General features: G+C 39.5%; 2 pseudogenes; one reads left to right on the top strand and one right to left on the bottom strand.

The window, feature by feature from the left end:
- Positions 1–32,697: 32,697 nt before the first annotated feature.
- On the bottom strand, positions 32,698–35,116 carry LOC6645955 (annotated as a pseudogene).
- A 7,339-nt stretch (positions 35,117–42,455) lies between these two features.
- LOC124460786 lies at positions 42,456–45,436 on the top strand (annotated as a pseudogene).
- The last annotated feature ends 26,653 nt before the right edge of the window (positions 45,437–72,089 follow it).

The raw sequence follows: 72,089 nt of genomic DNA, 5'->3' as shown, positions 1-72,089 counted from the left end.
GTGATGACTTTCGGTAGTTTTATAATACCAGTGAACGTGGATATTTTAGTTATGAACATAGCATTCCATGTAGTGCCAGATCAAGAGATAAATTTTGATGCTATAGTAGGTTGAACGATATTGAACACTGTCAATTTAAGTGTAACAACAAATGGATCTAATTTTGCTATCCGCAACGATATAGAAGTTTGGTACACCTCTATGGCTTACTATTAAGCCAAAGAGAGAACAAAATGAGGCAGATATTCAGAGAGATTGGAAATTCTTCATCACAAATATTGAAGATAGGGATAAGAGTTTAGACATAAATCTGTCGCATTTGAACCATTTGATAAAAGAGCAGTAGAGAAATTAATTCGGTACCACAAGCCAATAAGAAATGCGATTTGACCAGTAAGCATGAAAATTATGTTGTACATCAGTACAATCCTGTACATCAGCTCCCGAGACGTTTAGCCCTTTGTAACCAGGAAATCGTTGACAAACAAATTCAACAATGGCTAGCAGAGAAAATAGAACAAATGTCTTAGTCTCGAAAAAGAATGGTCAGAAACGTTTATGCTGTGTCTACTCCTGTAGACACATTTCCTATTAAACGAAAAGATTCTTGGTGATAACTTTCCCATGGTTCATATGGACAGCGTTTTAGAAAACTGGCAAGGTGCCGATGTGTTCTCAACTTTAGACTTAACAAACGGATTTTTCCATGTACCGGTAGTCGAAAGCTCTCAGAAATACACTTCTTTTGTTACTCAAAGTGGACAATATAAATTCCTGAATGTTCCTTTCGGTATTTCTAATTCACCAGCTATATTTACAAGATTCATAATGGTTGTATTATGAGATTTGATTAAAGCAAACGATTGTGTAGTCTACATGGCCGAAATCATCATTCCAAATGCACAAATGTACTAAAACGCGTACTAGACGTGTGAGTAAATGGAGTAAATGTCAGATGCTGTAACGAAAAGTCCTATTTTTAGGGCATGACGTAGAAAAACGTTAACGTTTAATATATTTGTTGAATCTATTCTTAAATTGGAGCTTAACAACAAGTTGGGTTGGTCTGTCATTTCTTTTAAGACGAGTTCTATTATTAGTTCGCGTAAGGGAATTGGCAAGAACATTGATTGTTGACTACCAATTTCAGATTTTACGCAAGGTATATTTAGATCATTTTAAATGTTGTCGTTCAGTATGTACCACCGAGCCCCGGAGATTGATCTTAAAATCTTCGACTGCGCCCTTTGTATGATGTCGACATTGCTGGTACTTGCATTCCCCCATAGTACGGCACCGTAAGTCCAGATGAGTTTCAGTACGGACGTTATGCGATTGACTTGTTTAATTCTCCCATGTTTTTCGCGGAAGCCGAACTGGTGTGAAGGGATTGTGCCAGAAATAAGTTGTTTTATGTTGTATGCCAAATGAGCATATGCCCACAGTATTGTAGAGTATACAATATAACAAGTGGTCATATGCTCAACATTAAAGTAAGAGTAACATACCAACACTTTGTTGCTATGTTTATGCAACCATTCATAATAATAATATGATCCGCCACTTATGCGGACTGGCCGCTGAGCGTGGGATCGCTAGCGTAAGCACTTTTGACTATGTACCCTCTGTACATATATGCTAACACATACAAACATATATACTGCAACACACTCTCTCACTCTGCCAGCGCCCTAAGCGGCAAAATGTATTCAATACATATAAGATGTATAGGCAAAAACTAAGATATGAATAAACTGTCCAGACAATTCTGGATGACGGCTCGAACAGAACAGTTGTGTTTTATTTTAACCAAAACGGATTTAACAAAAAACTTAATGCGCACATAACATGGCGACCGTGACATGTGAAAAAAAAAAAGAAATAAATTAATTAATAAACCAAGAAACACGAAAATAATTTGTGCAAATTGTGAAATGTATTTTCAATTGATTGCGAACCACTGTGCGCGCTATGATGAATGAAACAAAACAAAAAGAAAAATTAATCGAGATGCTGGAATTCTTGTGATTTTTCTACTATCAACTCTTGGGTGCTGCTCCAAGGTGCACTCCCATAACACACATACGTTTCTCCAATTATTTACAAAAAAAAAAAAAGAAATTAATTGAAATTTAAAAATAATAATTAAAAAAAAAATATAATTTGAAACATTAAAATAAAACCAATTAAATCAACAACAAGATACTGATGTCCACGGAACCCTCCTTCAAGACCGCTGTTCCTAACGAACAAAGGGATTTGCCGACGTTGCAAGAGGCTTTGCAGGCAAATCCATTCGATGGACCACGGCCACTAACAATAGAGGAGTACAGGGCCCGGCAACAGAAGAGAATCCCCAAGAAGACGAAACGAGGCGGTGAGGTGAGACGCCTGCTCACCCAGAAAAGACTGCAGCAGGATTTGCTAAAGGCCAGCACCAACGAAGAAGACCGACAACGCTGCATAGAGCGTATTGAGGACATCAAAATTGAACTGCGCCAAAGAGCGCAGAAACGCAAGCGGGCCGCAGTAATGCGCAAGCCCTAACTTGCCATAGATTTAAACTCTAATAAGCAAACTGAGGCACGAAAGTGCAGGTTGCGCCTACTAACCACTATTAGGCTTTCTACTAAAAACACACGATTGGACAATTAATTGTTTAAATAAAAAATGTCAGCCAATCGTGTGTAACTAACACAACAATAACTTTTCCATGTCTCTGGCGCTGAGAATAAACTCAGCAGCGTTAGAAAAATAGTTTCAAGAAAAATAATTAAAAAAAAAAAAACATAACTTTAAATGAAAAATAAAAAAAAATTTTTTATATATATATATATTCTTGAGTTAGTATTTTTTTTTCTTTTTTTTCTATATGCAACCTAATGCGATTCCAAAAGACAGTAACATAGAAAAAGTTGACAATATGTTAGATCATGAATCTAAAGTAGCGGATTCAACCGCGAATGTCATAAATAATGTCGAAACTGTCTCGGTTGATTTGAAAATCATAACCTTAATGCTTGTAATAATTGTTATTCTTTTATTAACAACCGTTTTAACAAAACTATATAAGATGCACAATAAGTGCCTTAAGAAAAAATATTCCAGTAGGGCCGATAACCTATATGTTGTTTAAGACGATAGACATAGTAGAAAAGTGTATAATAGAGAACCCAACTTTAGAATAAATTCTTTGATAATATTGAGTAAATATTACGAATTTATAAAAATTTGTGATTTCGAAGACGACAATATAGATACTTTTAATTGTGCAGCAAGCCCATTAATAATATGTAACAACAAAATAGAAAAGGGCATAGTAATGAGTACATTACCATGTGTAATGGTAAAAACAGTAGAAGAAAACCATGACATACTTGGTTCTACAACAATAATTTTGGTACGATTGCACCGCTGAATGTTGTAGACAAAATATGGAGTGGAGTACGATAGCACGAAAGATTAATGATCATAAAGATAAATTTGAAAAATCTTTTAAATGTATTAACTCAGATAAAGTCATAAGACCAGAAACTTTGATAAACCATGCTCAAATACTGATAACACAGTATAATAACATATTATCAATAGTAAACAAAGTTAATGAGAAATTAGCAAAAGAGCATAGGCATCAGTGTGAAAAACTGATAAAATCATTGAAAATAAGATTGAACAATATTAGTACTAGACGAAATATTGTAATAGTAATTCCAGAAGATCAAAGTCAGCCAGCTGAATTTGACGAAAGCCAATTAGCAGATTTGGACGAGTCCAAACCAATTATTGATACTGAAAGTGATATCGATAGTGACATCGAAACACTTGAAGAAAGTACAATGGCTAACCAAGAGGAATTAGTAAAAAGTTATTATTAAACAGATTCCTAACTGCATTACGCATTGTGGAAAGAACTAAGGGAGACCAAGAGGATATAGCAGTTGAGGTTATAAAATCAAAAATAACCGGCACAATCCTCTATAAAGTAGAAAATGAAACCACTATTGCAGGGATAATAAATAAGCTCAAAGAAAATGTAAAAGGAGAATCTCCTGACGTTTTAAAGGCAAAACTAATGAACATAAAACAAAAAGGCAAAACTGCTTCCCAGTATGCAACCGAAATGGATAATTTGCGGAAGCAACTGGAGGCAGCCTTTATTGATAACGGATTAGACCCAATCAATGCGGAAAAATTCTCTACAAGCGAGTCTGTTTCTGCAATGATTAAAAATTGCGAGCACGAAAAGCTCAAAGTAATATTAGAAGCTGGAAACTTTGTAACTTTCAATGATGTAATGGGTAAATATATCCATTGCAGCACGGAAATGACTGGAAGTGCAAATACAGTATTATTTCAACGAGGCCGCAATAATAGAGGAGGTAGTAACCATTACCAAAGAGGTAGAGGCAATGGCCGCGGAAACTACAACTCCAACTATAACAATTACAATAACAGAAACAACAATAGAGGTGGTCGAGGTAATGGCCGAGGTAGAAATAATTACTACCGAGGTAACAGCCAAAACAGATACAATAGCAATACCGAAAACAGTTATGTCCGAGTAGCCCAAGATGCTTCGGGAAACTCGCAGACACCTCCAGATACTCGAAATTAAAAAGTAAAATATATACTGTAAACTTAAGTCTCAATAATTTTGTATCATTTACAAATGTTCAGACAAATAAAATCATTACATTCCTAATTGATACAGGTGCAGATATTTCAATTATAAAAGAAAATTCCGATGTCTTTCATGACATACAATTCAATAAAATCATAGACATTCGTGGCATAGGTGAAGGAGTAATTAACTCCAAAGGACTAGCCTCAATTGAATTACAAACAGGGAAATACATTATTCCATATAAATTTCATTTACTACATTCAGATTTTGCAATCCCTTGCGATGGAATAATAGGACTAGATTTTATAAAGACTTTTAATTGCCAATTAGATTATAATACTTCGGAGGATTGGTTTATAATCAGACCTTCAAACCTAACGTATCCCATTAATGTACCGATAACATTTAGTTACCAAGTGATACGCAAAATAGATTTGTCTTCAGAAGAAGAAAGCATTTTCATCCCAAATCAAGAAATCAAGCATGGTGTTTATATTGCAAACACTATTGCCCAAACCAAAAATACTTTTGTCCGATTTTTAAATACGACAGATAAATGCCAACTAGTAGGCATTAATAAAATAAAATTCGAACCGCTCTCAAAATACGATGTGGTTCAAACTTCAAATAACAATAGAACAGAGTCTGTTATTAGTAAACTAAAGAAAAATTTTCCAATCATGTTCAAAAAGCAACTTATGGAAATATGCACCGAGTATAGTGATGTGTTCGGACTTGAAACCGAACCAATCACAACCAACAACTTTTATAAACAAAAATTGAGACTTAAGGACGAAGAGCCAGTATATGTAAAAAACTATCGATGTCCGCATAGCCAAACCGAAGAAATTAAAAAACAAGTAGAAAAGTTAATTGAACAAAATATTGTTGAACCATCGATTTCACCTTACAATAGCCCACTCTTATTGGTCCCAAAGAAATCTCTTCCGGACTCTAAAGAGAAAAAATGGCGATTAGTAATTGACTATCGCCAAATAAACAAAAAACTGCTATCAGATAAATTTCCACTCCCCAGAATTGACGATATTCTTGATCAACTGGGTAGAGCTAAATATTTTTCATGCCTTGACTTAATGTCAGGTTTCCACCAAATTGAACTTGAGGAAAGCTCAAGGAACATAACGTCTTTTTCAACAAACAATGGTTCTTATCGCTTCACGAGATTACCATTTGGTCTAAAAATAGCACCTAATTCATTTCAGAGAATGATGACAATAGCATTCTCGGGTTTAGAGCCTTCACAAGCATTCCTTTATATGGATGATTTGATCGTTATTGGTTGTTCTGAACAACACATGCTTAAAAACCTAACAGACGTTTTTACACTTTGTAGAAAACACAAATTGAAATTACATCCAGAAAAATGTTCATTTTTCATGCATGAGGTGACATTTTTAGGTCACAGATGCACCGACAAAGGAATCTTACCAGATGATACAAAATTCGATGTTATTAATAACTATCCAGTCCCTACGGACGCAGACAGTGCTAGAAGATTCGTTGCATTTTGCAATTATTATAGACGTTTCATAAAAAACTTCGCCGAATACTCACGGCATATAACACGATTATGCAAAAAGAATGTCCCATTCGAATGGACAGCGGAATGTGAAAAGGCATTCCAGTATTTAAAAACACAACTTGTTAAACCAACCTTGTTACAGTACCCAGATTTTAGCAAAGAATTTTGTATAATCACAGATGCAAGCAAGCACGCATGTGGAGCAGTTTTAACTCAAAACTATAATGGACTCCAACTCCCAGTTGCATATGCATCAAGAGCATTCACTAAAGGTGAAAGCAATAAAAGTACAACTGAACAAGAGCTAGCAGCAATACATTGGGCAATTACACATTTCAGACCATATATATATGGCAAACATTTCACAGTAAAAACTGATCATCGCCCCTTAACATATTTATTCTCGATGATAAACCCAAGTTCAAAATTAACTCGCATGCGACTCGAATTAGAAGAATACGATTTTACAGTAGAATATCTGAGAGGAAAAGATAATTTCGTGGCAGACGCTCTGTCCAGAATTACAATAACTGATTTAATTGATATGAATAAAAAAGTCCTGAAAGTCACTACCAGGCACCAAAGTAGACAACAAAATTTCTGCGCAGAAAACAAACAAGAACAATTGCCAAGGCAAAGTCTTGAAAAAGCTTCTAAGCCCAACGTATACGAAGTCATAACAAATGACGAGGTACGAAAAGTAGTGACCTTGCGAATGACATTCGAAATGTTTATTGAAACATGGAAAAAAAGTTATAGCGAGAATAAATGTTAGCGATTTATACTCCAATGGAATTTTAGACTTAGGTCAGTTTTTCCAAAGGCTTGAATGGCAAGCCGGTGTATATAATGTCAGCCAACTAAAAGTGGCACCGAGCGAAAAGATCTTTGAATCAATTTCGATAGATACTTTCAAACATATGGGCAACAAGAATTTAAAATCATTAAGAGTAGCGCTACTCAAGCCGGTGACCCAAATATACAATGAAAAAGAAAAAGAAGCTATATTGTCTACATTTCATGACGATCCAATTCAAGGAGGTCACACAGGCATAAATAAAACGATAACAAAAATAAAAAGACAATATTATTGGAAAAACATGACGAAACATGTAAAAGAGTACATTAATAAATGTCCAAAATGCCTGACGTCAAAAACGACGAAACACACGAGATCACCTATGATAATTACAGAAACTCCACAATATGCTTTCGACAGGGTGATAGTAGACACAATTGGTCCACTACCACGTTCGGAAAATGGGAATGAATACGCAATCACTTTAATATGTGATTTGACAAAGTATTTAGTAGCAATTCCTATTGCAAATAAAAGTGCAACAACTGTCGCAAAAGCCATATTCGAATCTTTTATTCTGAAGTACGGTCCAATGAAGACGTTCATTACGGACATGGGAACAGAATACAAAAATTCCATTATAACTGACTTGTGCAGATATCTAAAAATAGATAACATAACATCTACAGCACACCACCACCAGACATTAGGTACCGTTGAAAGAAGTCATAGGACATTCAACGAGTACATTCGTTCATATATTTCAGTAGATAAAACTGATTGGGACGTATGGTTACAGTATTTCGTGTATTGTTTTAACACAACACCATCTGTAGCTCATAATTATTGTCCATATGAACTAGTATTTGGAAGACAGAATAACTTACCAATACAATTTAATAGAGTAGATAAAATAGAACCTATATATAATATAGAAGATTATTCTAAGGAAGTTAAATTTAGACTAGAAAACGCGTATAAGAGAGCTCGAATACTTTTAGAAAAAAAATAAAATTAAACAGAAAGAAATAAACGATAAGAAAGTATTAGATTTTAAACTAGAAATAGGAGACCAAGTTTATTTGAAAAACGAAACAGGTCACAAATTAGAATCTTCTTATATAGCACCATTTGAGGTCATTAATATAGAAAAGAATAACAATATAATTATAAGAAATAAGAAAAATAAGGAGCAAAAAGTTCATAAAGATAGACTAAAAAAGATAAATAAATAAAGAAAAAAAAAAAGAGATAAGAATATATATATATACATATTGAAAAAAAAAAATTTTTTTTTTTAATTACAAAAAAAAAAAAGAAAACATTTTTATTAAAAAAAAAAAAAAATTAAAATTAAAAATATACAACATAGTATTTAAGAAAAACAAATAAATAACTACATAATATTACGTTATTCTTTTAAAAAGGGAGGTGTTGTATGTTGTATGCCAAATGAGCATATGCCCACAACATTAAAGTAAGAGTAACATACCAACACTTTGTTGCTATGTTTATGCAACCATTCATAATAATAATATGATCCGCCACTTATGCGGACTGGCCGCTGAGCGTGGGATCGCTAGCGTAAGCACTTTTGACTATGTACCCTCTGTACATATATGCTAACACATACAAACATATATACTGCAACACACTCTCTCACTCTGCCAGCGCCCTAAGCGGCAGAATGTATTCAATACATATAAGATGTATAGGCAAAAACTAAGATATGAATAAACTGTCCAGACAATTCTGGATGACGGCTCGAACAGAACAGTTGTGTTTTATTTTAACCAAAACGGATTTAACAAAAAACTTAATGCGCACATAACAAAGTTTAATTGGATCTGCATTACCTTTTCAAAAAGCTTCGAAAGACATGGCAGCAAACTAATTGGCCTATAGGATGATGGCTGGGTTTTGTCCTTTCCCACTTTAGGAATCATGATGATAGTGGACTTTTTCCATGTTCTTGGGAAGTAGTCAATTCTTATTATAGCGTTGAACAGTTTGCAGATGTATTGCATGGCGATGATAGGGATTTCTAGGATCATTTTCGGTGTAATTGGGTCATGACCAGGGAGTTTTTTCGGCTTTAAGTGTTTTTGAATAACTGGAGTAATCTCATTCGATAGTAGAGTCGAGTACTCACTATCCGTTATTGTGCTTGAAGGGGGAAGTACAATCGAGTTTAATGTTGGATTTGGCTGGAAACGGTTTTTTGTTTGGCAAATACGGATGCCTCTTGGTCACTGTGTGCTTATCCACCGGTTGGACTCCTTATCGGTGAAACTGTTTCTGTAGGAGCGCTTAAAGTTGGGTGACCTTTCCAAAGAGGATGTTTAGTGCTGGTTGAACTGAGCTTTTCTATGTATTTTCTTTGAGCCCAGCTTTCTTGTCTTAACGCCTTGAAGAGGTTGTGATTGGCATGCCTTAGTCGAAGTTTTGGTGCTGGTGAGCTAGTAATCAGCCATACTGTTTTTAGACGTCGTTTTTCCGTTACTAGTTGTTTTATCCGCCGGTTCGTTATGTCTAGCAGAGTATCCGCAGTAATCCGATTACGCGGAATCCTCTTGGTTACTACAAAATCAATCAAGTCAGGCACTTTCTGTGGTTCTGTGGGCCAGTAAGTAGGCCTACCCGGTGAGACCCAATCCATCTTGAGTGGGTTGACTATTGTGTTATACAGCTGCTTGCCTTTAGAATTTACCAGCCGACATCCCTAGTGCGTATTTTTGGCGTCAGGGCTGTAGTTTTGGAGGCGATGAAGGTGATTTTTGGTCCATCTGGGGGTTTGCGCCTGCTTAGGTGTGATTTAAGATCCTTAAAGATCCTCTGTAGTTGGCCGTGTGGTTCCCTACACAGTTACTGCATAGTCGTAGTGCGACGTTATTTTTGTCCTTGGTGCAAATGCCATAGCCAACAGCCAACATACACTCACCTAAGATTGCAATTTTTATAGGTGAGAGGGGTTACAACTTACAAGGGGCACTTTAGGTATGCGAATCACCGATTTGGATGAATTTTGTATATGTTGTAGAATACCCCGTCATTTGAAGCTGTGTGAAATATTTCGGCGCCCTATTCGATATTTTTCTAATAAATCGGATTTATAGTTATAGCATTGGTGACTTATAAGTAAAACGCCGAGTAAACTCGGTGGAAGGTGTCCTGCCTAAAATAGGCCAACCAAATGGCGTGTTTATGTCCTAGGATCTCGATTCACCATAGCTACTGATTGTAACGCATTCGCTATGACCATGAAAAAGAAAGATATTCCTTTGAGAGTTGCTTGTTGGGCTATATATCTTCAAGATTTTGATTATGCTATTGTACATCGATCAAGTACTCAAATTAGGCACGTCGATGAGTTGAGTCGTTTTGCATGTTTTATGCTTGTTGAGGACACTATTAAACATCGATTAAGAGAAGCTCAGTTGCAAGATGAGTGAACCAAGGCAGTAAGGACACTAGTCGAAAACGGAAGCTATAAAGACTTCTATATAGAGAACGAGATTCTCTATAAAGACCCTAATTGTGAGTTGATTGCAATGCCTTCGGCAATGGAACATGAGATTATTAGACTTGCACATAACTAGGGTCATTTTTTCAGGTCAGAATTCATACGATATTCCCGAATTGAGCGATAAGGTTATTCGTGTGGTACATACACATAGTTGTGTGGAGTGTATTGTTGTTAACGCAAAGGCTGGCAAAAGAGAGGGATATCTTACTTCAATAGAGAAGGGTGACCAATGGAACTTATAAATAAACGGTATAGTTATACAATAAGTAGTTACTTGTTGGTTATTATAGATAGTTTTTCTAAGTACGTTTGGTTGTATCACACCAGGAGCACTGGCGTTACGGGCAGGTTGAATGGGTTGAAATACGTAGGGAAAGTTCAACAAGTCATCAATTAATTACTAAGATCGCTCCTTTTAAGATCCTAACCGGTATTGACATACGAAGATCAGAAGATGTAAGCCTTAAAAAACTAGTCGATGATCTTCTAATCGAAGAACTAGCAGAACATAGGAAGAAAACACGAATGGAAGAACTTGAAAATATAAAACAAATTCAGGAGGAGAACAAGAAGTCAGCTAATCTAAAGAGAAAAGAGGGAAAACGATTTAGAATAAATAATTTGGCTGCTATTAAGCGTCCCTAATATGGGGTTGGTCTGAAACTTAAAGAAAAGTAGGACCATATAATGTGAGGTAATCGAGGAATATTTGAAGTAGAGAAAGTCGAACTAATAGGACATCAACTGTATCGGAATATATGAAGTTGTGGCGACAGCCATTCGGGTCGAATGTACTGTCATGAGGGCAAAATGTGGGATATGGCATTGATAGAGCAGAATCTAAAGTAATAGAAGAGAAGAAATAAACACGTAATGGCCGAACATTCCAGTAGTAGTAGAGAGAGCAGGGTTAAAAAGGCTGTAAATCATTCGCAAAGAAATGATTCCCACGTCAGGGTCCATCAGTAGTCCAGTGTTATTTTTATAAGTATGTTACTAAATTCTTAACAATATATTGAACTCGATTATCATCAAAAAATTCAAATATTAATAAATAAATAAATATATTAACGATCATTGAATCAACGCTACATATATTAAGCAACCATTGACTTCAGCTCCTATCCAAGCAAATGCAAATTTTGGAAAATACATTTTTCCTCCATTGTGACGTTACTGATTATAAAATAGGAGCTGCTTTAAGTCAATTAAGTGAAGACACCGATGAGAAACCAATTGCTTATATGTCTAAAAGGTTAAGTAGAGCTCAACGTATTTATAGTGTTACGGAAAGGGAAAATTTAGCGGTCGTTTTGGCCATTGAAAGGTTTAGATGTTACAAGGAGATTCAGGAGTTTGAAGGTGTAACTGATCATTCCGGTTTATTATGGCTTATGCGTCAACAGAATTTCTCAGATAGATTATCAAAGTGAATATTTAGGCTTGAACAGTTTAAATTTTCTATTTCACATATAGTATGCTTTCACATATCATATGGTGCATGGGATCATATGGTGCTGGATGCACTATCACGCTTATGCGAGGATGAAATAGCCGAATTAGAAATTGGTCCGATTGTGAATTTAGAGTCTGACGCATTCCAACGAGAATCGTATATAAAACTGAGAGAAAAATTTCTTAAGGATTTGAACAAATATCCGGACGTCAAGATGACAGAAAAATGTATTTATATGAGAACTGGAAAAGCATAGTTGGAAGTTGTGGGTACCAGACGGATTAGTACCAGATGCCAACAATGTCCGAACTTATATTCGCGAGAGTTCAGTTTGCAAGGAAACTAAAGCTCCAAATGATATTCTCCCACCTCCAATGGGAAAACCATAATTTACATGCAGTCCATTTTAACGCTTTTATATTGATTTACTTGGCCCATACTTAAAAAGCAAAAGCGGATACGTTGGTCTGTTGATTGTATTAGACCACTACAGCAAATATAAAAAATTTAATTCTCTGTCCATTCAACACTTTTTGTTGCCGAATATTTTTCATTGCTTTGGAGTTCCAGAGACAATAATCAGTGATAATGGAGTCCAATTTAAGGCGAACCATTTTAACGCATTTCTTACCGAATTAGGTTTCACTCAAATGATCACTGCTCTATACTCGCCTCAGAGTAGTCAGAAGAGTAGTTAGAAAAAGTCACTGTTCGTGAATTTGCCATTTGTATGGGAGCTATGTGATATAGTGATCCGATCCGGCTGAATCTGAGATATACAACCCTTGCAGTATATACAAGCCTAAATTCAGCTCTGTAGCTACACTGGTCTAACAATAAGAGGAGTTTGCGTTGATCCAGACGGACGGACGGACGGACGAACATGGCTATTTGAACTCGTCTCGTCGTGCTGATCAAGCATATATATACTTTATATGGTTTGAGATGCTTCCTTCTATGCCTTGCACACTTCTGACCAAAAATAATATACCCTTTTTGCAAGGGTATAAAAAGAATTTGGGAAATGTAAAAATACACAAATACATATACATAGTTTGGAGCCCTTGCATCAAAGTGCTTGATCAGCGTTCACACGCTGGATTGGGTCTAGCTCATGCTCAGAGGACGGACGTGTTAATTTTGCGCTTATCAACTTTTATTTTTTTCTCGCGATTAAATACTTTTCTATAATTTGTAAATTCATCATCGGCTTAATTAATAATAATTCCAGCATCCGAATTTTATTTTTTTTCGAATCTTGCTGTCGCTTTTGTGTTTTTGTTTAAATTTAAATAAAATCAAAACTTACAACAATACTTGCATTAGATGTGTTGTTGTTTTGTTTATCTCTTTTGCTTTTGTGTCTTTACCGTTTTAATTAACTCTCGCGCTCTTGCGTATAAATTGTTGTTGCATGTGTTCAATTTTACGCGCTCTCCCGCTCTTTCCTATTCTGGTTTGATTTGCGCTCTCGTCTTTTGCCTACCCGCGACTCTGTGATACGTGTTTTTGTTTTTGTGCATTCTTGCTCTTTCAATTCATTAGTTGTGAAGGCTTACTCTGCACATTAACTTTTGTGTCAGAACTGGTCAGTATATTCTTATACACAGATTTATTACCTTTAAAATTTAATTTTTTTTATTTTTTTGTATTTCCTTTTTTAATTAAATTAAACTTTTTGATACAATGTTTGTCTGATCAAAAAATGATTATATTCTTTGTTGGTTGTGTGACAATCACGTTAACTGTGCAGCCGTCTCTCAAAGCTTGGCTTATAACTGTTCTTCCACTCTTTTTTATGCTGTGCACTCTAGCTGTCTCTTTGTTTTATTTGTATTTATTGATTTCTTATCGATAATTATCTTAGCGCTGTGTTTTTAAATTTTTTATATATGTTTATCTATTTTTGCCTTTTGTTTCCTTTGGCTTTTCAATGGCTTGATGACCACCTACTTGCAAGTATTCTGATCGTTTTGATGATCAGTATTGAGCAATATCTTGTTGGCGCTGCGATAATCTAATTCACTTCAAATGTGCTGGCCTGAACGGCCGCGACTATGACAAATTTTCCGGTTTGTCTGTGTCTAAGCCTGAGCTTGGATTAATGCGCTGGACTTGCCCATCTTGAGCCAACCAGTAACTTGATTTCGGTTTAAAGTTTCTTTCTTTAAACAAACTGGCCAAACAGCAGTCCAACGAGTGTGACTCTAGCGTACATTTATTGTCGCAAATTAAGTTCGTTCCACGTTCTGAGAAGTTACCCAAGAAATGTACCCTTGAGTTGCCTCATAAGCAGTAGCCAGCACTCTGTATTTCAAATTCTCCCATATTACTTTCGCCTACACCATCTTCTTGTCCCTCTTTATGCTCTTCTTTTCAGATTGAAGTACCCAGCACAAGCATGCCTAACAGCCTAGAACCCCAGAGAGCGGCGCAGCGAGAGCGAAAAACGTTCGCTCGCAGCAGTGTCGCCACGCATCGAAAATAATTCAGTCTGCCACAGATCGCAGAACGATGAACGCATGTCTGTGTCGCTGCCCTTCAGTACCGGTCGCCGGGGAATCGCCTGGGACATGTTGCTTGTCCGCGGGACGGGTCGCTACACTCCCATTAAAATTGCGGCGACATTTAACATTACATGTCCTAGCTTTCAAGACCGGAACGACAACCTAGCGACAGTTGTCGCTCCAGTCGCTTAGACAAATGTCCAAATGTCTTGCGGAACGCCGGGACAAACAAGCGTTGTGTCGCCGCTTTGTCGCTTTTGTCCCTCTAGTCCCGTGCACAAGACCATTGATGCGGCGACATTGTCGGCGGCGACAATTTGGTACTGAAGGGCTTTGAATTGAAAGCAAGTTAGCGCACATTTGCATTTACTTTGTGCCTGTGTGTATGTGTGTGTGTGTAGTGTTGTGTGTTGCCCCTCCAATCATCGCTCTCAATTAATAGTATTGAGATTTTGTAACTTTATTGTTATTAACATAAAAATTTGCCTCTTTCCACTCCCCCTAGTGGGCGGCCTTCACTTAGAAACTGACATAAATGCATAAGAATGCAAAAAAAAAAATTATTAAATATAATTAATTAAAACCAGAGGGCCGGGGCTAACTTCGACCGCGTCAAAGTTTGTATACCCTTGCAACATTTTTGGTAACTCTTTCCTTACCTATAGCCATCAAAGTAAAAAAACGTTTAAGCTAAAAAAGCTAATGTTTCCGAAAGAACGGCCTACAATCTTAGCATATGAAAAAACTAAGATATTGATCAAAGTTACTGTTTTCCACCGATCGTTCCTATGGGAACTATATAATATAGTTACCCGATCTTTATCAAATTGGGCACAGTCATTAACAGATATATTAAACCAACAAATGTTTAATTTGAAAGCAATCGCGTAAAAAGTAACGAAGTTATTGATAAAAATCACTGTTTTCGAAAGATCTTTCCTATGGGAGCTATATGATATAGTCACCCGATCTTAATCAAATTAGGCACAGTCGTTTATATGCGTAATTAACTCACCAATATTCAATTCCATGACAATAGCTCAGCAAATAACGAAGTTATTAAGAAAAGTCACTGTTCGTGACTTTGTCATTTGTATGGGAGCTATGCGATATAGTGATCCGATCCGGCTGAATCCGAGATATACGCCTGCAGTATATACAAGCTTACATGCAAAATTTCAGCTCTGTAGCTCTTACGGTCTAGGAGGAGTTTGCGTTGATCCAGACGGACGGACGGACGGACGGACGGACGGATTTGAACTTGTATCGTCGTGCTGATCAAGAATTATGTATACTTTATATGGTCGGAGATGCTTCCTTCTATGCGTTGCACACTTCTGACCAAAACTAATATACCCTTTTTGCAAGGGTATAAAAAACATGGTAATTACAAAAGAAGACTTAACCGAGGCTAAAATATTTTCTAATAAAATTCATTGAACAAAAAGATGAAGAAAACTTAAAGACAAATAGAAATGGCAATAACAAAACAACACATCAATTATTAAACAAAAAAACCGAAAAAAAACTCACCACCAATAAATAAGATGAAAAAAAGTATAAAAACAAAATGAAACACTTTTAGCCAAGGTGAATGTTGCCATTATTATTTCTGATGACAACAGGTGAAAATTTATGGCCAAAAGTGAAGAAAAAAACTTAATTTATCAATTTAAACAATTTCAAATGGAGGGGAATATTATACATTGAAGAAGAAATTAATTATACATTCTATTGATTTCAAAAGATCTCTAGTACTTAAGTACAGTGAAATATCGTTTTAACGAATTTGAAGTGTGTAGTGAGTTATTTGTAAAATATTGCAGTTCAAAGAAGAAGTTACTAGATTATTTTAAGGACTATCTTCAGTCTTTTTCTAATAACAAGAAATACTTTTTGACAGTAAATCTTTTTAAAAAATATATAATTTTAGTTTTTTGAGCTACAGTATATTTAAGAAACAGAAATTAGCATATTTCTAGAGTAATTTTTTTAAACTTTTCCTTAATTTTTAAACTTTTTTCTCTCAATGAAAACTAAAACCAGGCCGCATTAATATACATTAGGTTCAGTAGGTACAAAGTTACCGATACATTTTACTTAACCCATTCAAGTTTCAAGTTAGTTATTAATCATAAATCGCAAATGCAGCAAAAACCTTGGGGCGAAAATTTCATTGATGATTGGTTTAATGGGCGCCTGAAAGTTTCTGGAAGTAACTCAGCTATATTTGAATCGATTGTCATGAAATTGGTTATGAATACTAAAATAGTCTTAGTTTTATCCAGTTTTATCAATATTCAGCTAATTATTGCATATAAAAAACAAAAAATTTCAAACCACTTTGGGATACAACAACAACGACAACATTCTAACTTTGTTTAAACAATAAACAAAAATAAAATAAAATGAAGTAAGTAAGTCCTCTCGCCGACTTAGGTATACCATACACCAGTAAAGCAAATATTTCAACTTTATTAAACAAATGCATTTTCACATGCTTTTTACAAGCATATCTTAGTATCTCGCTCACTCAATCATACGAGCACCCTAGCGCCCCCACCAGCCAACGGCCAACTCCGGCCATATGGAAAAACGTCTATATGCATAACTCGACTGTTTTTAGTCCGATATTGATCAAATTTGGTATTTTGCTAGATATTAGTATTAAATTTAAGTGTGCCGAATTTGATTGCATAAGGTAAAAAAATACGGGAGATAATCAAGTTTTTCAAATTACGGGGGCGGAAAAGGGCGTGGCAAAATTTTTATACATAAAAAATGTGTGCATTTACTAAGCGAATATACATTCCATATATGGTGTCCCTAGCTGGAATAGTTTTGAGAAAACCGCTTTTTTTAAATTGCGGGGGCGGAAAGGGGCGTGGCAAAAATTTGAAATAAACTTGATCACTCTACATACTACACGAGTCTACATACCAAATTTGGTGGCTCTAGCTCTTACAGTCTCCGAGATCTAGGTGTTCATACGGACAGACGGACAGACGGACGGACGTTGTTGATCCTGATCAAGAATATATATACTTTGTGGGGTCGGAGATGCTTCCTTCTGCCTGTTATGTACATTTTGGCGACTTTAATATACCATTTCACCCTATGGGTGTATGGTATAAATAAAAGCAGAAACCGAAAAAATGCCGGCCCCGGTGAACCGACTGCGGCGGCAGTCGATGTCGGCAGCGCTTGTCTTAATCTTTTTCAACTCGATTTTATTCTTCTTCATCTTCATAAGCGTCACCATCTTTTGCCATGTCAGCGCGCAAGGTGAGTAAGTTTTACATATGTACGTTATTTCAGATTTTAGTCATATTTTCATAGCCACAAAGTTTCATTAATACCAGACGAAAAGAGATCCCATACCGTTGTCTCTTACATACCGGAACTGGCCGAAGGTTTCTTCAAAAATAAAAAAAAAAAAACACCAAAAAGAATAATATGACGTATAAACAGAAATTAAATTTTAATTCAGTTGAGATTTGTCACGAAGAGAATCATGGCGATCATAAACGTATGTCCTCAAAAAGAAAAAATTTCATCAGAATTGAAAAAATATAAATTTTTTAATGAAACACGTTCGAAACTTCTGTGGAATTAACTAAAAATTGTGTTTTTTGTTTTTTCTTGTTTGTTGTCAGAGACAAATAAGTACCTGCCTATATACTTACTTAGGTATTGAACCAACTTAAAGTAAACATTAAATTTTTGGGTGGCACCTGCAGCTTTTCCTGAGCCCAAAAATTTGCGGACTTCGTTATGAATAAATATTTAACTCTTGTGGCCTCTTTTGCATTTGTTTTTTCTTGACTTTTTCCTTTTGAATTTTATGGTTTTGTGGTGGTTTACAAGTGGTTTACAACTCCAAGTCAACGAGCTCGTCAATAAAGTGCCGCTTTGTAACTGTTTTCATAACAGTAAAGTCAAAAAAAATAAAAAGAAAAATATCAAAGAAGCTAACTTCGGCTATGCCGAAGTTTATATACCCTTGCAGTATACTTGGCAATAATATTTTTCCTTTTTGAAATTTCTTTCCCTGCAACTCAATTCATCAATACACAAACAAAATATTATTTCTCTTTTTACCACAAGTTTTTCTTCTTCCATCATTTTCTAAGCAAAGCACGGCACGCATACACATACAGTTCATGTAGCGTTGCGTCTGTGTGTGTATGCGTGTGCTCTGTTGATTTGATGATGGCAGTAGTAGGCAGCAAGCAGCGCTGCCGGCAGCGTTTGAACCGATTTATATTGACTGTAACTTGTGTTCTATTTATCGGATCAGATTCAAATTTTGGGATCTGAGATTTTATATCTATTACTATCATATTGGTAAATTTCATGGGGATACTCCAATTTTTGCAAAAATGTTTCTTCTAGAGCTATATGATATAGTGGTCCGATCCCAAAGATTTTCATACTTTATCTCACCCGGGTAAAAAAAGCTCCCAAAAAAAATTTCATCCCGATAGCTCTTAAGATGGCTGAGTAAAACGCGTACGCACCGACGGACAGACGGACAGACGGTCAGACGGACAGACGGACATGGCTATATCGACTTAGCTTCTCATGCTGATCAAGAATATATATACTTTATGGGGTCGGAAACGTCTCCTTCTGTGCGTTACAAACATCTGACCAATTTTATAATACCCTCTGCAAGGGTATAAAAAGGCATCAGCAGAAATGAATATTGAATGTCAGACAAGTTATTCATATTGCAAAGCAAAGCAGGTCAAAAGAAGGTTCTATACGAAACCACAGAATCAAGTTAACACAGGCAAAATGCCCTTGCCATGTTGAGCCCTAACCCAACAGTTATACAGTTTACTTTGTTATCAGTATCATTTGCTATAGCGTTTTTATAATATATACATATTAAATTTTGTGAGAGAATTTTTACAGATTTTTCAAATAGAACAGATCTGCTTAATATCCAAACAATTTGTTTGCCATTTCGAAACAAAGTTTTTGTTAAATTCATTTAATTATTTATGCTGAAACCTATTGCTATAATGCGGATCAACATATTTGGAATTCTACGACTTTAAAAGAAAACAACTTTAGTGACAAAAAACAAACCCAAAATGTTCTTCCTATTAAAAACTATTTTGTAGACCGTTTCAGATACATTTTTTTTTTTGTCACCTCAAAATAAATCGCAACAGACTGGGCAAACTCTTTTTTTTTTGGTATTGGTTCGTGGCTTAAGCTGGGATTGCATTGATATCCCCTCATATTTTAACAGACTTCTTTGAATCAATCTTCCCTCTCTAATTAATCGTGGAATTATGCATAGTGTTATTTTATGCTCAAGCTTTTAAATGGTCAAAAAGACTTGCCTGAGTTATTGCCACAGGTTAACCTACCGGTACCCAGTTTTACATACCAAGTTTACATTCAAGACATCCAATTATCCCTTTAGCTCCAAGTCGATGTTCTACTAACTATAACGAACATAAACTTTACAACCTTCTATACTGTGTAATCTACTCAGAGCCTTCTCTTCCTCTGCTCAATAAACATCTATCCTTTCCTGTTTAGCTCTTAGAAAGCTATGGCTTATATATCTTAATCTGTTTTATATGTCAACGTCAGCTAAAAACGTTCACTTGCTTACTATTAATTCAAATTGAACAAATTTATTATTTTATAAAGAACATTTGATAAAACTAGCTCAGTTAACTATCAAACCTATTCCTAACCATAAGCTTCGGCTTAGCTTTCAAAGTCTTATTTTAGGATAAAATTAAATTAAAAGCTTTAAAAATTAATTTAAATTCAACTGCCGAAATCTCTTTTAAGATGTTTCCCATTCATTCACTCCTTTCATTCAACAATCGATAAAAATGCACACTTTAATGTTCGAGTGTTTGTAAGATTTGTGACCTTGTCTTGAGCGTGTCTTGTAAACTTGACATAATATTTAACTGAATTACAACATTTCGATTAAGTCTTTGTCCAAGCTTATACCATGTTTTTTAATTAATTACTAACCAAACAAAAAAAAAAATAAATAAATCAACAAAAATTCAAATTAAAATCAAATCTCTTGCATAACTCATCAAAATGCCAACCTTTCTAGCGAGACTAACGGGCCGAAAATCATAAGCGTATCTCAAAAGGGGTCTCAAGTGATGTATATTTCAATGACAGGTGTCTATCGAAAATAATCTTCTTCTTATCTATATATATAAAATTGTAAGCCGTTTTTATACCCTTGCAAAAAGGGTTTATTAATTTTGGTCAAAAGTGTGCAACGCATAGAAGGAAGCATCTCCGACCATATAAAGTATATATAATTAAATATCCAATTTTCCCAATAAGGAAAAAAAAGATATTTTTTGTGAGTTAAAAGCAACGTACTTTATTATATGAATGAAAACTTAGAACTGGTTACAAAAATGTCTTATGGTTATATTTATAAGCTAAATTTGGGAGCCCTTTGGTGGCGTGATTGATATTTCGATGATTTGATTGGTCCGATTTTAATTGCTGAGTTAGCGTTCTCACGCTTTTGGTTGTTAGGGGGACAATTATTATTTCAAGTGTTTAATTGTTTATGTTAATTTTATGGATTAGCGTTCATACGCTTTGGTTTTGAGGGGGACAATTGTTTATAAAAACGAATGTTTACTTTAACGTTATGAATTTTAGGGGGCGAAATATTTATATGTTATTGGGTATTGGAGTCGGATATATGGCTCCGACATCCTAAAGAAAATAGCCTGTCCTCAGGCGGATACATTGGGATATAGCGAGGGGTTTTTCTCAGCTGTAAATATTGGAGTATCAATTTTGTTTATAATTTGGGACTCAATTTTTTCAACAATTGGGGTTACGATTATGTCTGTGGGACCACGATTGTTATTTGATCGAAAATGCTTAATTATTAATTTTTGTGGCATTGCCTTAAACTTATAGATTAAGTATGTAATCAAACTTATTATAGTAAGTATAAAAGTGGTTATTGTAATAGTTTGAAATGCAGTATAATATTTGTTATGTTCGTTAATTATCTCTTTTGTTTGGATAAAGGAAATAGGTTCTAGCCTGGTGATATTGTTTGTTACATAAATGCTTTGGCTATAGTCAAGCAATGAATTTATTATTGATATTTCGTTTAGTTGTAAGGCACAATCGTAAATTTTTATTATGTTATTTATTGCCTTCTATTATTAATTCGTTGTTTACGCAATTTTGATTAAGTTTAGTTTTTGGTAGATTCCATGTTACAATTATGTTTGGTTCAATGTAATTAGTTTGAAAATTCTTTTATGTCTTAGTGTATTTACAAGTGGTTGGGATTTGATTTAAAATGCCTATTATACATTCGTTAGTTTCTATTTGTTTTGTGTTTTTATTGAACAAAGTGTTGTTATTAAAATAGTATTTATCGTATGAATTTTCTGTCAAAATATTTATACCATACACCCATAGGGTGAAATGGTATATTAAAGTCGCCAAAATGTATGTAACAGGCAGAAGGAAGCATCTCCGACCCCACAAAGTATATATATTCTTGATCAGGATCAACAACCGAGTCGATCTAGCCATGTCCGTCTGTCCGTCCGTCTGTCCGTCTGTCCGTCTGTCCGTCCGTCCGTCTGTCCGTCTGTCCGTATGAACACCTAGATCTCGGAGACTGTAAGAGCTAGAGCCACCAAATTTGGTATGTAGACTCGTGTAGTATGTAGAGTGACCAAGTTTATTTCAAATTTTTGCCACGCCCCTTTCCGCCCCCGCAATTTAAAAAAAGCGTTTATCTCAAAAACTATTCCAGCTAGAGACACCATATTTGGTATGTATATTCGCTTAGTAAATGCACACATTTTGTATGTATTAAAATTTTGCCACGCCCTTTTCCGCTCCCGTAAAAACTTGATTATCTCCCGTATTTTTTACCTTATGCAACCAAATTTGGCACACTTAAATTTAATAATATCTAGCAAAACACCAAATTTGATCAAAATCGGACAGAAAACAGTCGAGTTATGCATATAAACGTTTTTCCATAAGGCCGGAGTTGGCCGTTGGCTGGTGGGGGCGCTAGGGTGCTCGTATGATTGAGTGAGCGAGATACTAAGATATGCTTGTAAAAAGCATGTGAAAATGCATTTGTTTAATAATGTTGAAATATTTGCTTTACTGGTGTATGGTATACCTAAGTCGGCGAGACGACTTACTTACTTCATTTTATTCTCGTCTGGATAAGGAAGTATCTCAAAGATAGGGGTTTTTATTATTTCTTGAGGAATGTTTGATATGATAAATATCTCGTGTGAACTTGGTTTAAGCCAGGTGGAAGTTTTTGTATATAATAGTTTTTCCGAATTAAAATGACTTAAGTGATTATGTTTTAGAAGTTTTGGGTTGAAAATTCCTAGTCTAGTGAGCTGCATGCCCATTTCTATGTCTTCAATGTATTCTGTGAAATGCTCAAAATTAAAGATTAGAACTTCTAATCTTACTGATGTTTCTTTTTCTTCCCTGAGGTTGTTTATTACTTCTAAACCTTTATTAACAGTGTCTATTACGTAATTTAGTTCGTTTGCTTGTACGCTATTGCTTTCAAGATTATTTATTTTTTCTTCTAATTCATCTTTATCTTCCTGATCAAGAGTACCAAAAAGATATTTGTATATTGAACCATTTCCGTTAATTACTCCTCGTTTATTACGTTTTACAATGTGTATTCCATTAATTTCCCTACTTAGTTTTTCTGTTAAGTATTGAATATGGATTAGGTTTTTAAATTCTTGTACTTGTTGCATTAAATTATTATATGTAATGTCTATTAGAGTTAAATTCACTTTTAAATAATGATATTCAAAGTTTGTCGGTAAGTCCATGGTTCCTGTTTTAAATATTAAGTAACCGTTTGGTGCTTTTACTGGGTTTATGTCAATGGATTGACTGCAAGTTGATTTTAATGTTAAGAATAGCATGATGCATAAAAAAGTCATCTTGAGTTGTTGACCTGTAATTAATTAATTGTCGTATTTGCTTTTATTAACTTTCTTTTTCTTGAATTTTGATTTGTAGTGTGTAACTTTTTGTCCTCTATTTCTTTCTTCAAAATGTTTCTCGTCTAACTGATTTATTTCTCGTCTTTTTGAATGGATTTGTCGTTTTTGACTTTACTAATGGTGCTTGTTTAAATCTAGTGTCGATTTCGAAGTCGTGTCTATCTTCATTTAAATTGTTTATTTGATGTATTTTTTTTGTTTGGGTATTATAGTCGGGGGATCCTGCAAAGATAAAAATGTCCGCTGGTGTTCGGTTAGATGTTTTATGTCTTTTGGATTAGCCTCAGCCTTCGCGAAGGTGCTAAATCAGTGTGCGCGGTGTCGTACTAGCTTACAGTCAAACGTTGTTAATTTGGCGGACGACTTATTGTTAGCAGGCGTCGGCGACATGTGAAACCTTCGATCTTGACGTACCGTTACGGGATCGGCTGAGGCTAATCCAAAAATGGAACCACCGGTAAACACGCCAGAGGCATTCAATTTGTCCCAAATTGTCAAATCCAAAACTGCGTACTAAAGTTTTTGGTGTATAGCATATTTTAATTTTAATAGCCCCCATTTCGCAATTTTTGATAAAATAATTAGTTTTTGGTGCTTTTAAACATCCTAATAAAAATGAGTCAATTCGAATAATTCTAATGATTCGAGTGCCTTAGTACAATTCGATGCTTTGAATTGTCACTCATTCTTTTCATTGTGTAGTTGTCACTCATTCATTCGAATTCAATTCGAATTTGACTTTTCACTCATTCATGCAGCTCTCTAATGTCAATGCATGAAAGGAATTGTAAATTGTCGATCATGTAAAAGTCTATGACTTATTTTTCTCTGATATTAAAAAGTTCTGGTGTTATTTCACAAGTTAGTTTTGTATTTCTATTTTTTGTCTTTGCGATATTGCATACTGAGCATTCATTAATAATGTTTTGAATTAGGTTTTGAAAATCGGGAAAATAATATTTTTCTTTAAACAAATTAATCGTTTTTTCAATTCCTGGATGTAATAATTCTTTATGTTGTTTTAGGATTATTTCTTTAAATTGTGCAAACGTTTGAAGGTCCTCTAACTTAATGCTAGATTTCGAGGTTTTTGTATTTGCGTTTGGTTGTATTATTTCGATAAAAGCTTGTTGGAATATGGGAAAATCTTGTTCATTATGAACATATAGTACAGTGTTCTTACTGCAAAGATATCTTATGATTATATCCCTTGCGTAAGCATTGGTCATTTCTTTGTATGTTATTTTTATGTTTGTTTTGTAAAAGTAAGTTGTTGTTTCTGCTTTGTCTTCTGAACCTCTAATGAATTCTATTTGTCTGTTGTAATAATTAATGGGTCTTTCTACTATTGGAATGTAGTTTTCATTATCCTCGTGAGCACTATGTATTGTAGCTGCTGTGCTTTCTGTTGATCCTAAAAAGTTTTCATCTATTTTAACTCTGGAAAGGGCATCTGCTACATGATTTTCTTTGCCAGGTAAATATTTAATTTTGTAATCAAACTCATTTAGTCTTACTTTCCATCTTTGAAGTTTCATATTTGGTTCTTTTATATTGTTGAGCCATACTAAAGGCTTATGGTCGCTTAGAATCTCGAACTTTCTACCGAAAAGGTATGGCCTAAAATATTTGGTTGCCCATACAATAGATAGTAATTCCTTTTCTATGGCTGAATAATTAAGTTCGTGTTCGTTAAGTGTTCTACTACCATAAGAAATAGGTCTATGGTCCTGTGAGGGGAACGCACCTAAAGCTATGTTGCTAGCATCTGTGGTTAGGAAAAATGGTTTTTTGAAATCGGGATATGCAAGTATAGGATCATTCATAAGGAGATATTTTAATTTTTCGAAGGATGAAATATAATTTGGGTCGTTTATATTTATTTTAGCTCCTTTCTTTAATCCTAGAGTTAAAGGTTTTGCAATATGTGCAAAGTTGGGTATAAATTTCCTGAAGAATCCGCATAATCCTAAGAATGATTTAATTTCTTTTGGAGTTTTGGGTATCGGAAATTTTTGAATTGCTTTGACTTTATCTGGGTTAGGTTTTATACCTTCTGTTGTTATTATATGACCTAGGAATGCTGTTTCCTTTTTCATAAATTCGCATTTGTCGAGTTGGAGTTTAAGATTAGCTTCTCTTAGTTTGTCAAATACCTTTCTGAGTGATAGTATGTGTTCCTCCAATGAAGTGGAGTACACAATGTCATCCAGATAAACAAGGCAATCCTTATAAATAAGGTCTTCCAAAAGATTATTCATGCATCTTTGGAATGTTGCCGGGGCATTTTTAAGACCAAATGGCATACGTGTGTATTCGTAATGGCCATGTTTAGTTGAGAAAGCTGTTTTTGCAATAGATTCAGGATCCATTTGAATTTGATGAAATCCCTTAGCTAAATCAATGGTAAAGTATTGGCATTTTCCCAGTTTGTCGAGAATTTCGTCCATGACTGGAATTGGAAATTTGTCATCTATTGTGACTTCATTTAGATTTCGATAGTCAATGACTAATCTGAATTTTTGTTTCTTGGAAGCATCTCCTTTTTTTGGAACGATCCAAATGGGTGAACAGTAGGGGGAATTCGATTTTCGAATGATACCCTGTTCAATCATTTCATTTATTTGTTTGTTGACTTCCATATCAAATGTTTGGGGATATTTGTATGGTCATCATGTTTTGTATGAATAGAGTGCTTTATTGTACTCGTGAAAGTCAAATTTTCACCTTCGCGGTACTGAATGTCACTGAATTCGTACAAGACCTTTTTTAGTTTTTGAGTTTCTTCGTTGTTTAAATGGTCGAGTCTATACTCATTGCTTTCTTTCGTTTTCAATCGCAATATTTTTTTCCGGGTCCCTTCCTGTGGGTGGGTCCAAAACTTCTATATTTTGTTCTTCTTCTATTTCTTCAACATCTCTAAAATAAAATGTATAGTTTCCTAATTTTGCGTATTCTTCTTCATAATTTATTTGTGCTTTGCAGGCTTTTAGGAAAGTTCTGCCTATCAACATGTCGTATTTATTTGAAAATTTATGGATATAAAATTTTTGTTCTGTCGGACAAAGTTTGCTGGGTGCAAGGAAAATAATTTCTTTTAGTTCTACTGCTCCTTCAATCATGTGAATTTTGGAATCTCCTAAATAGGTTTTGAAATTAAAAAAGTTTTCGGACATTATATTAATTGAAGAGCCTGAGTCGACTACACATCTCAAAGGTTTATTGTTCATCATAATTCTGATGAAGGACTTGTCTCTATCTCTTCTTCCGATTGATCCGAGGCATTCTGATGAAAATTTTCGGATGTGTCCATTTTGCTAATTCCACTATTACTTTCTCTTTGCCTTTTTGTAGGCTGGTTTGCTACATTATTCTTTGAATAGTTGTTTTGCTGTTGACTATTCATTGGATTTTGTGCCCTGTCAATATTTAATTTTTGTTGAAATTCTTGGAATAGTTTTTGGTTTTGTATTGTATCTGATTGTTTTGTTTGAGACGGAGTTGTACTATTGGGTACAAAAGTTTTTCCACCTTTTTGATTCTGATTTTGGCTTTGATTTGATTTTCTTATTTCTGTTATACTATTCTCGTATAACCCTTCTCTTTGAGCTACTTGCTTCAATTTGCTGACTGTGGTTATATCGTATCTAGCTAACGTCATAAATAATCTATCGGGTAATTTTTTGTCTATTACGTCTTTTATAGTGTTATTTAACGCATTTGTATATAGAGCGGTGTTATTTGCATCGTTTTGTAGACTTAATTTTTTGTTATAATATAGGACTTATCTTCTAATTCTGTTACAAACTTACGAAGATTTCCTGCATAGTTGGTGTTGTAGAAGCGTCGAAGAAGTTCCTCACAGGGGGTCTGCGTCTTTAATTCATTGATAAGGAGTGTCCTTAGTTCCGGCCAGGTGTTGGCTTGTCCAATTTGTGAGAGCCGTTGTGCTTCTCCAGTGAGCTGCATCTCGATTGCACTGAACAATATGTTATGCTGCCTTATATCATGGGTTGGATATAGGTGCATAATAAAATCTATCCTCCTTATGAATGACGTCAGATTCTCTGGAGCTCCATCGTAATTTGCCACCTGTCTTAACGAAGACAGTGCTTGATTGAGGTGGGCTTCGGTGAGTTCTACAGCCATTTTATTTCTTCTTTTTTTTGTTTTAGTGGTGTTTTATTTTTTTGATTTTCTGGGTTTTAGTGATGTTTTGTTTTGGTTTTTTTTTTTTTCTGCGTTTTAGTGATGTGTTGTTTTGTTGATCTTCTGGGTTTTTTGTGGTGTTTTGTTTTGTTAATTTTCTGGGTTTTGGTTATAATTATTTTGGATTTTGGTTTTTTGTTCGCACACAAGTTGGCGTTTTTGTTCCTCAATTGGATTTAATAGTTGTAACACACAGTTAATATTTTCGCGCACAGTTGGCGTAAATATTTTTTTTTTTTTTGGTTGATATTTCCGCGCACAGTTGGCAGAAAATATTTTTCACTGTTGTAGACTTTTGAGCACTACCCGTAAGTTCTTGATGTCGGATCGGAATTTTATAGTGATTATTCTAATTCTATGTAACGCACGGATATTTTGCCAATAAGGAAAAGAAAGATCTTTTTTGTGAGTTAAAAGCAACGTACTTTATTATTTGAATGAAAACTTAGAACTGGTTACAAAAATGTCTTATGGTTATATTTATAAGCTAAATTTGGGAGCCCTTTGGTGGCGTGATTGATATTTCGATGATTTGATTGGTCCGATTTTAATTGCTGAGTTAGCGTTCTCACGCTTTTGGTTGTTAGGGGGACAATTATTATTTCAAGTGTTTAATTGTTTATGTTAATTTTATGGATTAGCGTTCATACGCTTTGGTTTTGAGGGGGACAATTGTTTATAAAAACGAATGTTTACTTTAACGTTATGAATTTTAGGGGGCGAAATATTTATATGTTATTGGGTATTGGAGTCGGATATATGACTATATATTCTTGATCAGCTCGACGAGACGAGTTCAAATAGCCATGTCCGTCCGTCCGTCCGTCCGTCCGTCTGGATCAACGCAAACTCCTCCTAGACCGTAAGAGCTACAGAGCTGAAATTTTGCATGTAGGCTTGTATATACTGCAGGCGTTGTATATCTCGGATTCAGCCGGATCGGATCACTATATCGTATAGCTCCCATACAAATGGCAAAGTCACGAACAGTGACTTTTGTTAATAACTTCGTTATTTTCTGAGCTATTGTCATGAAATTTAATATTGGTGAGTTAATTACGCATATAAACGACTATGCCAATTTGGTCAAGATCGGGTGACTATATCATATAGCTCCCATAGGAACGATCTTTCGAAAACAGTGACTTTTGTCAATAACTTCGTTACTTTTGCCGCGATTGCTTTCAAATTAAACATTTAATATATCTGTTAATGACTGTGCCAAATTTGATAAGGATCGGGTAACTATATCATATAGCTCCCATAGGAACGATCGGTGGAAAACAGTGACTTTGACCAATATCTTCGTTATTTGCTATGCTAATTGTAGGCCGTTCTTTCGGAAACATTAGCCTTTTTAGCTTAAACTTTTTTCCACTTTGATAGCTATAGGTAAGGAAAGAGTTACCAAAAATGTTGCAAGGGTATACAAACTTTGACGCGGTCGAAGTTAGCCCCGGCCCTCTGGTTTTGTAATTTAATAAGTCTTTCAGGAATCAACCAATTTTGCCCATTCTTTTTTTGTAAATGTTCGTTGTGGCCCAAAGAAAAGTTTTTTCCAAAAGAAAGTTAATTTTCAGTTTAACCAATTAACTAAAGGCGTTTTAAAATGAATAAATAAAATGAATTCAAATAACGAACCAGTGTTGTACAACGTATACTTCTAACATATAGTCCATTCGGAGAATATCTATGTAAGCCGTTTTTTTGTAATTTAATAAGTCATTCAGGAATCAACCAATTTTGCCCATTTTTTTTGTAAATGTTTGTTGTGGCCCAAAGAAGGGTTTTTTTTCAAAACAAAGTTAATTTTCAGTTTAACCAATTAACTAAAGGCGTTTTAAAATGAATGAATAAAATGAATTCAAATAACGAACCAGTGTTGTACAACGTATACCTCTAACGTATAGTGTTGTATAACATATAGCTTTAATATACCAGTGGTGCTGCCATACATTATCTATATATATAAAATTGTAAGCCGTTTTTTTTTAATCTAATAAGTCAATAAGGAATGAGCCAATTTCGCACATTTTTTTAAATATTCGTTATGGCCCAAGGAAGCTTTGTTTTTCCAAAAGAAAGCTAATTTTGAATTTAACCAATTAACTTAAGGCGCTTTAAAACGAATGAATAAATAGAATTCATTTCAATTCAATGTAAACCTCTAACGTATAGTGTTGTATAACATATAGCTTTAATATACCAGTGGTGCTGCCATACATTTAATGACTGATGTATTGTTTATATGGCATTCGTTGCCAGATCATTGCATTCGTGACTGTTATATGTCAATTTTTTGCGTTCAATAAGAAAAGTGAGGTTAGAATTTAAAAAATTAAGTGAATTGTATTCAAAATGCCACTTTCAAGACGTTCAAGTGCTGGTAGACGAACACGAAACGCCACAGTTGTTAGAGAATTTCGTAGACGTAATGCGAACACGGTTGACAACAACATGGAATTGGCGGCTCATAATTATGACAGCACAATTGATTATAGCATATATTCCAATATTGGGCAAATGAATAAGGAATTTATGAACGAAACGCCTGCCATATGCTGTGCTTCTGGAAAAGTTAAATTGCCTGCAATAGAATCTCCACCAGACCCTTTGCACTCATTAATTTATGGCAATTCACAAGCGTCAAAGGAGTTTTTGAAAAATATTCAAAAGTACAATTCGTGCTTTCAAATGACATCTTTTGGGGCTATAAATATTATAAGGGATGGATTTATACCGACCTTTAAGGTAATTACTTCTTAGTACTTACTATGCAATTTGATTTATGAGAAAAAAAATTACAGATTCAAGGTCAGATATACCAGTGGCAACAGTGGGTCACTGTTGCCACTCCCAGATGCTGACCATCAGTTTTACAAATATATTTCATTGATAGAGAATTGAACCAGCGATGTGCAATCGCTACAAATGTTAGAAATAGCCAAAAGTTTCAAAATTGCCACGTCAAACATTTAATGGATGAACTAAACATTTAATTCGCCAGCAAGTAAAAAAGGGGGCAGAGCAACGCTTGCCGGGCCAGCTAGTTATTTATAAGAATTTATTAACAATTTCTGTTTGGATTCGAAATATTAATGGACTGGCATTAACTGCATAGGAAACTATGTAAAAGAACCTTGTATAAGTTATGTTAGAAATTTATAATAAATAATAAATTATGAATTTATTTGCCTTCATATTGTTTAGCATGACCTTTGGTGCATTAGTTCATAAGTTGTTAGTTCTAGTTTTAGCAATTAGGAATTCTAACTAACTTCATGCGTACTAAACGAAATTAGCTGCCAATGGGCGAAATCAGATTGCCAAAAAAGGGAGCTTGTATTATTTGGCAGGGGCGGATTATATGTGATTGCCTTTGCCTTGAGTAGGTAGATTGTCAGTTGCCTCTCGTTTCTTGGTATATCCCTTTATAGTTGTTGTTTAGTTGGCTGTAGGCTTCAGAACCTTTTCGTACAATCGTTTCAATCTTGTTTGATAAATTCTCTATTTACATATGGCAAACATTTTTTCCTCCTTTTACTCTAACCATTAGCTGCTGCTTGACATGACTAGCACGTAAACGCATTACGCATACGCCGGCAGCTATGGCAGCTACACAGTAAGATAAGGGAGCGCAGGAGCATAAAGGGAAGAGTACGAAAGGGGATGGGCGAAGAAATATTAATAATAAAAGTACATAACAGCAGCAGTGAGCATAAAGGAACAGCACAATGGATGCGGATGTGCGGGTGGCTGGTCAGAATATGGGCAGCCAACAAGAAATGTGCATCCACGAATAAAATCAAAGCCATCAACTGCAATTGCACTGGATGTGGACATTCTCAGTATGGAAGGCGGAAGGCGGTATCGAATTGAATGGTTATTGAAAGTGCTTCCCTTTTACCCATCTTCGCTAAGCAGAAGGGGGGAGGGGGAGTGGCCGATTGGTTAAATAAAAGTTTTCAGCTTTCCTTACGGCCATAAAACTATTACGCAAGATGCATGAAGACTTTGTCAAGTGGAAAAATATGAAAAACTTTTACATTTCTATGCAAAAGGCAGTAGCAAATGTAAATTGCTTCCACATGATGGTCATAGATGAAAAAGGAGTGAACAGAAAGTGTATGGAGGGGTAGCATCTTGGAATTTAATATGAATGGCAAATCCTATGTGTGAAACCTTCTATCAAGTGCTGCACATGTAATTGGTAAAGTTTTTAATCTCATCTAATTGGCTAATATGCCATTTCCAGCTCAAACTCTAGGTACCAAGTTATTTTTAGGCGGTTATGAAATTAAATTTAATCGAAACCTTTAATGGCCGATTTAAAGATTACAGGAATGTGTGTTTGGTTGGCAACTGGCGTAATTCAGCACGGAAAGCAAACAATGTGGCAAGTCACAAGGCACACTTTCAATTTTCAGAAAACACATAAAACTTGATTATCTTGATTAAAATTGCAAATCAAAAACATGTTTCAAGGATTACTTGTGTGCCATAGAAAGATACATATATATATATGTATACCACTTGACACAGAGATAGAGAGGAATATATATATGTATATTTAGCTGGATTTTTGGTAAGGGGATGGGTAGGATGGGAATAATAATTGTAAACTGCAGCCAAAATTGAAAGACTATCTTTTGGATACAAATGTACAACAGAGTCTGTGGTTGTCTATATAGATATGTAAATGTGTCTATTTGAATATTGTTTGCATAGCACAAAAGTTTCACTCTATAATTAATATGATTATTGATTATTACGAACGGAATTTGCATATAGTTATGTGGGTGTTGATTAATCTCAATCAATTGATTAGTTACAGCTTAGCAAATTGATTGCATTTATTGGAGTGGAAGGCCTTGACATCAACATGAAAGCCCAATTCGTTCAACATTTTATAGAAGATAGAAAGCAAAATGAAAAGGGTAATTTGCTTTAATTTGAATTTTGTCAAACAATACTGCGGTTCATCATTTACGCTATAATAAATACAGAGAATAATTAAATCGCTTTGAGATATTTTGCTTTGCATTTCAATCCCAGGTTTTCATCAACAATTAAGAACTTGGCTCAATTTTTATTGCGAACAATCAAAGGAGTGCGGCTGCCAAGTAGTACTGTCTAATTAGCTGACATTATGGCTATATATTGGTTTAGTTGTTGAAATAATATATAATAATCCTCTTAGGTTGTGGCATATTTTTAAGAGCCGAAACCTTTTTGCGAAATCTTCACCCAAAGAACGCTCGTTAAGTTTGTTAACTTAAAAGCCAGTCGGCTGTTCCATTGTCTCCTCGGCATGCCTAAAGAATTGACGCAATTCTCGTACAATGGGCCCAAAGGGTGAACATTGTGGCCGTGCTCCCAAATGTCCGCGTATCCATTTGGAAAGCTGTTGGACCTGAGAGTTATCTTGAAAGCGAGAATCGCATAGCAAAATGGCCCCGTAATCATGACGATGACGGATGACACGACCAATGGCATGATTGACAGCGCGTGTGGCATCCAGATTATACCATTCCTGTCCAGTGAGCAGTTGATTCTCTTTGGTGCGATTCGCCTCTAGATAGCGTCGTTTTAAGATCACCTTTGGATCTTTGAGAGGGGGATAGGGCAAGCCGGCTATAATAACGGCTCGACCATTGCGATCGGCAAAGTCCAAGCCCTCAGAGACTTTGCCCCGACAAACGGCCATAAAGCAAGCACCTTTTGAGTCGCGTATGGCTTGATAAAATTCCTCCATGGTGGTGGTAAATTGATCTTTGCCGCGTGGCTCTAAGAAAATGGGTTTCTTGGCTGCAATGTCCGCCCACAAGCCACTGGTTTGCCAGGCATCGACACATTTATTGAGCATGGGATACGAGGGAAAGAACACCAGTAGTCCATCGGGCACAATACGTGACACATTGAGAATGGTCTGGCCCAGTGAACTGATGTATTTGGGATTATCTCGATTCTTAAAGCTGGAAATAAATTGCTGACGATCCGGCCCAGTGCCAATAATCTTTACATAAACCTGCGACTGATCCACAATATGCGGATTCTCCAAGTGCTGGGCCACGGGTATGGCTAGTTCTGCAATGAGAGGCTTAAGTGGAGCCAATGTACCACTGGTTAATATGACACTACGGACTTGGGTATTCAGTAGCTGTTCCATGCCAAAACCAGGATTAAAGCACCAGAAATTTATGACTTTGGCTTTGTTCGACGATGACGAATTGCTAGTATTGTTTCCTTTACCCAACCAGCCGCCTTGCTGCTGCTGCTTTGGGGCTGGCTTGCCAGCATTTTGCTTCGCCTCCTCCACTTCCACATGAACCTTAAAACTTCGATGCACCTTGGCCATGATGTCCTCCTTGTTGGCAAATACAATGGTCAGGAGCTCGGCCAAGACCAAAAAGCTGCCACCTTTACGCATGATCATAGAGCTATTGTTCTGGGAAGCCACCATTAGATATTGCACCAGCTTGTCCAGCAGAGCCACAATGCTGGCCCAATTGCCATAGGTAAAATTGGCCTTTGCTAGCAACTCGTACATATAGCTAGCTGGATAGGTAGTTCCCTCCGCCAGATTGTCCACCACCACACCATCGATAGCCTTCTCTAGTTCTAGTAACATTTCCTTAAGCAATGTAAGATCATCTAGTGTGAAATCTTTGGGTTCATCGCCACTAAAATCTTGGCTATCGGCGCTGGTAAAGATTCTCATTATGTGGGTAACATCCTCAATGGCCACCGCCACACCTTGTTCGCCTTTCTAGCCATGGGATCGAGCAGATAATTGTATGGCATAAAGGTGATATCAGCATCGTTTACCAGCTTCTTGGAGGCAAAATAGGGGCACATTTTTAACTTCTGTCCCACCTTGACTAGATCCTCAATATCCATAATACTTGGACCCCGAAAATCGGGATGATCCTTCTTCGACTCGAAACGCAATTGAAATGAACAAGTTTTCGAATGCACGCGCATTTTGCACATGTTCACCTTATTGGAATTGCCCTGCTCCCGCATCACCTCCGGATGAATGCATAGCTGATCACGGGAACCAAGGACCAATGATCTCATGCCGGCATATGCCGAACGTTTCAGCTCTCGCATGGCTTGCGTTAGCTGAGAGTGGGTACGAGATGCATAAATCACTTTGGGGACACCCTGCTGCTCCGATTGCCTCGTTCGAATCCAGGCCAGCGACAAACAGAGTAGGCTGAGGGTCTTGCCGGTGCCAGTGGGTGATTCGAGAACGCCATTTGTGCCATCACGTAAACATATGATGACTTTCTCCATAAACGCCCGCTGCACTTCGTATGGCTCGAAGGGAAAGTGCACTGGAATACCAGCAATTATGCTTTCGGGCATTGTGTTGGAGTTACAAAAACGCTTAAAATTCGCAAACTCTCACTTTTTTTGTTTTTCTCTTTTTTGTTTTTCTCTTTTTTGATTTTCAGAAGTAAGGGAAAGGTTTTTGTTTTATTTTTGATGTTGACTGTTCACGAAGTAGAATGATTGAAGTACTGTACCCCCTTGACCAGGTCGAATTTTACAAACGTCCCAGGCCCTCTTGGATGTCAAAAATTTGCGTATTGTTTCTGTCTAGCCGAAAGACTAATTACTTTCGAAAATAAGCTGAGCAGTATGGAATTGCGAAATCTTTCTGTTTTTTTTAATAAGTGAATTATTAGGAATTTTCGTTAAAATAGTTGAAAAGCTAAGAGATTATTGAATATAACCCAATGGCTGAATCCTGTTTTATTTTGTGAATGGGTTTATCTAAGCTAATCGACATTATTTTAATTTAGTTTTATATAATCGGCAGTTTTCTTCTAAATTTCGAGTATAGTTATGTATATATATTAATTTTTTTATAGCCTTGCAAAAAGGGTATATTAATTTTGGTCAGAAGTGTGCAAGGCATCGAAGAAAGCATCGCCGACCATATAAAGTACATATATTCTTGATCAGCACGACGAGTCGAGTTCAAATAGTCAGGTCCGTCCGTCTGGATCAGCCCAAACTCCTCCTACTGCACAGTTTGTATATCTCGGATTCAACCGGATCGGATCACTATATCATATAAGTAGCTCCCATACAAACGGCAAGTCGCAAACAGTGACTTTTGTCAATAACTTCGTTATTTTCTAAACCATTGTCATGAAATTTAATATTTGTGAGTTTATTACACCTGTAAACTACTGTGCCAAATTTATTTATTGTAAGATCAGGTGACTATATCATATAGCTCCGGTACAATCGGTGGAAAACAGTGACTTCGAACAATAACTTCGTTATTTCGTATGGTAAGATTGTAGGCCGTTCTTCCGCAAACATTAGCCTTTTTAGATAAAACGTTTTTCCACTTTGATGGATACGCGTAAGGAAAGAGTTACCAAAATATTTGCAATCAAAGTTTGTATGACGCGTTCAAAGTTAGCACCGGACCTCTGAATTTGAATTGAAATCTGTCAGTTTATGTTCTCAAATAAAAGAATGATATTATTAAGACTCTCTTTTTCTCTCTCTAAATCTCTTGTGGATGGAAGTAAAGAGTTATAGCATGAAGAAAAGGAGAGAGAGATCTGAGCGTTCTCTCAAGTTAAATCGTTTGATCTTAACAACTTTTGGATTAAAAAAAGACCATTATTTATTTTATAAGAAAGAATAAATTTTGGAAAAATATTTTTAAATATTTTTCTCTGCAACTGTTTTTTGCAGTTCATGAATAACTTCTTCCTTTTGCTTATCTTCGCTAGAAATACTTTTCAGTTTTATTCCAAAGGGCAGTAAAGTCATAAATAAATCGGACCTAAAACAAAAGTTTAATATTTTGGGTAGGTTCTTAATAAGCCAACGACTTTGATAACTGTTAATAACTTACAAGTATTATCTATTTGGGCTTAGATTGCTTAACAAACAAACAAATTTTTTTATAATAAAAGTCAACGTATCTCTTGGTGCTAATTTTAAATTGAAAAGCTCAAGAATTATTATTAAATATTAGTAGTGGAAAGTATCAATTGAACAATCAAATTGCTATTATAGAGAGTTTCTACTCTATAACACCACACACACTCTTATGCAATGCACTTAAGTTCTTACCTCTGGCCAAATGACATTACAGAGCTTCCCATTTCAGTCAGTTGACGGGTTGAAAACTGTCACAGAGACTCACACTGGCTTTTGGAGTTGGAGAAGGAGAGATATTTAAAGGATTGCAACTGTAAAATTCTACATTATGCGAGATAATTAAATGTCAAAAAGAAAGTATAAAAAAAAAAAAATTAAAACCTAAAGTTGCCTTACCAAAAGAACATTGTTGCCCTGTAGTTAAAAATGCAAAAGACACTCACACTGCCAGCAAGGACAAGAAGGGAGTGCGGAGAGAGGAAAGTAGTTACAGCTGGTAACTGGTGCAGGTAAATCTGCAAATGTCAAAGAGCTTAGCACGGAGAAACGGGCGTGGCATTTGAGATGGGAGGCGAGAAAAAGGGCGAAAAGGAGAAACTATGCCGAATGACCAGGCTAATCTTACCAATCTTAAGCGCATTGTCTTGCCAAGCAACTGCTGCTGGCCAGTTACGCCTTTTATACTTCAACTTCTTTTATCTCATTTTCCTTCCATTGTGTTTGTGTGTGGGCGTGGGCAAGGGTTGGATGATGTTTTTTGGGCGTGGTCGAGGCAAGGAAACTAACAAAAAAAAAAGCTGCTGCTTCTATGAGAAGGTACGTGTGCGCAAAAAGCAATGTATGTATGTGTATGTGTGTGTTTGCATCGCACTTATACACAAGTGTACAAACAGACAGCAGAAGAGGCAAATGGGGGGAGACATTGGGGGCATTGTAGGAGTCGAGTAGATGACGCTGTAAAAGCATTCAAAACTCTTACTAATGAGCAGTGCGGCAGAAGGGGGCGTTGCGGAGGGTGGGTCTGTTGGCTGGGTGGCTGCTGGGCAGGTGATGTGTGTTGCCTCCGGCGCGTTAGCAGCTACGCTTGAACCAATTTTACATTGCACACAGAGCCCAGGACGGGAGCCATGAAATGGGAGGCATGGTTACTCCCCCTCTCCCCACCATCCATTCTCACTGTCTGTGTCTCTGTGCCAACGGTAAGCAACCCGACCAGCTTCAAACTCATTGTGCAATTATTTTTGCATAAAGTGGCATAAGCATAGCTCTAGAAGTGGCATTGTGCGAGTGGCCTGACTTTTGCAACATATGAAGATGTGTTGCCGCTGCAACTGCCACTTGACGTTGCAGATCAGAGCAGAAAAGTGGGTGGGAACGGAAAGGGTTTGGAACGCGTGCCTAAGTGGCACTCGTAAAATTTGAATGTAATATTCATTATTTTTAAACATTGTCTGTTAGTCTCTCTTCTCTGTCTTTCGCTCTGTCTGACTATGTCTGTCGGTGTATGGCCCAACTTGTAGTTACTTAGTCGCCCTGCCACCGCACCGTAAAACTTCTCCCTGCGACTGGCTTTTAAGTTAACAAACGTAACGAGCGTTCTTTGGGTAAAGATTTCGCAAAAAGGTTTCGGCTCTTAAAAATATGCCACAACTTAAGAGGATTATTATATATTATTTCAACAACTAAACCAATATATAGCCATAATGTCAGCTAATTAGACAGTACTACTTGGCAGCCGCACTCCTTTGATTGTTCGCAATAAAAATTGAGCCAAGTTCTTAACTGTTGATGAAAACCTGGGATTGAAATGCAAAGCAAAATATCTCAAAGCGATTTAATTATTCTCTGTATTTATTATAGCGTAAATGATGAACCGCAGTATTGTTTGACAAAATTCAAATTAAAGCAAATTACCCTTTTCATTTTGCTTTCTATCTTCTATAAAATGTTGAACGAATTGGGCTTTCATGTTGATGTCAAGGCCTTCCACTCCAATAAATGCAATCAATTTGCTAAGCTGTAACTAATCAATTGATTGAGATTAATCAACACCCACATAACTATATGCAAATTCCGTTCGTAATAATCAATAATCATATTAATTATAGAGTGAAACTTTTGTGCTATGCAAACAATATTCAAATAGACACATTTACATATCTATATAGACAACCACAGACTCTGTTGTACATTTCAAAAGATAGTCTTTCAATTTTGGCTGCAGTTTACAATTATTATTCCCATCCTACCCATCCCCTTACCAAAAATCCAGCTAAATATACATATATATATTCCTCTCTATCTCTGTGTCAAGTGGTATACATATATATATATGTATCTTTCTATGGCACACAAGTAATCCTTGAAAAATGTTTTTGATTTGCAATTTTAATCAAGATAATCAAGTTTTATGTGTTTTCTGAAAATTGAAAGTGTGCCTTGTGACTTGCCACATTGTTTGCTTTCCGTGCTGAATTACGCCAGTTGCCAACCAAACACACATTCCTGTAATCTTTAAATCGGCCATTAAAGGTTTCGATTAAATTTAATTTCATAACCGCCTAAAAATAACTTGGTACCTAGAGTTTGAGCTGGAAATGGCATATTAGCCAATTAGATGAGATTAAAAACTTTACCAATTACATGTGCAGCACTTGATAGAAGGTTTCACACATAGGATTTGCCATTCATATTAAATTCCAAGATGCTACCCCTCCATACACTTTCTGTTCACTCCTTTTTCATCTATGACCATCATGTAGAAGCAATTTACATTTGCTACTGCCTTTTGCATAGAAATGTAAAAGTTTTTCATATTTTTCCACTTGACAAAGTCTTTATGCATCTTGCGTAATAGTTTTATGGCCGTAAGGAAAGCTGAAAACTTTTATTCAACCAATCGGCCACTCCCTTTCCCCCTTCTGCTTAGCGAAGATGGGTAAAAGGGAAGCACTTTCAATAACCATTCAATTCGATACCGCCTTCCGCCTTCCATACTGAGAATGTCCACATCCAGTGCAATTGCAGTTGATGGCTTTGATTTTATTCGTGGATGCACATTTCTTGTTGGCTGCCCAGATTCTGACCAGCCACCCGCACATCCGCATCCATTGTGCTGTTCCTTTATGCTCACTGCTGCTGTTATGTACTTTTATTATTAATATTTCTTCGCCCATCCCCTTTCGTACTCTTCCCTTTATGCTCCTGCGCTCCCTTATCTTACTGTGTAGCTGCCATAGCTGCCGGCGTATGCGTAATGCGTTTACGTGCTAGTCATGTCAAGCAGCAGCTAATGGTTAGAGTAAAAGGAGGAAAAAAATGTTTGCCATATGTAAATAGAGAATTTATCAAACAAGATTGAAACGATTGTACGAAAAGGTTCTGAAGCCTACAGCCAACTAAACAACAACTATAAAGGGATATACCAAGAAACGAGAGGCAACTAACAATCTACCTACTCAAGGCAAAGGCAATCACATATAACCCGCCCCTGCCAAATAATACAAGCTCCCTTTTTTGGCAATCTGATTTCGCCCATTGGCTGCTAATTTCGTTTAATACGCATGAAGTTAGTTAGAATTCCTAATTGCTAAAACTAGAACTAACAACTTATGAACTAATGCACCAAAGGTCATGCTAAACAATATGAAGGCAAATAAATTCATAATTTATTATTTATTATAAATTTCAATGGAAGGAAAATGAGATAAAAGAAGTTGAAGTATAAAAGGCGTAACTGGCCAGCAGCAGTTGCTTGGCAAGACAATGCGCTTAAGGTTGGTAAGATTAGCCTGGTCATTCGGCATAGTTTCTCCTTTTCGCCCTTTTTCTCGCCTCCCATCTCAAATGCCACGCCCGTTTCTCCGTGCTAAGCTCTTTGACATTTGCAGATTTACCTGCACCAGTTACCAGCTGTAACTACTTTCCTCTCTCCGCACTCCCTTCTTGTCCTTGCTGGCAGTGTGAGTGTCTTTTGCATTTTTAACAACAGGGCAACAATGTTCTTTTGGTAAGGCAACTTTAGGTTTTAATTTTTTTTTTTTTTATACTTTCTTTTTGACATTTAATTATCTCGCATAATGTAGAATTTTACAGTTGCAATCCTTTAAATATCTCTCCTTCTCCAACTCCAAAAGCCAGTTTGAGTCTCTGTGACAGTTTTCAACCCGTCAACTGACTGAAATGGGAAGCTCTGTAATGTCATTTGGCCAGAGGTAAGAACTTAAGTGCATTGCATAAGAGTGTGTGTGGTGTTATAGAGTAGAAACTCTCTATAATAGCAATTTGATTGTTCAATTGATACTTTCCACTACTAATATTTAATAATAATTCTTGAGCTTTTCAATTTAAAATTAGCACCAAGAGATACGTTGACTTTTATTATAAAAAAATTTGTTTGTTTGTTAAGCAATCTAAGCCCAAATAGATAATACTTGTAAGTTATTAACAGTTATCAAAGTCGTTGGCTTATTAAGAACCTACCCAAAATATTAAACTTTTGTTTTAGGTCCGATTTATTTATGACTTTACTGCCCTTTGGAATAAAACTGAAAAGTATTTCTAGCGAAGATAAGCAAAAGGAAGAAGTTATTCATGAACTGCAAAAAACAGTTGCAGAGAAAAATATTTAAAAATATTTTTCCAAAATGTATTCTTTCTTATAAAATAAATAATGGTCTTTTTTTAATCCAAAAGTTGTTAAGGGGTAACGACTTATCTCCGCCGACATATCTCCGCCGTTAGAAAAAGAATTGAAAGAATAGAATTGAAAAAGATTTCAATTCAAATTCAGAGGTCCGGTGCTAACTTTGAACGCGTCATACAAACTTTGATTGCAAATATTTTGGTAACTCTTTCCTTACGCGTATCCATCAAAGTGGAAAAACGTTTTATCTAAAAAGGCTAATGTTTGCGGAAAAACGGCCTACAATCTTACCATACGAAATAACGAAGTTATTGTTCGAAGTCACTGTTTTCCACCGATTGTACCGGAGCTATATGATATAGTCACCTGATCTTACAATAAATAAATTTGGCACAGTAGTTTACAGGTGTAATAAACTCACAAATATTAAATTTCATGACAATGGTTTAGAAAATAACGAAGTTATTGACAAAAGTCACTGTTTGCGACTTGCCGTTTGTATGGGAGCTACTTATATGATATAGTGATCCGATCCGGTTGAATCCGAGATATACAAACTGTGCAGTAGGAGGAGTTTGGGCTGATCCAGACGGACGGACCTGACTATTTGAACTCGACTCGTCGTGCTGATCAAGAATATATGTACTTTATATGGTCGGCGATGCTTTCTTCGATGCCTTGCACACTTCTGACCAAATATACCCTTTTTGCAAGGGTGTAAAAAAATTAATATATATACATAACTATATTCGAAATTTAGAAGAAAACTGCCGATTATATAAAACTAAATTAAAATAATGTCGATTAGCTTAGATATACCCATTCAGAAAATAAAACAGGATTCAGCCATTGGGTTATATTCAATAATCTCTTAGCTTTTCAACTATTTTAACGAAAATTCCTAATAATTCACTTATTAAAAAAAACAGAAAGATTTCGCAATTCCATACTGCTCAGCTTATTTTCGAAAGTAATTAGTCTTTCGGCTAGACAGAAACAATACGCAAATTTTTGACATCCAAGAGGGCCTGGGACGTTTGTAAAATTCGACCTGGTCAAGGGGGTACAGTACTTCAATCATTCTACTTCGTGAACAGTCAACATCAAAAATAAAACAAAAACCTTTCCCTTACTTCTGAAAATCAAAAAAGAGAAAAACAAAAAAGAGAAAAACAAAAAAAGTGAGGGTTTGCGAATTTTAAGCGTTTTTGTAACTCCAACACAATGCCCGAAAGCATAATTGCTGGTATTCCAGTGCACTTTCCCTTCGAGCCATACGAAGTGCAGCGGGCGTTTATGGAGAAAGTCATCATATGTTTACGTGATGGCACAAATGGCGTTCTCGAATCACCCAATGGCACCGGCAAGACCCTCAGCCTACTCTGTTCGTCGCTGGCCTGGATTCGAACGAGGCAATCGGAGCAGCAGGGTGTCCCCAAAGTGATTTATGCATCTCGTACCCACTCTCAGCTAACGCAAGCCATGCGTGAGCTGAAACGTTCGGCATATGCCGGCATGAGATCATTGGTCCTTGGTTCCCGTGATCAGCTATGCATTCATCCGGAGGTGATGCGGGAGCAGGGCAATTCCAATAAGGTGAACATGTGCAAAATGCCCGTGCATTCGAAAACTTGTTCATTTCAATTGCGTTTCGAGTCGAAGAAGGATCATCCCGATTTTCGGGGTCCAAGTATTATGGATATTGAGGATCTAGTCAAGGTGGGACAGAAGTTAAAAATGTGCCCCTATTTTGCCTCCAAGAAGCTGGTAAACGATGCTGATATCACCTTTATGCCATACAATTATCTGCTCGATCCCATGGCTAGAAAGGCGAACAAGATGTGGCGGTGGCCATTGAGGATGTTACCCACATAATGAGAATCTTTACCAGCGCCGATAGCCAAGATTTTAGTGGCGATGAACCCAAAGATTTCACACTAGATGATCTTACATTGCTTAAGGAAATGTTACTAGAACTAGAGAAGGCTATCGAACTACCTATCCAGCTAGCTATATGTACGAGTTGCTAGCAAAGGCCAATTTTACCTATGGCAATTGGGCCAGCATTGTGGCTCTGCTGGACAAGCTGGTGCAATATCTAATGGTGGCTTCCCAGAACAATAGCTCTATGATCATGCGTAAAGGTGGCAGCTTTTTGGTCTTGGCCGAGCTCCTGACCATTGTATTTGCCAACAAGGAGGACATCATGGCCAAGGTGCATCGAAGTTTTAAGGTTCATGTGGAAGTGGAGGAGGCGAAGCAAAATGCTGGCAAGCCAGCCCCAAAGCAGCAGCAGCAAGGCGGCTGGTTGGGTAAAGGAAACAATACTAGCAATTCGTCATCGTCGAACAAAGCCAAAGTCATAAATTTCTGGTGCTTTAATCCTGGTTTTGGCATGGAACAGCTACTGAATAGCCAAGTCCGTAGTGTCATATTAACCAGTGGTACATTGGCTCCACTTAAGCCTCTCATTGCAGAACTAGCCATACCCGTGGCCCAGCACTTGGAAAATCCGCATATTGTGGATCAGTCGCAGGTTTATGTAAAGATCATTGGCACTGGGCCAGATCGCCAGCAACTTATTTCCAACTTTAAGAATCGAGATAATCCCAAATACATCAGTTCACTGGGCATGACCATTCTCAATGTGTCACGTATTGTGCCCGATGGACTACTGGTGTTCTTTCCCTCGTATCCCATGCTCAATAAATGTGTCGATGCCTGGCAAACCAGTGGCTTGTGGGCGGACATTGCAGCCAAGAAACCCATTTTCTTAGAGCCACGCGGCAAAGATCAATTTACCACCACCATGGAGGAATTTTATCAAGCCATACGCGACTCAAAAGGTGCTTGCTTTATGGCCGTTTGTCGGGGCAAAGTCTCTGAGGGCTTGGACTTTGCCGATCGCAATGGTCGAGCCGTTATTATAGCCGGCTTGCCCTATCCCCCTCTCAAAGATCCAAAGGTGATCTTAAAACGACGCTATCTACAGGCGAATCGCACCAAAGAGAATCAACTGCTCACTGGACAGGAGTGGTATAATCTGGATGCCACACGCGCTGTCAATCATGCCATTGGTCGTGTCATCCGTCATCGTCATGATTACGGGGCCATTTTGCTATGCGATTCTCGCTTTCAAGATAACTCTCAGGTCCAACAGCTTTCCAAATGGATACGCGGACATTTGGGAGCACGGCCACAATGTTCACCCTTTGGGCCCATTGTACGAGAATTGCGTCAATTCTTTAGGCATGCCGAGGAGACAATGGAACAGCCGAAAGAACGCACCGATGAACCTCTGCTGAAAAACGTTTACAAAACAGAAGTTGCCACTCAGGAAAATAATGAGGAGAAGCCACTGTTTAAAGTGAAACGAGAACCCGGACAAATGGCCACCAATGCGGCTGCATTTAAGCAAGCCAATGAAATGGCAATAAAGGTGGAAATGACAAATTCCATTAAAAGCTGGACACCAGATGACTATGTCAGTGCCGCTGGACGGACACAAAGTCACTCACAGTCAAAGCCGCCCAATGCCATGGACTTTATGAGTCGTCTCGACTCAAATGTTTCGAGTATAGATTTCAATTCCACGGGAACCGGAAATTTGGTCAAAATACACAAACGTGAACGCAGTTCACCCACTTTTGGCGATACAAAGAGCAGCTCTCAACTAAAGAAACGCAAGAAACTAGTAGATAATATTAAAACAGAACCAAGTAACAGTTCCAGTTGTAATAGTATTAATAGTAGTAGTAGTAGCATTTGCTGCTCACAAAAAGAGGCTCCAGAATCCAGGGCAGATTTCCTAAGAGAGGTGCGCTGTTTCATCAATCAAGATGAGTTTCGTGACTTTGGCAAGGCTTTGCTGGCCTATAAAAATGGCGGCGAAGAAGCATTTGAATCTCTAATGAGTCTACTCTTCAAATTGTTGGGTAAACCACAAATGCGTTATCTATTACTCGGCATTCGACGATATCTGAAAAATGAACACAAGGCGGAGTTTGATAAGCGCGTAGCCACTTAAACTTGAGCCATTTCTTGCACTTAAGGTTTATTAGTAGTTTTTTCTTTTTTTTTTGTTTTGTTTAGGTTGTATGTGTATTGCATTTTTCTTTGAGTCATAAAAATATAGAGTTATAAGTGTACAGTGGACTTTATGTAAATGTAAAATTGCAATAAATTCAAGGTCATTTATACACCTGGAACGGTAAAAAAAAAAAAAGAGAAAACAAAAAAGAGAAAAACAAAACTGTTCAATTGATCCTGCAATCCGGAAAGGTAAGTAAACGGGAGGACATTACTTACATAATCGTGACCAAGTGTTCTTTTCCAGCCATTGGTTATTAAGCTCCCAATCTCAGCGACCGTATACGAGCTTAAGACAGCTCCAAAGTCTTCTCAATATTCAGCCGGGAACATTGGAGATTTCTGCTTCTGATGTAACTTTGGCCGATTCAGATCTCATAGTAGAAGTTGCTGCGTTGGGTGGGAATAAACCTGTGAGGCCGATTATGTCGTGCTACGACGGCAATAATTTTGTGGGCCAGATTATGGTTGAGCATGTCTTGGTTGGTGGTCAGAGTTCATCGGACTCTACCTTTCAGACTGTATCATCGGACAGTAGCCAGCTCTCTCTGAGTGAGCTCTCCTCTGGATCAAGCAATCTCAAACGGGGACACAAACGAAAAGCCCAAGGGCATGAAAAACCCATAGAGACTAAACGGTAAGTGTTAGAAATAGGAAATTAAAATTCAGTATGACCGAATATTCCGTCTTTTGAAAATAGGTTCAAAAAGATTCTCGAATCCAGTGAGGAGAGTGTAGAAATCCCCTCCTATGGAGGTACGGAGGAGGCATGCGGTATGGAAGGCTGCCAAATTAAATCCAGACCATGCTCGGTTAAATCTGAGATGGAGGTAGAACCGGATGTTATAAATGGTCAGCGGCCCCCTTACATAAACATACTTCCAGAGTACTCCACTTCTCCGACGTAATATCAGAGTTCTGCAGTTCCAGGAGCTTGAAAATTCGATGCAAACAAGGTTCGACCTTTAGCCACGTAACTCTGGCTATGGAGATAGAACCGGATGATATAAATGGTCAGCAGCCCCCTTACATAAACATACTTCCAGAGAACACGCAGTTTGTTGTGGTGGTGGTTTCCTCCGCGGAATGTGCTTAAAACTTGCGATCTGTTAGAACAGTTCTTTGGGATTTTTTGGATTTCCGAAACGTTCGCTGCTTAGAATTTAATGAGGTGACTCCGGTTATTGAGTATAATGGCCGGCTCTTTATAGCAGCTGCCAACGAAGATACAATGGAATTACGTCTTATAGTTTGTAAGACTAACGTTCTCATAGAACATACGTTGCTCGCCACCCATTCCCTGGTGTCTTCGTTGGCCGCTGCGATGTAGAGCCGGCCATTGTAGTCACCGGAGTGACCTCATTAAAGTCTAAGCTGCGAACGTTTCCAAAATCCAAAAATATCCCAAAGAACTGTTCTAACAGATCGCAAAAGTTTTTTGCGCATTCCGAGGAGGAAACCACCACAACAAACTGCCTGTTCTCTGGAAGTATGTTTATGTAAGGGGGCTGCTGACCATTTATATCATTCGGTTCTATTTCCATGGCCAGTGTTACGTGGCCAAAGGTCGAACCTTGTTTGCGTCGAATTTTCAAGCTCCTGGAACTGCAGAACTGTGATATAACGACGGAGAAGTGGGCTGTGGTGAGCCGGGAAAATGCGCCCCCTATAGTCACGGATATTTGCCCAAATGAACAGGTTTAGATCTGGATGGATGCGAATAGTGTTGATATCATCAAGGATAGATACAACAGCCTCAAACTATCTTTTTGGATGATCGAATTTGAGTTTTGCGATTAGATGACGCTTATATATTTTTATTTTATCGAATTTATACTTTGAAATATAAAAAAGTTACGATTACGGCAGACTCATTTGTCTAGCGATTATTCTGACTGGCAACGGTCAAAAGATAGTTTATCGTAATAGAAAAATAATAAAATATAATTATCATTTATGGACGTTGCTTTACTAACGAAACGTTGGCAAGTAAATTTTGTCATCAAAGTTTATTATGCCAAAAGTATCCACGTTCTGGTTTCACATCTTTGCATCGGCACTCTTTTGACTTGGTCACGTCTGGAACAGGAATACGTAAACAGATATTCAATATAAGTTGTCAGGGATAAGGATAATGAAATTGCAGAAGGATGCTTGCCAAAGCACAAGTTTCAAAATGTATTTAACGGAAAAACCCATGACTTTCCAAAAATCAATCATTTAATGTATGATAAACATTTTGCACGATCAAACATATTACGTTTCGAATTAAATTCATATATAAAAACAAAAATTAACAAATACATATACGTAACTATATTCAAAATTTAGAAGAAAACTGACTTATATAAAACTAAATTAAAACTGGAGGGCCAGGGCTTACTTCGACCGCGTCAAAGTTTGTATACCCTTGCAACTATTTTGGTAACTCTTTCCTTACCCTTAGCCGTCACAGTGGAAAAACGTTTTTTCTAAAAAGACTAATGTTGCGAAAGAACGGCCTACAATCTTAGTATAGGAAAGAACGAAGATATTGATCAAAGTCACTGTTTTCCACCGATCGTTCCTAGGGGAGCTATATGATATAGTCACCCGATCTTGATCAAGTTTGGCACAGTCGTTTATAAGTGTAAAAAAAATTACCAACATTCAATTTTACCACAATAGCTCAGAAAATAACGAAGCTTTTAGGAAAAGTCACTGTTCGTGACTTTGCCGTTTATATGGCAGCTATTTGATACAGTGATCCGATGCAGCTGAATCCATGTTATACAAACTGTGCAGCAAAATTTCAACTCTGTAGCTCATACGGTCTAGGAGGAGTTCGCGTCGATCCAGACCGACGGACAGACGAACGCCCATGGCTGTTTTAGCTCTCGTCAAGATCAAGAATATATATACTTTATATGGTCGAGGATGCTTCCTTCTATGCGTTGCATAGACCAAAATTAATATACTCTTTTTGCAAGGGTATAATAAGTTTAGAAACCACATACTATAAGAAAAAAGATTTTAAGCTAAAATATCAATCATGTGAAGTTTATATTCTAAATTACTCATTATCCTCACAGTTGATTTCTCACAGTTTTGAATTCGATTTTAATGAAATCAACCTAAGAAATTTCCACAATTACTTAGTCTAAAATATTAAGTGGAATGAATAAGAAACTTCTATAATAAACAATATTTGCATTGTCCAACTAATTGTCAGAGAAAACTAAAACGAGAAATGCCTTAAATTGACTCTAAATGAACAAAGCGTGTGAGATTATTTTTGCCAAGTCAATCAAAGTAGTTTTGAATGAATTTAAGATTCTTGAAATTTTGTATTCTCTCTCATATGGTTAACAATTTAAAATTGATTGAGTATGCTCAAGTTAAATCTGTATATGAAATGCTATTGATAATTATAATTTCATAAATACTATAAATAATTTTCAACAACCAGCACGTAGCTCAAAGCACAGAGGGAATCCCAGTATGAATATTATCTACGTGTGTTGGCATTTTCTCTTTGATTTAATTAAAATTTTGCAATTTATTAAGTTATATATAGTGTGTATATGTTGTTATGTGGATGGTATGGATGGCTTTTTCGTCAGGATACAAAAGGAATGCTCGGTTTGCCATATCTTTTTAAGCCAGATGCCAAACACGCACAGTTTGTGCTTGTCTTTAATTGAAGTTTAATAGTTAATAAGTAAATAGTAATAAGTTAATAGTGAAACCAGTGAGACAAGGCAAAAAACCAGGGCGTGGCATTGAAGAAGGTATAAACGGCGTGTATGTGTGTGTGTGTGTGTGAGTATATGTATGCCAGTTTTGCTGGCATTTTGCTTTTGGGTGTCGCTTTGAATGTTTTGAAAGCCAGCGAAGCGAGCGTGCCGAGCCGACCAAACGAACTTGGCCAACATCTCAAACAATGACAACGACAATTAAAATTTAAATGAAATGAGTGTTGTATTTTTTTTTTTTTTTTATTCCTTTATTGATAGGTATAGATAGTATAGATATACAGAGGAAAAAGATGTCATAAAGGGAGCTTTATCCTAGGGGACGTCCTCGTGGGAATTGCTTCCTAGGGTCGGTGGCTCTCTCTACGACGCTCCAGCTCTCATGCGTTCGGATTGTCGCAGATCCCGCATTACATATGCTGCAAAGCTGTTGACCGCTTCCCATGTTTGTGGGCTGCCAACCATTGAATCCACGAGGTTGTTCACCGTTAATCCAGCCCCTGCAGTGAGTTCTAGGTGCCTTCTTTGGGACTCATAGCGCCGACACCTGAAAAGAATATGTTGTGCGTCTTTTACGCTGTTATCGCTGCAGACTGTGCACATAGGCGATTCTTCGTGTCCAAAGCGATGGAGATATTGCCTAAAGCATCCATGACCGCTTAGTATCTGGGTTAGGTAGAAATTTACTGACCCATGCTTTCTGCCTAACCACTTCTCTATATTTGGGATCAGCAGGTGGGTCCATCTGCCCTTCTGTGACGCATCCCATCTTCTCTGCCATGTTATTAGGCTTCTGCCTCTAGCCTGTGCGCGTGCCAGTTTCTTCGAGGGCTCATCACTAGGTGCTGCAGCTACGACTGTGTCTTCATCCGCCTGAATGTCAAGTGGCAGCATCCCAGCTAACACTAATACTGCGTCGTCAGATACCGTTCTAAACGCGCAGCAGACTCTGAGTGCACAAAGTCTGTGGGTTGACCGTATGCCCCTGCTGTAGCTTTCTACTAATAAAGCCGATTTCCAGATCCGAGCCGCATAAAGTACAATGGAGCTGTGAACTGTCGTCAGCAGCTTTTCCGTCTCTTGTTTTGGGCCCCTTAATCTCTTTTTTAACAACGACTAGTGCAACATCATCTGCATAGCCAATTAGTTGACAGCTATCACAGAGTGTCAACCTCAGGACGCCATCATACATTATGTTCCATAGCAAAGGGCCCAGAACGGATCCTTGGGGAACCCCGCCAGATATGGAATGCAGCACGCTTCCAGCATTGGATGTATACTCCAACTGCCTCCTTCCGAAGTAGCTCCAGGTGATGGCATGAATGTGGGCCGGGACTCCAAAGTTTTGCAGTGCGTCAAGAATAGATCCCCAATCGGCAGTGTTAAAAGCGTTCTTTATGTCGAGGGTGACCAGCAGGCAATATTTTTTTGCACCTCCTTTCCATTTCTCACCTTTAATAGCTTCTGAGGCAATATCGACCACTCTTGAAATGGCATCAGTTGTGGACTTACTTTTTCTAAAGCCATATTGATTGGGTGACAAACCGCCGCCTAGCCTGATGGCTGACTCTAGCCTCGCACATATAATAGATTCCAGGACCTTGCCTATGGTGTCTATTAGGCAAATTGGCCTGTATCCTGATGGCTCATCTAGGCTTTTGCCTGGTTTTGGCAGCAGGAACAACTTTTGCAGCTTCCATATGTCCGGAAAGCAGCCCTCCCGGAGGCATTGGGAATACACTTGTGCAAATATATCTGGGTTCAGCATCATTGCCAGCATTACGGCGCGATTTGGTATGCCGTCGCGGCTCTGGAGCTTTACTAGGGTTGAGGCGTCCAGCCGCGGCCTTTATCTCCTCATTTGAGACTACATCGACAGCAAAATGTGTCTGCATCGGTCTTCTGCACGTTAGTGCATCGCTTCTAGCTGGAAACAGAGATTGTACTATATCCCGCAGCTGCTCCGGATTTGTTGGTGCAGTTTTTTTATTTGCATACACACGCTTCACTACAATCTTATAGGCCTTGCCCCAGGGGTGCTTATCAGCTGAGTCACACAGCTCAAGGAAGCATTCCCGTTTGCTGGAATGTATGGCCCGTTTTAATGCCTTGCGAGTTCTTGCAAAAACTATATGAAGAGAGGGCCAATTGCCATCATTCCTTTTTCGCGCCCGTTGGTAACACCGTCTTGCCCTAAAGCAAGCCCGCCGCGCTTCTGCAATGCTATCATTCCACCAGAATACCGATCTATGGTGGCCTCGGTAAGCTTTACGTTCCTGCATGCTTTTGCCACACGCCTCGTCTAACTTACGAGCCAATTGGTTTGCCATACTCTGGGCTGACTCCGTTGCCAACTCTATACCAGTTATAGCGGCAGTGAATTGGGGAACATTCAGGGTATCCGCTTTGTACGTTTTACATGCCACCGGATGCACATCTCGCTGACGGACTGATCCTCCGATCTCGAAAAGGATCGCCTCATGGTCGCTAGCCGTGTAGAATTCGCCGATTTTCCAAGAGGAGCGCCGAAAAATGCTGCTGCTGACAAAAGTGAGGTCAATGACCGATCCTACACCCGCTCGGCTGAATGTATTTTGATTGCCACTGTTTAGCAGGGCAATATCTAGTAGGGCAAAAGCCTCCCATAAGGCACGGCCTCTAGCATTGTTCGAGACGCTGCCCCACTCTAAGGACCACGCGTTGAAATCACCAGCTATAATGAGTGGGCTGTGGCTTCTTGCGTCGGTGGCCAGCTCATCCAGCGCTGCGCAAAATTCTTGGTGATTGATGCTAGGTGGCATATAACAACTATACACCCAGAACCGGTCTATCTTAGCCCGTACAAAATGTGCAAAAGCCCGGGTTTGAGACATTTGCAGCGGTCGCACGCTAGTTAGCAAAATCGCCGCTTTTCTTTGCGTACTACAGGTCGTGTTGTTGCCGCCATGGAGTCTGTATGGCTCGCTTACGATGACTACATCAATGTTTTGTTCCCTCGTCGTTTGCTTCAGCATATCATGTGCTGCTTCACAGTGGTTTAAGTTAATTTGCATGAACTTAACCATGATTAACATTTTTTGTAAGAGCGTTCTGGCCACAACGGGGCCCATAAGGACAACGCTGGCTCCCGGCAACATGACCCGCTTCTTTTATGCCATTTGCAGTGCATAGGAAACACTTGGCTGCGTTTTTACAGCCTCTGGCTTTATGCCGCTTTTCGCCGCACCGTAGGCACCAGTCGCTTCTGTCTTCTTGGCATTTGCATTGTGCTGAAACATGCCCAAATTCGTGGCATCTGAAGCATCTTACAGGTGTATGGTCTATTCTAATGCGGCTTTCGTTCAGCCTAATCTTGATTCTACCCACATTGAGGATATCTTTGGCAAGGGCTTCCTGAACGCTCATGGTCGCCCGCTGTGTACCAGCTAATGCTGGTCGTAGACTCTTTATCGCCAGAGTAGTAATTTGGACGCCAAACTGGCTCGAAAATTCAGCCACTAGCTCGTCCTTAGACACCATCTCGTCCAAGTCTCTGACATCAAGCTTGATGAAGTCTGAGAGTGCTTTGGCCTCAATCTGAGCACCGAAAGCTACTTCGATATCTTTCGTAAGCTTCTGGAGGTTTTCAGCCATCGGCTTGTTCATCTCCAATAAGAGGTCTCCATTCGCTGTGCGTCTTGCCTTGCGTACATTAGCGCCAATCGAGCGCACTTTGTCATCTTCACTAGACGTTACCATTTTTAGCATATCGCTATATGACAAATTGGCTTTATTAGCTAACAAAATAGCGTCTGGCCGATGCCTAGGGAAATCCTTTTTCGCTGGTGGTTTTTTGTTCGCACGTTTGTACGTAACTTGCTGCCATTCATGGGCGATATGGTCTGGATCGCGCTCATTTCTTACCTGCCCTGGGGCAGATGTTTGTTCCCGCATTAATTTTTCTCTGGGAATTGTCGCACCACGGTGTTTTTTTGGGGGAGTATTTCGACTTGGTATCATGTCTTCTCTGCGGCGCTTGGCGGAGTCATGATCACTCCCCATTATAGGCCTATTTGGCTTAGAGCCCGATTTCGCTGGCGTAATTTGTGTGCTTTTGTCGCTTTTGTCACAATGGCTTGCTTAGTGCCCATGTTAACGTGTCGGACTGGCTTTCGTGGTTTATCGTCCGCCGAGATGCCTTGGTTAAAGGTGTTGTCCAGCTGCCATATCAGTGATCCCAGTTCATCCAGCTCTGGAATGTGCGAGACCACTTGAACAGTTGGGCCATTCGGTGCCAAACATGGACTGTCTGGCATTAACCCAGCCTCTGCAGCCGCTTGAGGTACGCTGCATGCCGATGTTGTCGCTGACGGTGGCGATCGCATGAGCAGCGGCCGTTTCCCGAAAATCGACTCTTCTGGTGCAGCAGTGCCTAGAAGATCTTCACCAATACGGGATTGACGCTCCAAGGATGCAGCTAGCTTATCCATGGGGACAGGCTTGGAAACAGACCAAATTTGAATTCAGATTTTAAATCCAAATTTAAATCTGCCGCCAAAAATGCCCGGAGGCGCCCCCTGCCGAATTCTAGGTAGGGGCTCCCCTTTGCTCTCCTCGTTTACCAACACTGGCAAGATCAGCTGTGTTGATGCAGTTTTGACTAAGAAAAAGTTGGTGCAACAACAAGACGCACAATTCTGGAAGTAATTCGGATAAAAAAGTCTCACCCACACCAGGAAATATTTGGTGGTGAGAGGCGGGAAAAAGAAAAGAGAGGCAAGTAGCCGTCACCCTGCGCCCCCTCCACCGTCAGTGGACCGGCCTGCCGCAGAAGCAAAGATTGCTACTAGGCCAAATATCGAGGGCTGCAGCGGGGCTCCAACGACGTGGTATGTACTTAGTCTCCCTTGGAATCAATCTGACTCCTTTCTTGACTTTTACAGGCGTTCCGGACACCAGTTTATGAAAGTTCAGACGGAGCAAAATATATACCGACAGTACCGCGGTTCACTTCGAATGTGTCTTGTATGTCAGAACGTATGTGTGTGTGTGTGCGTGTGTATATGTGAGTAGTGTATAGAAAAACCACAACAGAGAAAAACCAAGGGAGCAAGAGCTACAAAAGCAGCGGCTAGCAAACCGCACAAACAAACCGCAGCAACCAAAACAAAACAGAAGCGTTACATAAAGAAAAAAGCAACAACAACAACTACAGCAAGAAACACTCGAACAACTTTCTGCTAGGCAAGCAAGGTGCAAATGTGTTCCCAGGATATGGTAGTATGTGCAGCTTGTTTTGCATGTAGTTCGTTGACTTTTGAAGTTGCTCAACGTGCCAGAAGCAGCGGCAGCAATTGCACTTTGCCGTTACATTTATTACATTTGTAATTGTTGTCAGTCGTCGGATTTAGAGTTGGAGTTGGAGCAGCAGCAGGTAGCAGAGTAGGAGTTGGTATTGAAGTCGCTTTTTGCGTTGTTCGTTGTTTGCCTAAATGCAAAAGTTGCACTCTTCATGCACTGAAAGTTGGAGCGTTAATTATGTGTCAAATGCAATTTTGGCCTGGTTGTGGAACGTGTGTAAAACGGAAGTCGTTGCCAATCCGTAGGTGTTTCCGTCCTTTGTTGCGGTTTTCCTTTTAAGCTTATTCCTTGTTCCTTTGTTTCTTTCGTTTTTTTTTTTTTGGCATTTTCTATTGCATACTTTGCAGCGCTTGCACCATTTGGCTTTCACTTTTTCTGTAAAAGGACTCCTTCTAGTCTCTGCCAGTGGCTGCTCATAGCTCACGTAGGTGTATTTAAAATGCTTTTGCATATTTCATTAACATTTTAAAAATTCATGAGCAGCTAATTGAAAACGTTTGTCGTGCCCGACACACACACACACACACACACACAAACGCAGAGTGTGAGTCCACCTCCCCTTGGAGGAGGAGTCCCACCTTTCCTGCCATCTGCGCAGACTTGACTGCCATGCCCTCCGATGCTCGAGGCCTCTCTGCTGATTAGTGGTAGAACTGTTAGTTTGCCTCGACGCTGTGAAGGAGGCCGATGCAATTGCAGCGTACTCATCGATGGGCAGCAACCCAGCGATCACCAGTGCGGCGTCATCAGAGATGGTGCGAAAAGCGCTGCACACCCTGATTGCGCTTAAGCGATGCGTCGACTCAAGGCTCCGCCTGTAGGATCTAGTTTCCATCCCCGTTATCCACGAAGGCGCCGCATAGAGTGCAGTCGAACGGATGACGCTGGATAGCAAGAGACGCCGTCCTTGTTTCGGTCCACGCGTGTTTAGTAATATTCTAGAGAGCGATTGCGCTACCGATGCAGCTTTCCTGCTACTGTACTCTAAGTGCTCTCTAAAAGTCAGCCTTGTGTCGATCATGACTCCGAGGTACTTTAGAGCCCGCTTGGAGACAACTGTGGTGTCGCCGACCCTGATGCTGGCAGTCTCCACTCGCTTGCGGCTACTTATGAGTACCGCCTCCGTCTTTTGCGCGGCTAATTGCAGTCCGGCTGCAGAGAGCCATTGGCCAACCTTATTAATCGCCCTGTTGGTTATTTCTTCAGCTGCCGTGAGATCCTTGGCTATCACTACAAGTGCTACGTCGTCTGCGAAGCCAACTATATGGGTGCCAGGGTCGAAATCCAAGCGTAAGACTCCGTCGTACATGACATTCCACAGCAGGGGACCCAAAACAGACCCTTGTGGGACGCCAGCAGATACGACCCTTTCCTCCAAGCCTGCGTCCGTCCAGAAACGTATCCTCCTGTTGCAGAAGTAGCTGGCTACGCACTTGATGAGATAGCTCGGAATCCCGAAGGCCCAAGCGCTTCCAAGATCCTGTTCCATCTCGCTGAATTAAAGGCGTTTTTGATGTCCAGAGTTACCACTAGGCAGTATTCTTTGGCACCACCTTTCCATCTTGTACCTTCGATTGCCCTTGCAGCTAATCCTACCACCCGGTTTATTGCGTCGATCGTAGATCTCGCCTTCCTGAATCCGAACTGGTACTCAGATAGGCCGCCCCCTGCCATGATTGCTGTTTCCAGACGCGAGCAGATTATTGCCTCGAGGACTTTGCCAGCTGTGTCGATGAGGCAGATGGGTCTATGAGAAGACGCCTCTCCTTGCGGCTTCCCCGGCTTCGGCAGCAACACCAGGTTTTGTAGTTTCCATCTATCGGGAAAAACACCTTCGCTAAGACACTTGGAGTAAAGCTCTACGAACACGTGTGGGTAGAGCAGCACTGCGAGCTTGAATGCGTTATTGGGGATCGAATCCGGACCTGGTGCCTTTTTGGGCTTCAGACGCCTCACTGTCTCAAGGACCTCGGTTAGCGTACACTCCGCCGAGTGTAGGACTGGAGTCAGGCGGGCACATGCATTTCTTCGTCGACCACAGGGAAAAGTCCGTCGACAATTGAACGTACCGCTTGCGCATCCGTTGGGGGTGGGTTTCTACTGGAGTTTAAACGCTTGACCACTAGCTGGTAGGCCTTGCCCCAGGGGTCGTGCTCAGCAGAGTCGCACAGAGCGAGGAAACATTCACGTTTGCTGGAACGGATCGCAATCTTGAGCATATTCCGACGTCTCTTATACTCCAGGCCCAGGGCCTCGAAGTTTGTCGAACCACGTGCGCGCTGATAGAGACGCCTTGCGCGAAGGCAGGATCTCCTAGCTTCAGCGACAGCGTCATTCCACCAAAAGACTGGGGTGTGGTGGCGTGTGTATGTGCCACTCTGAGACATGCTAGCCTCGCATGCCTCTACTATCCGTGCCATTACGGAATTTGCGGCGTCTTCCGCGCTCATGTTGTCCCTAACGCTTAGGCCCTCCAGGTTGTGGCCAAAGACCTGCGAGTTAAGGGTTTCTGCCTTAAAAACCCTTCGAAAATGCTGCGTCCTAGGGAGCGGTTGCCTGCTGTCGCCAATGGTGAAGGTGATGACTTCATGGTCACTCGCCGAGTATGTTGATCCCACGTGCCATGTGGCTGAGGCGGCGATACTGTCGCTGGCAAAAGAAAGATCCACAATAGATCCTGTGCCGGACCTTCTGAAGGTATTCTCGGAGCCAACATTTAGCAAGGAGATGTTAAGATTGGCGAAAGCTTCCAGCAGCAATCTACCTCGAGCGTCAGAGCGTGTACTTCCCCATTCGACTGACCAAGCATTAAAGTCGCCACCTATAATCACTCCTTGTCGTCCTCTAATGTTATCGGCGATTTTGTCTACCGTCCGGCCAAACTGCTCCAGGGTTAAGCTAGGCGCGAGATAGCAGCTGTAGAGCCAATAACTGCCAAACCTCGCTCTCACAAATCCATCCTCGCGTAGAATGTCCTGCAATACGCCGTCGCTGCTACCACAACACCAAACCGCTGCTCTACCGCTCGAGTCCTTGGCCCAGCAGGGACCTGTGCCGGTTTTATAAGGTTCGCTTAGCAGGGCTATATCCGCTCGTATCTCCCGAACAGTCTGCTGCAGCAGGTCTTGGGCTGCGATGCAGTGATTCAGGTTTAACTGCAGGATCTTCAGGGCTGGCTGAGTCATTGGAGGTCATTGGGGGTCCTCGATTCGCCTGTAGCTGGGCATAGACGGCTACCCGCAAGGTGATTTGTTGGGCTTAGGTCCTGTGCAACGCAGAGGAAGCAGTGCGGTTCTATAGAGGGACAGACAGCTGCCTTGTGGCCTGCTACACCACACTTGAAGCAACAGTTTGATCTGTCCACCTTGCTAGGGCACTTCGCGGCGACGTGACCAGTAGCTAGGCACTTGAAGCAGCGCAAAGGCCGCTGCTCGAGTTCTCTGATACGGCAGTTTGCCCAGCCTATCTCTACGCGACCAAGTTCGATGAGCGTCCGGGTCACAGACTCAGGTGCGCTCACAATTGCCGTCTGGTAATTCCGGAGACCTGTCCGAAGGCTTTTGACGGTTAGCGCGTTTACGTCTACCTTAGCTTGCGAGGATAACTTCGTTAGAAGCTCCTCAGGGGTCACCGCTGCATCTAGGTTGTAGATTGCTACCGTCCTAAGCTGTGTGAGGGCCTTCACATCGGCTTTTGCACCCAGCACTTGGGTGATGTCATCCTGGAGCGATTTTATGCTCGTAGCAGAGTCCTTGCGAAGCTCCAGTAGCAGCGCGTCTTTAGCTGTGCGACGTACTCTGGAGACATGCTCACGGACGTGGATTAGTTTATCATCCGTACGCCTGGTCACCATCGTTAGGACTTGGCTATAGCTAAGCCCGCTGCTGGCCTCGATCAGAATTGCATCCGGTCTATGCCTGATTCTGGGTTTGGCCTGCTTCGAGGAGCCACCACGTCGAGGCTTTGGTGGACCAACTGTTTTCCATCCTTGGTTGTCCTCGGATGATCCATGATCCGCGATTGTGAGGTGCGGTTTATCGCCTTGAGGAGTAGGTGACTCCTGCTGCTGCTGCTGGGGATCCACAGGGTGCCGTTTTTTTGGACGCTGCTTTGATGCGTGAGCACTCGGCTGCCGCAGTTGCTTTCCAGCTGGTTCAGACGAAAATGGTGCCTTGCCTTCTCGCTTTGCCAGTGGTGAAGTCTGAGTGGGCCGGGAAAGCATGGTCGTGGGGGACATTTCATCGGTCTGCTGCCCACGACTGGCACGCTCAGGTGGCGCCTTCGAGCAATTGGGACACGCCTCCAATGGAACTGTCTCGGTCGGGTGCCCGCTGAGCCGGGAGCTGACTTCCGCATGCAGCTCTTTCAGCCTCTCCACTTTTTCGCGAAGGGCGTTGGTGATGGCCCGCTTGCCACCTTCCTTCTCGGGCTTGATCCTCTCCGAGATCTCCGCTAGCTCATTGCAGACAGGCTGCAATTTTGACCTTTTCGATGGGGCACATTCGTTAGCATTTGCTGCTTCTCCGTCTGGACTCATGGCGTCCCTAGATCTCTTTGGAGTGTCCTCCTGCTGGCTAGCAGCCGCTCGCAAAGGCAACTCACTATGGATTGGAGGCGAATGTAGCAGCAATCTACTACGCCCAAACACCATTTGCTCCTCGCCGACCATTTCCTACAGCCTGACGACCAGGTATTTCCCCCTGGTGGGCGTTGGGAGTTATACCGCTCCGGCTCGGCTTCTTTTAGATAATACAGGCAGTCAGCGGGAATATGGGCCACTCGGTGTGCAATGGACGGATAAACAAAACAACAAAAAAAAAAAAATTATAAAATAAAAATAAATTTTTTTTTTTTTTGAATCCAAGATTACCCGCCGCGGATTTGAACCCCTACCGTGCCTAGGAGTATCGCAGAAAAAAAACACTAGTATTGATCAAATTTCAACTCTAAAAGAATTTGAAATTTAATTTTAATTCTAAATCCTCACAGCGGAGTCGAACCAGGTACTTGGAGGCCCGCGTCCGAAAGAAAAAATAAAAATGCTCCAAATTTATTTAAAATTTCTTCGCTCCACTCAGCGGATTTGAACCAGGTACCAGGCGATGAGAGGCAGCACCGCTGCCAGATACGCCACCGCTTACGTCACCAAGCCTTAGGCTGGTGCGCTGCTATGCTGCTAGTCTGGTGGGAGGTGATCGAGAACCCCGGCTTAGAAGTTTTGCGGTGAAAGCTCGACTCCCAAATGATGACCCTGGAGAGCTTTCGAGACCAGCTTGGCAGGTCCGCCAACAGCTGGTTTTCGCACCAATTGTGTATTTACTTACAGCGTGCTATTTATCAAAAGGTGCGACTGGCACCCCACTAACACCAATACGGAGGAAAAAGTTGGGTGATGCAGAAAGGAGGCGCCCCGCACCCCTCCAACCACCAAAAGACCGACGCGGCGGGAGGCCGGGAAAAAAATTATGTTTTAATTTTTCCACTTGCGATGCAGACTGGCGGCCGGCGAAACGTAGGTAACAACAAGAGTTGACTGCTACACTAACAAACTATTATGTTGCAGGACTACGAGATTTACAAGCACGGATAAGACGGGAATTTTACAGAAAAAACCGGGACGCGACGAAGTACACATTCCACTCAGTGTGTGTGTGTGTCATGGGTTTCGAGAAAACATGGGGCAGTGAACTTTTACCTCACACAGCTCCTGAGCGGCCACGGTTGTTTCAGAAGCTACTTGAAAAGATTCAACCACGACGTGTCAGACGAATGCACATGGTGCGGAGCGGGCATTGTTGAGGATGCAAGCCACGTGCTCCAGCACTGCCCTCGCTTCGAAGTAGAACGGTGCCGACTGCAGAATGTAATGGGCGAAATGGTGACGGCGAGAAATCTGACGAGGATGATGATTGCAGATCCAGACGTATGGGAGGCGGCCAGCGCCTTCGCCGTGCGCGTAATGGTGGCACTTAGGAAGCTGGAGAGGGAAAGGTCTGCCCAATAAATTAAAGCCCACGGTCTGCGATGCAATACCGGCAGGTCGTCCCGCAGTAGCCGTTATCTTTTATTTTTTTGTTCTCACCTTATGTTCCCTGTCATTGTTGCAACTTTTTTGTATTAAACGTTTGTAAGTTCTAAGAAATAAAAAAAAAAAAAAAACACACACAAACGCACGCACACACGGACTCTTGGTCGGCCGTAGGTCTCTCGGTTAGGTGCGTAGTTAAAAAAAAAGGCAAAAAGGTGCCAGCGTGGCACTCAAAAGCCGGGCTACATAGTTTAGCACTTTAGTAAGCTAACGTCTAGTAGCATTCAACCGAAGAAATCAAAGCAACCCCTTTCTTCTTCTTCTCCCAATGTATGCGACCTGCACTCAAAGTTCACCTATGGCACGACGAGTCCTTGGCTCGGGCCTAGCTGAACTGTTTTGTATGCGAAAATACCCTGAGACACAGACACACACACACACATAGATGGGGTCATACTCATACTGGCACACCTTCAATCACTTCCGCCGAACGATGAAGTAGCTCTTTGGCAAGCTATTATTTTGCAGAAGTCTGGAGTTGGAAATAAGACATACAGCAGAAGTCAGTGTGTGTATGTGTGTGAGTGTGTCTGTGTGTAATTGGACCCACACGTTCCAATATAAAGCAAAAGCCGCTATTGGTCGCTTAAGTTGTAGCCCTGTTTTACCGGATGTCCTGTTAGAAGCGTAAATAGGCAAAGCAAAGCGGAAATACTGCCAGTAGCTGTCTAATGGCTACGCAGCAATCCAACATTTTTGTGTTCTCCGTACAGCCAACTAAAACCTACTGCAATCCTTTTCCATAAGTGTTTTGTTTCGTTTCAAGTAAATGCATATCGCCTTGGTAACAGTGGATGGCCAAAACTTGACGACGACGCCGACGACTAACGTCAGCTCATTATGCGAGGCTCTTTTGTTCTGCCACTCAGTGGCAGAAGGGAGTGAGACTAAGTTGGTTGGCCTTTTCAACAACCCGACACTCGGCTTCGCTTCTGACCATTTGTTTATGTCTGAACCACAAAAGCTTGCTTAGCCAGTCTTTGGAAAAAACACATAAGCTGAGGACAGGACTAAAGAGGTGAAAGGTGAAAGAAGAGACAAAGCAGATGAAACAATGGTCAAGTCCCAAATACACGTGCGTCTTGCACGTACACTGTCGATTCTCTTCAGCTCCCTCTTGTCCTCTCTCCCTTTTTCACTCCCTTTCTCCCTCTCTCACTCTTTTTGTGTGTCTTGTACTATGTTTGTACGATAAACTGCTTTTAGTCAACTTTAGTTACTTTGGTCAAGCAGCGCTCAAATGTTTGCTGCTAAGTTCTTTTTGTGTATTTCGTTTTTTAGCTTTTTGCCTGATGCCGGAGCCTTGCCCGGGATTTTGGTCCTCGTCTTGGTTCTGGCTCCACTATTTACTGCTTTAGTTTTGTGCTTTTCGCTGTGTTTTGTTTGCTCCGTGTTTTGTCATGCCTCTTATGTCCAGCTCGAAATGTGTAAACAACTTTGGGCGCTCAGCCAAGTGCAAGGTGTACATTGCACACACAGAACGAGAGAGAGAGAGCGAGACCGAGCTCACGGTAGTGGCATCACGTTCCATGTACCCACTAGTGTCGTAGTTCTTATTGGTCGGACTTACGGACTATAGTGATGCAGATGCCGTTGCCCTACTGACCATAGCATAGTCGATTGTCTTCAGCTCCCTCTTGTCCTCTCTCCCTTTTTCACTCGCTTTCTCCCTCTCTCACTCTTTCTGTGTGTCTTGTACTATGTTTGTACGATAAACTGCTTTTAGTCAACTTTAGTTACTTTGGTCAAGCAGCGCTCAAATGTTTGCTGCTAAGTTCTTTTTGTGTATTTCGTTTTTTAGCTTTTTGACTGATGCCTGAGCCTTGCCCGGGATTTTGGTCCTCGTCTTGGTTCTGGCTCCACTATTTACTGCTTTAGTTTTGTGCTTTTCGCTGTGTTTTGTTTGCTCCGTGTTTTGTCATGCCTCTTATGTCCAGCTCGAAATGTGTAAACAACTTTGGGCGCTCAGCCAAGTGCAAGGTGTACATTGCACACACAGAACGAGAGAGAGAGAGAGACCGAGCTCACGGTAGTGGCATCACGTTCCATGTACCTACTAGTGTCGTAGTTCTTACTGGTCGGACTTACGGACTATAGTGATGCAGATGCTGTTGCCCTACTGACCATAGCACGCTGTTAATCCGAGATGTTTGTTTACCTTGGCGCCGAGTCACAGCCAACAGGAGAAGGCGAAGCAGGCACCTCATTTATCTTGCGAATGCAATAACAACGACTTAGCCAAAGCTTATGGAAGAACCGTGAAGCAAATCCATTAAATGCGTTTTATACAGCTCAGCAAGCGACGTCCTTTGGCAAATCTGGGTTGGCATGGCATGGATCTATTATGAGACTAAATACTAAATCTAAATACCTTGGACAGAAAAGGCGTACTAAATGCATTAATTCCTTATTCATGAGTAAATTTTTTTAATATTCTCCCTGAAATTTAAAAAAAAAGAGCACATACACTTCGGTTTAATTCTCAAGTATGACAATCATTGGTAAGTTGTTGCTCAGTTTGCCTCACTTGCTATTTCCACGGCCAATTAATGAAATGACCTGCTGTTCTTTATTTGTGCCACTAACTCTTCGCCCCTCGCTTTCTCCCCCGTCTCTGTTTAACAATCGATGCACAATAGAGACACAGCATTGTGTTTGCCGATCGTGTTGCAATTTTTGAATTTTTAATCTGACCAACCGCTTTAATTCGCATTTAAATTAATTAAAATCACTTACTCCAAACCAAAGCGAGTCTGCACAACACAACCCAACAACAACAACAACCATGAGCAGATAAAAAAAAACCCAAATTAACTTTGCAACAGATTCGATAAAGCCGCAGCTAGCTGAACGTCGGTTGAGGTGGGGGGGAAGGGATGAGTAAGGGGAGGTAGCAACGGAACAGGTCGTGACACAGCAGGTGGCAATCGACGGATATAAAAAGGCGCGACGGCAAAGTGTTGCACAGACAACGACAATGTGAATGTTGGAGTCGCACGTGGTGGCATTGGGGCGAATGGGTGTGGCTTTTGGGTACTCTGCCATTTTGTGTCGCATATTATTTTAATAAAGGTTTTTAATTGAATTTTCAATTGTTGCTCGAGCATCGAAGCCAAGTGCAATGGCAACATTGTTTCTTTTGCTGTTGTTGCTGTTGCTGTTGCCGTTATTTGAATGTTGTAATTGTTGTAATTATCGTTATCATCATTACAATTTCATTTAGTAGCATCGGGCAAAATTGTTACACACCACTTCAAATAACATGCAGACAAAGTGCAAGTATGTGGTGAAAAACCATTTGACTGGAAAAACCATTTGACCAGGGCGAGATATAGTTGTAGGCACATCCAATCCTCCAACCCGTCGATCTGCCCACATTTGGTAATAATCTAGAAATATATTTTAAGTATATGAATATATGTCCGCTGGGATGTCACAAATGGCGTTCGCCACTTCCGTTTCCGTTGAATCTGCTTAGCATAGCAGCGCCATGAAATTATTGCCATAAAAAATTATTGACTTTAAGTCATGCCAAATGCACATGCATTAACCATGCCACGCCCACATTTAACCCTCGAACCCTAACCCCACACCGATTTCACTGGTAGTTCGTCGTAGGTTTTTCCGCTCTTTGTGTTTGTATGAACATTCTGTTGTTTTTGTATTTGGTTGTGCATTTTAATATATGTATGTACAATTTTCGCCGAGTATTGTTTGTGCAACAAATTTTGTTTTACAACATTTTCAATTAGTTTTCGATGCAGTTTATTGGCTATTGTTTCTACGCAAGTTAAGTGTGTACCTTCATGCTCTCAACCATGTGGTGTGTGTGTGTGTGGATGAGTAAGTGGTTTTTGTTCCAATGATTGCAATTGTGATTGTTCAATAAGTAAGCAATATTAAATAAATATACATATACTCCATTCGTTATTGTACGTTTTAAGTGCATTATCAAGTGGATGGCCATATTGCAGATTTAACATGTTCTGATTTACCATAAATGGCTATTTAAGCCACTTCTAATAAACCAACTAAAGTTTATTTATATATTCATATTTACCTCTATTGTTTGGATATTTTTGTGGTCTAAGTCCCTAGCAATATTTTATTGAATACTCTTAACTGCTTTTATTTGTCAGTTTAAAAAAAAACCCTAGGGCCGGGGCTAACTTCGACCGTGTCAAAGTTTGTATACCCTTGCAACTTTTATGGTAACTCTTTCCTTACCTATAGCCATTAAAATGGGAAAACGTTCAAGCTAAAAAGGTTAATGTTTGCGAAAGAACGGCGTACAATCTTAGCATAGGAAAAAACGAAGATATTGATCAAAGTCACTGTTTTCCTATGGGAGCTATATAATATAGTAACCCGATCTTTATTAAATTCGGCACAGTCATTAGCAGATATATTAAACTAACAAATGTTTAATTTGAAAGCAATCGCGTCAAAAGTAACGAAATTATTGACAAAAGTCACTGTTTTCGAAAGATCGTTCCTATGGGAGCTATATGATATAGTTACCCGATCTTGATCAAATTTGGCACAGTTGTTTATATGTGTAATTAACTTAAAAATATTAAATTTTATGATAATAGATCAGAAAATAACGAAGTTATTAAGGAAAGTCACTGTTCGTAACTTTGCCATTTGTATGGGAGCTATAGCTTGTATATATGATATAATGATCGGATCCGGCTGAATCCGAGATATACAACGTCTGCAGTATATACAAGCCTACATGCAAAAATTCAGCTCTGTAGCTCCAAAGGTCTAGGAGGAGTTTGCGTTGATCCAGACGGACGGACAGACGGACGGACAAACGGACGGACGGACGGACATGGCGATTTGAACTCGACTCGTCGTGCTGTCGGAAATGCTTCCTTCTAAGCGTTGCACACTTCTGACCAAAATTAATATAACCTTTTTGCAAGGGTATAAAAAAAATGAAGTAAGTAAGTCGTCTCGCCGACTTAGGTATACCATACACCAGTAAAGCAAATATTTCAACTTTATTAAACAAATGCATTCCGAAAAGGTAAGTAAACGGGAGGACATTACTTACTTACATAACCGTGACCAAGTGTTCTTTTCCAGCCATTGGTTATGAAGCTCCCAATCTCAGCGACCGTATACGAGCTTAAGACTGAGCTCCAAAGTCTTCTCAATATTCAGCCGGGAACATTGGAGATTTCTGCTTCTGATGTGACTTTGGCCGATTCAGATCTCGTAGCAGAAGTTGCTGCGTTGGGAGGGAATAAAAGTGTGAGGCCGATTATGTCGTGCTACGACGGCAATAATTTTGTGGGCCAGATTATGGTTGAGCATGTCTTGGTTGGTGGTCAGAGTTCATCGGACTCTAGCTTTGAGACTATCATCGGACAGTAGCCAGCTCTCTCTGAGTGAGCTCTCCTCCGGATCAAGCAATCTCAAACGGGGACACAAACGAAAAGCCCAAGGGCATGAAAAACCCATAGAGACTAAACGGTAAGTGTTAGAAATAGGAAATCCAAATTCAGTATGACCGAATATTCCGTCTTTTGAAAATAGGTTCAAAAAGGTTCTCGAGTCCTGTGAGGAGAGTGTACAAATCCCTCATATGGGGGTATGGAGGAGGGATGAGGGTTGGGAGGCTGCGAAATCAAATCCAGACCATGCTCGGTTAAGTCTGAGATGAAGATAGAACCGGATGTTATAAATGGTCAGCCGCCCCCTTACATAAACGTACTTCCAGAGAACTCTACTTCTCCGTCGTAATATCAGGGTTCTGCAGTTCCAGGAGCTTGAAAATTCGATGCAAACAAGGTTCGACCTTTGGCCACGTAACTCTGGCCATGGAGATAGAACCGGATGATATAAATGGTCAGCAGCCCCCTTACATAAACATACTTCCAGAGAACACTCAGTTTGTTGTGGTGGTGGTTTCCTCCGCGGAATGTGCTTAAAACTTGCGATCTGTTAGAACAGTTCTTTGGGATTTTCTTGGATTTCCGAAACGTTCGCTGCTCCACCTCGAATTTGAGTTTTGCGATAAGATGACGCTAATATGGGTTTTTTTATCTGCTCATGGTTGTTGTTATTGTTGTTGGGTTGTGTTGTGCAGACTCGCTTTGGTTTGGAGTAAGTGATTTTAATTAATTTAAATGCGAATTAAAGCGGTTGGTCCGATTAAAAATTCAAAAATTGCAACACGATCGGCAAACACAATGCTGTGTCTCTATTGTGCATCGATTGTTAAACAGAGACGGGGGAGAAAGCGAGGGGCGAAGAGTTAGTGGCACAAATAAAGAACAGCAGGTCATTTCATTAATTGGCCGTGGAAATAGCAAGTGAGGCAAACTGAGCAACAAATTACCAATGATTGTCATACTTGAGAATTAAACCGAAGTGTATGTGCTCTTTTTTTTTTAAATTTCAGGGAGAATATTAAAAAAATTTACTCATGAATAAGGAATTAATGCATTTAGTACGCCTTTTCTGCTATAGTGATGCAGATGCTGTTGCCCTACTGACCATAGCATAGTCGATTCTCTTCAGCTCCCTCTTGTCCTCTCTCCCTTTTTCACTCCCTTTCTCCCTCTCTCACTCTTTCTGTGTGTCTTGTACTATGTTTGTACGATAAACTGCTTTTAGTCAACTTTAGATACTTTGGTCAAGCAGCGCTCAAATGTTTGCTGCTAAGTTCTTTTGTGTATTTCCTTTTTTAGCTTTTTGACTGATGCCTGAGCCCGAGCCCGGGGTTTTGGTCCTCGTCTTGGTTCTCGCCCCACTATTTACTGCTTTAGTTTTGTGCTTTTCGCTGTGTTTTGTTTGCTCCGTGTTTTGTCATGCCTCTTATGTCCACCTCGAAATGTGTAAACAACTTTGGGCGCTCAGCCAAGTGGAAGGTGTACATTGCACACACAGAACGAGAGAGAGAGAGCGAGACCGAGCTCACGGTAGTGGCATCACGTTCCATGTACCTACTAGTGTCGTAGTTCTTATTGGTCGGACTTACGGACTATAGTGATGCAGATGCCGTTGCCCTACTGACCATAGCATAGTCGATTGTCTTCAGCTCCCTCTTGTCCTCTCTCCCTTTTTCACTCCCTTTCTCCCTCTTGTCTTGTACTATGTTTGTACGATAAACTGCTTTTAGTCAACTTTAGTTACTTTGGTCAAGCAGCGCTCAAATGTTTGCTGCTAAGTTCTTTTTGTGTATTTCGTTTTTTAGCTTTTTGACTGATGCCTGAGCCTTGCCCGGGATTTTGGTCCTCGTCTTGGTTCTGGCTCCACTATTTACTGCTTTAGTTTTGTGCTTTTCGCTGTGTTTGTTTGCTCCGTGTTTTGTCATGCCTCTTATGTCCAGCTCGAAATGTGTAAACAACTTTGGGCGCTCAGCCAAGTGCAAGGTGTACATTGCACACACAGAACGAGAGAGAGAGAGCGAGACCGAGCTCACGGTAGTGGCATCACGTTCCATGTACCTACTAGTGTCGTAGTTCTTACTGGTCGGAATTACGGAATATAGTGATGCAGATGCTGTTGCCCTACTGACCATAGCACGCTGTTAATCCGAGATGTTTGTTTACCTTGGCGCCGAGTCACAGCCAACAGGAGAAGGCGAAGCAGGCACCTCATTTATCTTGCGAATGCAATAACACCGACTTAGCCAAAGCTTATGGAAGAACCGTGAAGCAAATCCATTAAATGCGTTTTATACAGCTCAGCAAGCGACGTCCTTTGGCAAATCTGGGTTGGCATGGCATGGATCTATTATAAGACTAAATACTAAATCTAAACACCTTGGACAGAAAAGGCGTACTAAATGCATTAATTCCTTATTCATGAGTAAATTTTTTTAATATTCTCCCTGAAATTTAAAAAAAAAAGAGCACATACACTTCGGTTTAATTCTCAAGTATGACAATCATTGGTAATTTGTTGCTCAGTTTGCCTCACTTGCTATTTCCACGGCCAATTAATGAAATGACCTGCTGTTCTTTATTTGTGCCACTAACTCTTCGCCCCTCGCTTTCTCCCCCGTCTCTGTTTAACAATCGATGCACAATAGAGACACAGCATTGTGTTTGCCGATCGTGTTGCAATTTTTGAATTTTTAATCTGACCAACCGCTTTAATTCGCATTTAAATTAATTAAAATCACTTACTCCAAACCAAAGCGAGTCTGCACAACACAACCCAACAACAATAACAACAACCATGAGCAGATAAAAAAACCCAAATTAACTTTGCAACAGATTCGATAAAGCCGCAGCTAGCTGAACGTCGGTTGAGGTGGGGGGGAAGGGATGAGTAAGGGGAGGTAGCAACGGAACAGGTCGTGACACAGCAGGTGGCAATCGACGGATATAAAAAGGCGCGACGGCAAAGTGTTGCACAGACAACGACAATGTGAATGTGGGAGTCGCAGGTGGTGGCATTGGGGCGAATGGGTGTGGCTTTGGGTACTCTGCCATTTTGTGTCGCATATTATTTTAATAAAGGTTTTTAATTGAATTTTCAATTGTTGCTCGAGCATCGAAGCCAAGTGCAATGGCAACATTGTTTCTTTTGCTGTTGTTGCTGTTGCTGTTGCCGTTATTTGAATGTTGTAATTGTTGTAATTATCGTTATCATCATTACAATTTCATTTAGTAGCATCGGGCAAAATTGTTACACACCACTTCAAATAACATGCAGACAAAGTGCAAGTATGTGGTGAAAAACCATTTGACTGGAAAAACCATTTGACCAGGGCGAGATATAGTTGTAGGCACATCCAATCCTCCAACCCGTCGATCTGCCCACATTTGGTAATAATCTAGAAATATATTTTTAAGTATATGAATATATGTCCGCTGGGATGTCACAAATGGCGTTCGCCACTTCCGTTTCCGTTGAATCTGCTTAGCATAGCAGCGCCATGAAATTATTGCCATAAAAAATTATTGACTTTAAGTCATGCCAAATGCACATGCATTAACCATGCCACGCCCACATTTAACCCTCGAACCCTAACCCCACACCGATTTCACTGGTAGTCGTCGTAGGTTTTTACGCTCTTTGTGTTTGTATGAACATTCTGTTGTTTTTGTTTTTGGTTGTGCATTTTAATATATGTATGTACAATTTTCGCCGAGTATTGTTTGTGCAACAAATTTTGTTTTACAACATTTTCAATTAGTCTTCGATGCAGTTTATTGGCTATTGTTTCTACGCAAGTTAAGTGTGTACCTTCATGCTCTCAACCATGTGGTGTGTGTGTGTGTGGATGAGTAAGTGGTTTTTGTTCCAATGATTGCAATTGTGATTGTTCAATAAGTAAGCAATATTAAATAAATATACATATACTCCATTCGTTATTGTACGTTTTAAGTGCATTATCAAGTGGATGGCCATATTGCAGATTTAACATGTTCTGATTTACCATAAATGGCTATTTAAGCCACTTCTAATAAACCAACTAAAGTTTATTTATATATTCATATTCACCTCTATTGTTTGGATATTTTTGTGGTCTAAGTCCCTAGCAATATTTTATTGAATACTCTTAACTGCTTTTATTTGTCAGTTTAAAAAAAAACCCGAGGGCCGGGGCTAACTTCGACCGTGTCAAAGTTTGTATACCCTTGCAACTTTTATGGTAACTCTTTCCTTACCTATAGCCATTAAAATGGGAAAACGTTCAAGCTAAAAAGGTTAATGTTTGCGAAAGAACGGCGTACAATCTTAGCATAGGAAAAAACGAAGATATTGATCAAAGTCACTGTTTTCCTATGGGAGCTATATAATATAGTAACCCGATCTTTATTAAATTCGGCACAGTCATTAGCAGATATATTAAACTAACAAATGTTTAATTTGAAAGCAATCGCGTCAAAAGTAACGAAATTATTGACAAAAGTCACTGTTTTCGAAAGATCGTTCCTATGGGAGCTATATGATATAGTTACCCGATCTTGATCAAATTTGGCACAGTTGTTTATATGTGTAATTAACTTAAAAATATTAAATTTTATGATAATAGATCAGAAAATAACGAAGTTATTAAGGAAAGTCACTGTTCGTAACTTTGCCATTTGTATGGGAGCTATAGCTTGTATATATGATATAATGATCGGATCCGGCTGAATCCGAGATATACAACGTCTGCAGTATATACAAGCCTACATGCAAAAATTCAGCTCTGTAGCTCCAAAGGTCTAGGAGGAGTTTGCGTTGATCCAGACGGACGGACAGACGGACGGACAAACGGACGGACGGACGGACATGGCGATTTGAACTCGACTCGTCGTGCTGTCGGAAATGCTTCCTTCTAAGCGTTGCACACTTCTGACCAAAATTAATATAACCTTTTTGCAAGGGTATAAAAAAAATGAAGTAAGTAAGTCGTCTCGCCGACTTAGGTATACCATACACCAGTAAAGCAAATATTTCAACTTTATTAAACAAATGCATTCCGAAAAGGTAAGTAAACGGGAGGACATTACTTACTTACATAACCGTGACCAAGTGTTCTTTTCCAGCCATTGGTTATGAAGCTCCCAATCTCAGCGACCGTATACGAGCTTAAGACTGAGCTCCAAAGTCTTCTCAATATTCAGCCGGGAACATTGGAGATTTCTGCTTCTGATGTGACTTTGGCCGATTCAGATCTCGTAGCAGAAGTTGCTGCGTTGGGAGGGAATAAAAGTGTGAGGCCGATTATGTCGTGCTACGACGGCAATAATTTTGTGGGCCAGATTATGGTTGAGCATGTCTTGGTTGGTGGTCAGAGTTCATCGGACTCTAGCTTTGAGACTATCATCGGACAGTAGCCAGCTCTCTCTGAGTGAGCTCTCCTCCGGATCAAGCAATCTCAAACGGGGACACAAACGAAAAGCCCAAGGGCATGAAAAACCCATAGAGACTAAACGGTAAGTGTTAGAAATAGGAAATCCAAATTCAGTATGACCGAATATTCCGTCTTTTGAAAATAGGTTCAAAAAGGTTCTCGAGTCCTGTGAGGAGAGTGTACAAATCCCCTCATATGGGGGTATGGAGGAGGGATGAGGGTTGGGAGGCTGCGAAATCAAATCCAGACCATGCTCGGTTAAGTCTGAGATGAAGATAGAACCGGATGTTATAAATGGTCAGCGGCCCCCTTACATAAACATACTTCCAGAGAACTCTACTTCTCCGTCGTAATATCAGGGTTCTGCAGTTCCAGGAGCTTGAAAATTCGATGCAAACAAGGTTCGACCTTTGGCCACGTAACTCTGGCCATGGAGATAGAACCGGATGATATAAATGGTCAGCAGCCCCCTTACATAAACATACTTCCAGAGAACACTCAGTTTGTTGTGGTGGTGGTTTCCTCCGCGGAATGTGCTTAATACTTGCGATCTGTTAGAACAGTTCTTTGGGATTTTCTTGGATTTCCGAAACGTTCGCTGCTCCACCTCGAATTTGAGTTTTGCGATAAGATGACGCTAATATGGGTTTTTTTATCTGCTCATGGTTGTTGTTATTGTTGTTGGGTTGTGTTGTGCAGACTCGCTTTGGTTTGGAGTAAGTGATTTTAATTAATTTAAATGCGAATTAAAGCGGT

This window comes from Drosophila willistoni, unplaced genomic scaffold, assembly GCF_018902025.1.
Source record: "Drosophila willistoni isolate 14030-0811.24 unplaced genomic scaffold, UCI_dwil_1.1 Seg110.1, whole genome shotgun sequence".
Taxonomy (NCBI): Eukaryota; Metazoa; Arthropoda; class Insecta; order Diptera; family Drosophilidae; genus Drosophila; species Drosophila willistoni.
This window is presented reverse-complemented; position numbering and strand designations above follow the sequence as displayed.